Raw genomic sequence first — 58,228 nt, forward strand, 5'->3', positions numbered from 1 at the left:
AGGGAAGCATACTTTATTGGTGTTTCTTTGCTCCCACAGTGCAAGGTGGGGACACCCTCTATCAGAAGAACCAGAGAAAAGACGAAGAGCACTGGACGCTGGTCTTTTGTCTTTCAGATGGGAGCTACCTCTTCTTGCCTTACACCCAGCTCAAAGCAGATGCCTTTGGCAAGTATACTGAAGAACTAGAAGTTTGACCCTTAGACCTTGTTAAAGAAGTGTATGATCTTTTTCTGCACCAAGGCATAGCCTCAGTAGGACCTATCTGATGGTGAAAAATGACCCCCTGAGGGCTCATTTGATTATAATACCATCCTCCAACTAGACCTCTTTTGTAGACAAGAAGGAAAATGGTCAGAAGTGCCATATATACAGATTTTGTCTTGAGAGAGACAACCCTCTTATCCAGGAGTTGTGGGCTTGCTACTTCGATGCTGCCTATAACTTCCTCCAAGTCCTCAGGTCCAAACTATCGCCCTTAACCAGAGCTGCCCAAACCTAGCCCGCAGGAGCCTCCACAATCTCTGGTAATGCCTTGGGCACCAGCAGCAGCTCCTACCCGAGTGGCTCCTAACCCAACACTGGTGATCTCTAGGCTATATCCTCCCCTCCTTCCATTACAAGAAGCTCCTAATGGGCACTTGGGAACCACAGGAGTCCATGTTCCTTTCCCCCTTCGAGATTTAAGGCAAATTAAATTAGACCTAGGAAGCTTTACTGAAGATCCTGACAATTATGTAAGTGTTTTCCAGGGTCTAAACCAGTCTTTGAAATGGCACGGAAAGATATTATGCTAATCCTGACTAGCGCCCTTACTGACAATGAAAGAAGTAGTAATTAAAAATGCCCAGGGATGGGGTGATGAATGGTAAGCTATTGGCATGCAGGGGAGATGTGACAGTGAATCAGCATGGTTACCTACCGGGCTCCAGGCAGTGCCCATAGCTGATCCTAATTGGGCACATGACAAAGACAGTGATGACTGGGAGAGAGTTCACTTTATCACTAGCATTAAGGAAGGCTTAAAAAAACCACGGGCTACTCCAAACTATCTGGAGTGATTCAGGAAAAGGAGGAAATTCACACAGCTTTTCTGGAAAGGCTCAGGGAGGCACTGAGAAAGCACACTAATTTGCATCCAGATGCCCCAAACTTATTCTTAAAGACAAATTTACTACTCAGTCTGTTCCAGATATTCAGAGGAAAGTCCAAAAACTGGCCTTTGGCCCCCATATAGATTTAGAGGGCCTCATTTAAGGAAAGAAATATTGCTCAAAATAGTCTGAAGTCAAAACTCCCTCCCAGGTCCTCCTCACCATTCTATGCAAAACAAAGAACTCTGACCTGAAGAAAAAAAAATGGACAATAAGGTTGATCACACCCAGCTCCTAGCTGGTCCCAGCTGGTCTCCAGGATTCCTTGCCCCAGCCATTTATGAAATAACTACTCCGAACACTTCCCTGGCTTCCCTGTGGCTCAGACAGTAAAGCGTCTGCCTACAATGCAGGAGACCTGGGTTCAATCCCTGGGTCGGGAAGATCTCCTGGAGAAGGAAATGGCAACCCACTCCAGTATTCTTGCCTTGAAAATCCCATGGACAGAGGAGCCTGGTAGGGCTACAGTCCGTGGGGTCACAAAGAGTTGGACACGACTGAGAGACTTCACTCACTCCAAACAACCTTGGAGAAGAACAGGCCCCCTTAACAGTAGATGTCCACATATATGCCTATATATACTTACTCTTTTCTTGGGTTAGTGCAGCAGCTCACTAATCTGATGCTGCCCCTTCTTGCCTCATTAAAGGTGAATCCGTTCCGTAAAGTGCCGGTCTCCTTCTTTTTCTGAACCTCGCCTCCTCTGACTCCTTTACCCTACACTGGTAAGAGATGCCACATCAGTATTCTTAAACAGCAATCAGGAAGAACCTAAAGAAAAAGGGAATAGAGATAAGAGAGAGGCCGAAGCTCTCATTATGGCCCTACAGGGAGTTAACTTTAGGGCTACAAATGTGGGAGGACACAAGCAGAAACCTGGCGTCTGTTTTTGTTGTGGCAAGGATGGACACTTTAAGGGACAATGCCCCCAAGGCAAGCAGAGGCCACCACCAAGGCCCTGCCCCACTTGCAAGGGAGATCACTGGGAGAGTAATATCCCCAGGGACGTAGGTTTCAGGGGTCAGAAACTCAGACACAAGATCAAGATTCACGGGGCCCAGGGCTTCCCACTTTGGCTTCTGTCCTCATTACCACAAAGGAGCCTCAGGTGACTCTAACTAGAGGAGGCCATCCTGTTAAATTCCTACTGGATACAGGAGCCACTTTCTCAACCCTCCTGTGTAATCCGGGTCCTCCTTCTACTAAGTCAGCTACTAAAGGTGGCATTTCTGGAAAGCCAATTACAAAATTCTTTACACAACAGTTGAGTTGTAACTGGGATTCTCTTCTTTTTTCTCATGTGTATATGTGCATGTGCTCAGTCGTGTCCACCTCTCCGACTCTACGACCCCTTGGACTGCAGCCCGCCAGACTCCTCTGTCCAAGGGATTTTCCAGGCAAGAATACAGGAGGGGGTTGCCATTTCCTCCTCCAGGGCATCTCCCCCACTCAGGGATCGAACTTGCATCTTTTGCAATGCCTGCATTAGCAGGCTGATTCTTTCCTACTGCGCCACCTGGGTATCCCAAGTGAGCACAGGGCGCCTGGCGTGCAGGCGTGGGGTGAAGGGCAGTGGCAGCAAAACTCCAGGAGGTGAAGAAGGGGGAGGGCGACCACCCGAGGCCGGGTGATCCGCTCCTCCCATGGGGAGGCCGAAGGATCCCTCACGCTCCATCCACGAGGGACGCAGCATCCTTCCCCAAAGTTCTAATGGGGAGACCCTCCTCGAGGGCCCGGTAGGCCGGAAGTGGGGCTACGGACACCAGCCGGGCACATCAGGGACAGCCGTGGCACCCTCACTTCCACCCCCCCCCCCCCCCAGGGGTGGTGGTATAGGCATGGCACTCCACTCCAGTACTCTTGCCTGGAAAATCCCATGGACGGAGGAGCCTGGTAGGCTGCAGTCCATGGGGTCCGGAAGAGTTGGACACAACTGAGCAACTTCCCTTTCACTTTTCACTTTCATGCATTGGAGAAGGAAATGGCAACCCACTCCAGTGTTCTTGCCTGGAGAATCCCAGGGACCGGGGAGCCTGGTGGGCTGCCGTCTATGGGGTCGCACAGAGTCAGACTCGACTGAAGTGACTTAGCAGCAGCAAGCCGGTGACCTGCGCACACTTGGACGAGGGTACCGCAGGGGGCGTCGCGCCGGGGGCTCAGGCGCTCTTCCTGGTTCAGCACGTGACAACATCAGCGGACAGAAGGAGGCAAAGGGCAATGGAGAGGGGGAAGGCAGGCCAGGGAAGGGAGACGCACCAGGGCGCAGCCCCAGGGATCAGAGGACAGGACGGACGAGGCACCAATGAAGTGCTGGCACGTAGGCCCACGTGGCATAGACACTGCAGAGGCATAGAACCGACAGTGTAGGTGGGGTGGCCGCCAGCTACTGCGAGGGGCCCGGAAGTCATTCTGAAGGACCCGGAAGCGAAGCTGCTTCTGCGTCAGGACACAGAATCTCACCGCAAGAAGCCGCCAGCGCAGAAGCGGTCCCCTGGCACCCAGGATATCTACTGACCTTCCTGGCCCCCATGGAGCCCCGTATCGGGGCTTGCGCCCACCACCGCCAACACCCAGAGCCACAACTGGCCCGGGAGAGCACTTTCCCGCCGTGTACCGGTGCCTCCACGGCCCTCACATGCAACTTGCTGTGCCCAGCTTCCCCCCTCGGGGACTGAGGGCACTTCTGTGCCCGGAGACACCACCAGCCATGAAGGCCAGGGAAGGACACCACATGAGGCAAGACCGGTTAGGTCCTAAACAGGGTAAGGGGGCACTGGGCGGTCACCTGTGTCGGGTGGGCCGGGAGCGGGGAAAAGCTGGAAGTGACGGGGAAGAGCAACAAACACGCACAGGGAGGGCCGGGGGACAGGAGCACGTGCGCTGTCTGGTGATCAGAAAGACTGAGTCACGGCCGGCCACCTAGTTTTCAAGTAGGAATATTGCTATTTTTAAACAAAAACACGTCCACACCTGTTAAAGGATTTTGAGAGGCAGGTTGGAACCGCTCACCCTTATATATACTATCAGCTGACTGAGTAGAATGATTTGAATTTGTTTCATGAATATAAAGATATTTTGCTGCTTTGTTTTCCTAACGTATACTACAGATTTACACTCCAAATAGTAACAGAGATGAATTTCAGGTGTTTAATACATTCATCACCTTTTGGTAATTTTTTTTCTTTTTTGTTTTATTCATCCTGTGGAGTATGTAATGAGTCCTAATTTTCTTGAATACATATTTTTCCTGATGACTAATGGTATTATGCAAGTAAGCTTTTGGGTCATCACGTTCTTTTGCCAACTTTTGTTGGGTTATTTGCCTTATTAGTACGTTAAACTTCTTTATAATTGGGACCATGAGTCTTTTCTTAGAATAATATCTATTTCAAATAACTTTATTCATACTTTGTCCTGTGTATTTACTCAGAAAATGCATTTGGTAAGCAGAAGTTCTTATTCAAAATATGTTTCAGTTCCTTATATTTTCCTGTGTAGTTATTACTTTTCAAATCCTGGATAAGAAAAAATTCCTACTCCAAGATTTTGAAAATGTTTCCTTATGCTTTATCTTATAAGAGACAATTCTATTTTTATTTCCACTTATATCTAAAATCTATCTAGAATATATTTATGTGTTTAGTGTGAGGTTGCTGTTGTTGTTTAGTCACTAAGTCCAGCTCTTTGTGACCCCATGGACTATAGCCCTCCAACCTCCTCTGTCCATGTAATTTTCCAGGCAAGAATACTGGAATGGGTTGCCATTTCCTCCTCCAAGGGATCTTCCCAACCCAGAAATAGAACCTGTGTCCCCTGTCTCCTGCTTGGCAGGTGGATCATTACCACTGAGCCACCTGGGAAGCCCTTAGTATGAGGTAGGTGGTTACATTATTATTATTTTTTCTGTGTACTTATTTAAACAAACTCATTCAATTTCTTAAAAATAGTACAATTTCCTCTCACTTCACTGCAGTGGAGCATTTCTTACACATAACATAACTTTGTGAAGTATTAATGTATGTTTGTCTGGCTTCTGTTTTACTGGCCATTTTTTTTCTTCCTATTTTTACGCTAATGCTTCACAACCTTATTTACCAATGGTTTATAAGAGCCTTGATATCTGGTGGTAAATGATGATGATACCAGCAATTGATGTACCGGGCTCCTCTGTCCCTGGGATTCTCCAGGCAAGAACACTGGAGTGGGTTGCCATTTCCTTCTCTAATGCATGAAAGTGAAAAGTGAAAGTGAAGTCGCTCAGTAGTGTCTGACTCTTAGCCACCCCATGGACTGCAACCTACTAGGCTCCTCCATCCATGGGATTTTCCAGGCAAGAGTCCTGGAGTGGGGTGCCATTGCCTTCTCCAAAAATTGTGTTTACTAATCTTTATAATAAAGAAACCACTTAATCAGATAGTTGTATTGATGGCTATGATGATGTATGTTAATATTTTGAAAAATACAATATTCTCTGAAAATGTATGTGTGTATATACACTCTTGAGAGTCCCTTGAACTCTCAAGATCTTGAGAGCTCAAGGAGATCCAACTAATCCACCCTAAAAGAAATCAGTCCTGAATATTCTTTGGAAGGACTGATGCTGAGGCTGAAGCTCTAATACTTTGGCCACCTGATGCAGAGCACCGACTAATTGGAAAAGGCCCTGATATTGGGAAGGATGGAAAGCAGGAGGAGAAGGGGACAAAAGAGGATGAGATGGTAGGATGGCATCACTGACTCAATGGACGTGCGTTTGAGCAAGCTCCAGGAGTTGGTCATGGACAAGGAAGCCTCATGTGCTGCACTCCATGGGATTACAAGGAGTTAGACATGACAGACGGAGAAGACAATGGCACCCCACTCCAGGACTCTTGCCTGGAAAATCCCATGGATGGAGGAGCCTGGTAGGCTGCAGTCCATGGGGTCGCTAAGAGTCTGACACAACTGACCGACTTCACTTTCACTTTTCACTTTCATGCATTAGAGAAGGAAATGGCAACCCACTCCAGTGTTCTCGCCTGGAGAATCCCAGGGACCAGGAAGTCTGGTGGGCCGCCGTCTATGGGGTCGCACAGAGTCGGACACGACTGAATTGACTAAGCAGCAGTACCAGCAAACAGGACAGAACAACTGAACTGAACATCAGTTCAGTTCAGTTCAGTCACTCGGTCGTGTCTGACTCTTTGCGACCCCATGAACTGCAGCACGCTAGGCCTCCCTGTCCATCATCAACTGCTGGAGTTTACCCAAACTCATGTCCATTATGCAGGCCTCTAGGGCTTCCCAGATGGTTCAATGGTAAAGAATCAGCCTGCCAAGCAGGCTGATCTGCTTCAGTCTGTGGGTTGGGAAGATCCCTGGAGAAGAAAATGGTAACCCTCCTCAGTCTTCTTGCCTGGGAAATCTCATGGACATAGAAACCTAGGAGGCTATAGTCCATAGGATCACCAATGAGTTGGACATGACTTAATGACAAAACAAGGAACGGAAGGGTCCTCTAATCTCCCCAAAAGAGGGAGAAGGGGTGGAAGAGAGATGGGAGGTAAGCAGGTTGACAGGAGTCTATCAAAGTTACAACTCATTCTCAGGGCCTTCTTTCCCAATCCAAACTAGAAATTTCAAGTCAATGAACATTTGAAATTACATTATAATATTGCTATTCTCATGATTAAAATGGAGAACTTAAATTCAGATAGATGTGTTTTCTGCATTTCCAAGAAATTAGAGACTCCGAGCGTGCCCACAGAAGATGTTCTTTGGCCCAAAACCTATAGCATGATTCCAGAAGAGTACAAGGGATAAGTTTTGTGGTTGCTGCTGTTGTTTGCCACTGAATTACATTGACTTCCACTCTCCCAGTTCTGTGCAAAATAAACCATTGCCATCCTCTAACCTAACCAAATTAGACAATGTATTCCCGATTCCAGCTTTAAGGGTCTCTTTCCTGGAATCACTTCTGTAGCATATGGTTTCTATTTTGTCTCTTTTTATCCTTAATTTTTCAAGAAAACAAATTATTATATATTTGGTCATATTAATTCTCATATAACTTAACATCCATGTAGTTGTGTAATTTTTCTTCTCGTTACTCCTTCAAATATAAATTTAAATGCAAATATTTATGGGGTAACTCTTCTGAAGAAGAAAGTGTATGAGAAACATATATATATATATATATACACACACACACACACACACACACACACACATATATATATACAGATGTGTAAAGTGAAAGAAAGAAAGTGAAGTCACTCAGTCGTGTCCAACTCTTTGCGACCATATAGACTGTAGCCTACCAGGTTTCACTGTCCATGGGATTTTCCAGGCAAGAATATAGGAGTGGGTTGCTATTTCCTTCTCCAGGAGATCTTCCCAACCGAGGCATTGAACCTAGGTCTCCCGCATTGCAGACAGAAGCTTTATCATCTGAGCCACCAGGGATAGACAGATGTGTATATATATGTGTATATTCACACACACAAATATGTGAATTACCCCCTGATATTTGAAGGTGATCTAGTTGATAAAAATTTTGATCCTAGCATTCTTTTTTTGTGATTTTTTAAAAAGTTTCATTGGAATGTGGTTGCTTTTCAATGCTGTGTTAGTTTGTAATATATAGCAATGTGAATCAGCACTTATATATACATCCCCTCCCTTTTGTACTTCCTTGTTATTCAGCTCATCACAGAGCATTAAGTAGAATTCCCTTTGCTGTAACATTCTCATTAGTGATGTTTTTAAAATACATAAAATATTGCATTATATAACTACTGAGCAGTCTGATGGCTAGCCCAATCCTTGTCAGAGTCTCAGATGCAGTCCTTGGGAATATCAGCCTGTTGTGTAAATTTGTGGGTGGGGAAACAGTTGCAGGCAAGACCCTAACTTGTACATATCTTTTCTAGTTTATGTACAAATGAGTGCCCAATTTAAAAGACAGCTACATGATGTCATGAAACTGATAAAGATCATTTTTAATTACTTCCATGTCCAGCTTCCCCAAAGGGCAATTCCATTGATGGGACTGGAGATATACTGAATTCATGGTGACTTAGAAGGAAAAGAAGAAGAAAGATGAATGTCCACAGATGTGTGGTTAGTTTAAACCAGTATTCATCTCTTCTGAGAATGACCTGTGAACACATAGGCTAGGTGTCAAATCTTGTGAAAGAAAAAGATCGCAATTATCCTGGGGAACCAGAGAGAAATAAGAGGTCAATGGAAGCATTCCACACTATTCTATTTAATGCATATTCAGTATTCACTGCAACACTGATGCTAATTTTTCCAACCTAAGAGATTCTTTTGTGAACATTTTTGTACTTAAGTCTTTATATAAAAGCAATTCTAGGGTATATACCTGGAAGTGGAGTTTTGGGATCATGTACAAGGGCATCTTAAACTTTCTCAGATATTAGCCAAATGTAATCTAAAGTATCGTAAAATATTTCTATTTATATGCAAGCAGTGTGTTAGAGTTTCCTTTACATTTTTATAAAAGAATAAATTTTTAGACTATTTTAAATCAATATTAAGTAAGGGTATAGTAGTATCATTGTCTGGAGAAGGCAATGGCAACCCACTCCAGTAGTCTTGCCTGGAAAATCCCATGGATGGAAGAGCCTGGTGGGCTGCAGTCCATGGGGTCACGACTGAGCGACTTCCTTTCACTTTTCACTTTCACACATTGGAGAAGGAAATGGCAACCCACTCCAGTGTTCTTTCCTGGAGAATCCCAGGGACGGTGGAGCCTGGTGGGCTGCCGTCTATGGGGTTGCACAGAGTCGGACACGACTGAAGTGACTTAGCAGCAGCAGCAGCAGTATCATTGTCCTTGTTGTTCAGTCGCTCAGTTGTGTCTGACTTTTTGCAACCCCATGGACTGCAGCACACCAGGATTCCCTGTCCTTCACTATCTCCTGTAGCTTACTAAAACTCACGTCCATTGAGTTGATGATACCATCCAACCATCTCGTCCTCTGTTGTCCCCTTCTATTCCTGCTTTCAAACTTTCCCAGGATCAGGGTCTTTTCTAAGGAGTCAGCTCTTCACATCATGTGGCCAAAGTATTGGAGCTTCAGCTTCAGCATCAGTCTTCCAATGAATATTCAGGACTGATTTCCTTTAGGATTGACTGACTTGATATTCTTGAAGTCTTCTCCAGTGCCACAGTTCAAAAACATCAATTCTTCAGAACTCAGCCTTAAAAATTAGTATTTTAGACTATTTTAAATCCATATTATAGGTGGACAAAGGTATCATATAATCTTTTAATTTGAATATTACTGATCATCAATGCGATTGATTATTCTTTTATTTGTTTTCTGACTATTTTGATTATTCTTCTGCAGATTACCTGCCAATCCAAATTTTGCATCAGTTATGCTCTTGGTCTTTTCCCTTTTTGTGTGTGCACATTTAATGTGTATCTTTGAGACTAACATTGGTGATTTAGTTACATTGCATATTTGTCATAGTATTTAAGGTCAGTTCTTTAAAAATAAATTCTTTTCTTCTGTGTGTGTGCTTAGTCACTCAGTCGAGTCTGACTCTTTGTGACCCCATGGACTGTAGCCTGCCGGGGTCCTCTGTCTATGGGGATTCTCCAAGCAAGAATACTGGAGTGGGTTGCCATGCCCTGCTCCAGGGGATCTTCCCAAACCAGGGATTGAACCCAGGTCTCCCGCACTGCAGGCAGATTCTTTACCATCTGAGCCACCAGGGAAGCCAGTGTTATTTTATATTTTAAATGTATAGTAGATGGATTCCCCCTTTGTACTTCTCTCTTTTTGATTGGAATTATGTTTATTTTGGAGATTATTTAGGAAAAATAATTTCTATTAGTGATACTGTTACTGTAGCACTTATCACCTTTATTTTTGCATGAGCACATTTTTGTTTTAAACTTCAGTGTTACTTCTGAGCAATTTAAAAGTGGTTTGTTAATATTTTACATGTTATATTATTCTTATGATTTTTCATTTTCTGATCACTTTTTTCGAGTTTTTATATTCAGAATTTATAGAGAACTAACTTGGCATGTTTATTTAATTAATTTATTTAATAAATCTTTTTATTCCTTAACACAATCTATCTATCTATCCATCTATCTATATATAACCTTTTGGCCATACTAAGTGGCATGAGGAATTTTAGTTACCCAACGAGAGATCGAACCTGTGCTGCTTCAGTGGAAGCTGAGAGACCTAACCACTGGATCTCCAGGGAAATCCCTAACACCTGGCATGTTTTGAATTTGCTTGTTTATTTAATTGATTTATTTTTAAAGAAGGATATTTGCTTTTCAGAATTTGTTGGTTTCTGCCAAACATCAACATGAATCAGCTGTAGGTATACATATGTCCTTTCCCTCTTGAACCTCCCTCCCATCTCCCTCCCCAAACCACCCCTCTAGGTTGATACAGAGCCCCTTTTTGAGTTCCGTGAGCCATACAGCAAACTATCTATTTTACACGTGGTAATGTAAGTTTCCATGTTACTCTCTCAATATATCCCACCCTCTCCCTCCTCCCTTCTCCCCATTTCCATAAGTCTGTTCTCTATGTCTGTATCTGCATTGCTGCTCTGAAAATAACTCCATCAGTACCATCTTTCTAGATTCCATATATATGTGTTCAGTTCAGTTCAGTCGCTCAACAGTGTCTGACTCTTTGCGACCCCATGAATTGCAGCATGCCAGGCCTCCATGTCTATCACCAACTCCCGGAGTTCATTCAAACTCATGTCCATCGAATCGGTGATGTCATCCAGCCATCTTATCCTCTGTGGTCCCTTTCTCCTCCTGCCCCCAATACCTCCCAGCATGAGAGTCTTTTCCAATGAGTCAACTCTTCGCATGAGGTGGCCAAAGTACTGGAGTTTCATCTTTAGCATCATTCCTTCCAAAGAACACCCAGGACTGATATCCTTTAGAATGGACTGGTTGGATCTCCTTGCAGTCCAAGGGACTCTCAAGAGTCTTCTCCAACACCACAGTTCAAAAGTATCAATTCTTCGGTGCTCAGCTGTCTTCACAGTCCAACTCTCACATCCATACATGACCGCTGGAAAAACCATAGCTTTGACTAGACGGACCTTTGTTGGCAAAGTACTGTCTCTGCTTTTGAGTATGCTATCTAGGTTGGTCATAACTTTTCTTCCAAGGAGTAAGCGTCTTTTAAATTCATGGCTGCAATCACCATCTGCAGTGATTTTGGAGCCCCAAAAAATAAAGTCTGACACTATTTCCACTGTTTCCCCATCTGTTTCCCATGAACTGATGGGACCAGATGCCATGATCTTTGTTTTCTGAATGTTAAGCTTTAAGCCAACTTTTTCACTCTCCTATTTCACTTTCATCAAGAGGCTTTTTAGTTCCTCTTCACTTTCTGCCATAAGGGTGATGTCATCTGCATATCTGAGGTTATTGATATTTCTCCTGGCAATCTTGATTCCAGCTTGTGCTTCTTCCAGCCCAGCATTTCTCATGATGTACTGTGTATATAAGTTAAATAAGCAGGGTGACAGCCTTGACGTACTCCTTTTCCTCTTTGGAACCAGTCTGTTGTTCCATGTCCAGTTCTAACTGTGGCTTCCTGACCTGCATATAGGTTTCTCAAGAGGCAGGTCAAATGGCCTGGTATTCCCATCTCTTTCAGAATTTTCCACTGTTTATTGTGATCCACACAATGTTAGGATACCATGTTTATCTTTCTCTTTCTGACTTGCTTTACTCTGTAATAGGCTCTAGGTTTATTTATCTTATTAGAAAGGAGTCAAGTGTTCCTTTTATGATGGAATAATCTTCCATTTTATATATGTACCACAGCTTCTTTATCTATTCATCTGTCCATAGACATCTAGATTGCTTCCATGTTCTAGCTATTGTAAATAGTACTCTAATAAACAGTGGGGTACATGTGTCTTTTTCAATTTTTCTAACCTGGCATGTTTTTAATAAGCTTAATTTGTGGTAAATAATAACTATAAAATAATTAATAAAACGTATTCAGAGTTTGTTTCTTTTTACAGTCCGTTTTTAACTCTGATGCTATATTGAAGCATAGTTAGAAAATGAACCTTTACCAGTAATTTCAAGAACTACAAAAGTATTATTAGTACTGAATCTAGATGTCTGATCTAGTGTAGTTTAATTTCTCTCTATTTTATTCCATAGTTTATTACTCATTTAGATATGTTATGCTTTCAGATGTAATTTTGAACATCATTTTCAGACTTATTTCAAGACTTTGAAATGTTGCTCTTTACAGATTAATTTTATCAGAAATCAATGTTTAGCTGTCAACTTCATTGGGATTTTCAAGATTGCATTTCTTATTGTTTTGTTTTACCTTTTGTTGAGAGTTCATTTTCAGCAAGAGCTTTTGGATTTTTTTTTTCTTTTCTTCTGTTTGGCGTTTTGAAATTAATTAGCTCATAAGGAATTCCAGCCTTAAGACATGTTTGAGAGAGTGATTGCTAAGTCACACAGTCGTGTCCAACCCTTAGGGTCCCCATGAACTGTGCCCACCAGGCTGCTCTGTCCATGGAATTTTCCAGGCAAGAGTACTGGAGTGGGCTGACATTTCCTCCTCCAGGGGATCTTCCCAATCCAGGGAGATATATTTAGTAGTACTTACTTATTTTCCCTTCTTTTATTCACTGATAGAAGTGGAAATACTGACTTCGAGTATTAAGTTAACCTGAGGTCCCCATAATCCTAACAATAAATTAGCATACCAACCAAGAAGGAGCAATACTCATGTGATAGACAAATTCCCTGTTCTCGGATTTATTTCATAGATGAACCCAACTGTCCTTTTTAGCTTTCTTCATGTTTATAGTTGCTCTGATTTTAAATAAAGGGCAACATCAAAGCTAGAAATAACTTGCTGTACTGTGCCAGTTGTTTGGGCTGAGTTTCAAAACTGCTTCAGAATCCAGTAGAAAAAGCAATTTTCAATTATTGGAAATAAGTACAATATACCTTGACAATATAATAGGTAGCCTAAACTGTATACAAAGGGTCATTCTATGACATATTGCCTTCAAATTTATGATTTTGAGGAACCATTGAGAATTTTTATGCAGCATTAATGATATTTTAATCTATGCTGATTTATTTAGATTAGAAAATGTTATGTTTTCTAGTTTTGTGGGTAACTTCTCAATAGCATTGCTTGTGTAATCATATGTACTAGTATATATAGTATATCAGCAACTTCATTTTTTAGTTTGAACTGTTTCTGTTACATATATTTTCTTTTTTTTCTTTTGGAAAAATGACAGTGACATAAAAATTAATTTACTTAAATTTACAAAATGCGTTATAGGAACCAGAAAACTGGTGCCTCTCACTTTGGCCTGTACAGACAGGGCTGGAGATTGAAATGCTATGAGGAACTGATATTCTTTGGGAAGATTCAGCTTCAGCTTTTATCTATCATTAGTGTTTATGTGATAAGTGTATTCAGCTATTCATGAATTCTGATGTTTGTTCCACAGTAAAAACTACCTAGTCAAATACCTTACCTTTATGACTAAGAAAAACAAGGATCAGACTCGTGACATTTGTTACAAACTGTCACAAGTTGGAATGCATTCTTAAGATGATAAACATTTATAAGTAAATGGATACAGTTCTTTGACATTAAGCATTGTAAAACTCTAAACTTAAGCTTAAACTGTAAAATTTCTACATTAACAGTTAAAAAGTATATTCAAGTTTAAGAACTGTGTTATAATGTTAACCTGATTATTTCTTACATAATACAGTGGCCTGTAGTTGGATTACTCTCATCAGATAATACAGTTTTAAGAAAACATAATTTAGCAATGGACTGGAATATATAATGGCTGCTTGTATGTACTATTCTGCGTGAGTGCATGCTGTGTGTTTGATTGTGACACCAAGGACTGCAGCCCTCCAGGCTCCTCTGTCCGTGGATGTTTCCAGCAAGAATACTGAAGTGAGTTACCACTTCCTCCTCCAGGGGATCTTCCTGACCTAGGGATCAAACCCAATTCTCCTATGTCTCTTGCATTGGCAGGCAGATTCTTTACCACTGACCCACCTGAGAACTTCATTCATTACTTGCAACAGTGCTGATCTACGCAAAACAAATTACACACCCTCATTATCCTAAACTAATGTCAGCCATGACGTCTCCGGAATAACAACATTTAACTTTCTTAGGGAAATTAGGTGTGACAGCAATGCAGATTTCCCTTACCAAGCAACAAATAATAGCTTGTTTTATTTTGGTTAGGCTGTGTGACTTCAAAAAACAAAAGTTAAAAATATTCCATAAAATGATTATTTTCTACATTATATAGATGTTCTAAAATAAAAGTTTTAATCAGTACTTTTTATGCATATCAAAAGATGGAATGTAAACAAAATTTCCACTTGAAAGTGGAAGATTAACTATATTAATTTAGATCCACAAAATTTGTTATCTAAGGGTGAATGAGTGTTATCCAATTTTTATGTTTCTTTCTATAAAAATGAGATTTCTTGTTTTAAAATCATCTGCTCTTGGATATGTGCCTTACTCCTTTTCATAGAATTAATGTGGTTTGCATGATTTCTCAGACAGGACTCTTGGTGTCTCTTTCTTTCATCTGGACTGGTGTGAGTCCATACCTTTTGTAAGGTCTGTATAGACACAGGACTCTTATAGAAAAGTACACTCTAGTTAGCTCTGTAGAGAAAAGCAAGTCATGTTCTTTCTGTCCTTCTTGGTCACATTTCTGTCTTATATCAGAAAGTTTGGGTTCATATTTGATCAAAAGAAGTGATATTTATTATGTCTTATCAGTTATTTTATTTTTTACTGTAAAAGTACATTTAATTATACTTAACAAAGTTACTTGCTCACCTATTTTCTGTATTGAAATCTAATTCTGTAATTTCTTTTGTATATTTTCCCTTGTGTACAAGAATAATAATATTTACATTTATACACATTAGATGTAGCAACTAGTTTAAACACACACACATAATTTATTCTTCACAACAGTTTTATGAAATAGATGTTATTATGTCTCAGATTAGGAAGACAAGATAGGAAAAGGATGACTAACCACTCCTAGGATACAGACCAAGTAAATGGTAAACTAAAGATTCATACTCAAACAGCCTAATTTCAGAGTTCATATCTTTTAAAATTTATATCTCACATAGAATTTTTACTAATTTCTTCATTAAAATTGTATATAACATAAAACAAAGTAATTGTTCCAAACAACTGACAATGTACTCCAGTTCAGTTCAGTTCATTTGCACAGTCATGTCTGACTCCTTGTGACCCCATCGACTGCAGCTTGCCAGGCTTCCCTGTCCATCACCACCTCCCAGAGCTTGCTCAAGCTCATGTCCATCGAGTCGGTGATGGCAGTGGCACTGAACAACCTCTCTATCTGCCAGTAATGCTTCTAGCTCCATTAGATCTGCTGACCCATGGGACTTAAGTGGCAGAGCAGTTGCAGCTGGTGCCCCTGGGCTTCCAGTCTGCTGCAGTCTTCCTGTCTGTCTGCTACCTATAGACATTAAGCTTCAGCTCGGTGCTGAATATTCTCTGACTCATAATGAGTATTGATTGTACATGTGAGTAGAAATAGGATGTTTAAATCATTTTGCATCTTCTTCTTATTATTATTTATTTTTCTATTCCTGTTCATCATGAGGCAAGATATTCTGACCTACCAAGGCACAAAGTCAGGCATGTGTGACAGTGCTCCATTATCAAATGAAAGTGGGAATGAAGGAGACAGGGCTTGAGCAGGGCTGAGGGAAAAGTAGCTTGTGTGAAGGAGGTTGCTCACATCTCCATGGCTCCAATTCATATATCACATTCTTGAGCCCAATAAAGACAGTACTGTGGGATATAAAGAGACCACCCAAAGCTGACAGCTGTGGCCACCTAGTTTCTATCTGGGGGTACCTCTAAAGGACAGGGCTGAATGGAGACTCGACCAGGAGACTTGTAACAGAGCACAGCCAAGAGCAGACCTCAGCACAGCTGTACCTGTGAGCTATTACTCTGCACCCTGTTACCAGGCAGCAAGTCCTGTTCAGCCATTTTCAATGGGCTCCTCCCCCCAAGGAAGCAACTGTCAGTGAGTGACCATTAGTGGGGACAACCAGGCAAGGTCAGCGGAGCAGGGCTTGTCACATGGACAGTGAGGTAAGAGTCAATCCTGGCCTCCCCTCCAGGGTGCTCCAGTTCATCCAGCCTTAGACCAATGGTGATCTGGGGACCCAGGGGACATATGGGGGTCTGTGTCCTGTTGACCTCCAGAGCCCTCACTGCGGCCTCTACTGGCCGCGCCCAGGCCTTAAGGAGGCAGTGACCTTCTCCCCGCCTCTGCCACCTTCTGGCTGCACCATCTGCCCTGGATGCCATCTCCAAGACCTGCTCCCACACCCCACACGTGGCTGGCCTTAGGAGCCTGAGGGCCAGTTGCATTTGGCGCCTGGCTCCCTCAGCAATGACAGCTGAGCAGGGTCTGAGGACCCAGCGCTGAGGGTGCTGCCAGCTGAGCTCTGACTCTGCCAGGACTGGACCCTGGAGGATAAGTCATGCCTCAGGACCTGCCCTTTCTTGTCAGAACAGAAACTAACGAGTGTTAGCTTTCATTATTTACGGGAACAGTTACCTGACCGTGACCTGGCCTCCAGATCTAGAGCTCTGACACCAAGATGTTTAAACACCTCACCATGCTCCTGCCTCAGCTTTCTAGGAAAGGGCTTCACTGAGGGCTTTCAGGCAGTTTGAGGTTTTTAAGGCATGAGCCACTCCTGTCCTTGCAGGGCCCTCAGTACATCTTTCTGGGCTCCACACCCTGACCTTCTGTTCTTGTTTAGCCTCCCTGTAAGTTGGGCATAGGGACTTGTTTTTCAGTAAAAGACAGAGCTTCAGTCAGGATAATTGCCTGTTTGCTTTTGCCTATAAGGCGAAATGCCAAATGACCAGCTCGATACCAATTCATGAAATGTGGCCAATGGTTTGGTGGAATGATCATGGGCACAATTGTAAGATTCATGGAAAAAGAGTCTTGAAGATGGTCTGTAGGTAGATGTCTTTGGAAACAGGAAAGGAAGATATTTGTGTTCCATGTGAATTAGTAAAAAGAAAACCAACCAACCAAACAAAAAAAGAGGTACTTGAGCAATCAAGTGACTAAGACGGCTTCTACTATGAATGTCTGTGAGCATCCTGCTCAGCCACCTCTGTCTTTGCTCAATGACTCATGAACAAAGCAGTCCTGGTGACAAGGATGGGATCAGCATGAGCTTAGCAATGCTGAATTCCACCCCCAAGGCTGGCCTGGCTGTTGACTCTGTTGAGTGTCCTTATCCCAACAATGGAGACTGACCCTGAGTTCTCTGAGGTGATCAGCCAGCTACCTGGTGGCAGGCTGACTACATTAAATCCCTTTCTTTATCGAATTGGGTAACATCTTGCTTTTCCTGGAAAATACACTTGCTCAGAAAATGAATTTGCTTTCCTTGTCCACAGTGCTTCCCCCCAGACTACCATGACTGCTATATCCACCGTCATGGTTTCCCACACAGCTTTGCTTCTGAAGTAAATCGTGCAGAATTCCCTTTCTAGTGTGTTTCTACATCAGGTAGGCTGTAAGAGCTACACTCCTGTGAAACTTGAAGGAGGCTTTGAAATAACTATTTTATAGTGCACATACACACACACCTCCTAATGACCTAGTTACACACTCATCTTTTCACTGCTCTGTAGGAATTTTGAAGCTGCAGTGAAATTGATTTAATGAATCAGACCTAAACAGTCAGTTTTATTAAAAGATATATCATCTTGGGTGGGCCAAATTTAATTAATCAAAAGGCCTTTAAAAGAGGGTGTGTGCATGTTAGTCGCTAAGACGTGTCTGAGTCTTTCGTGACCCCATGAATGAAAGCCCACCAGGCTCCTCTGTTCATGGGGTTTCCCAGCCAAGAATCCTGAATCAGATTGCTATTTCCTTTTCTAGGGGATCTTCCTGACGCAGGGATCAACCCAGGTCTCCTGCATTAGCAGGCGGCTTCCTTAGCATTGAGCCACATTGGAAATAGATAGATAGATCCTTTTTATATCCAAAGATTCCAGGCTTCATTTCATATAGTTTCCAGTCATGATTTTTCGCTCCTGGCTGTATGCCTTGCCAAAGTTCTCTTCTTTAATCAGCCACCAAGAATGGGTGAACCAATCCCTTGTAATAAGTATTGCTTCTTTTATTGAATTTCTGTGCACAAAAGTAATTCATGTTATTAGAGATTATTTCTAACACAAGAAGCACTTTTGTTAATTACATTTCTTTATTTTTGATTATAATTTTTACAACTGATGGACCAATGTTGTCACATGAGTATTAAGTAAGCACCATAATTTATGTTAGGCGTCACTCTTCCTGTTGTACAGTTTTGTGGGTTTTGACAAATGCATCATGCCATGTGTCCACCATTGTAATGTTGTATAGATAGTTTTAGGACCCTAAAGACCCCTGGGCTGCACTTATTCTTCCCTCTCTCTCCTCCCCTTCCACCAAACTCTTCCACCAAACTTCTGGCAATCCCTGATCTTTTCAACACCTGTAGAGCTTGGCCTTTTCCAGAATGTCATAGAGGTGAAAGCATCCTTTTTTATTCAGGATTTTGAGAATGACTTCTCTCACTGAGTAATAGCTCTTTAAACCTTCTCCATTTCTTTCAAGGCTCAGTTACTCATTCCTTTACTTACCAAATAATAATCTATTGTATGAATGCATCACAGTTTATTCACTTACTGAAGGACAACTTGATTACTTCTAATTTTTGGCAATTATGAATAAAGTTGCTCTGAACATCTGTGTGGAAGCTTTCATGTTTTCAGTGCATTTGGATAATTAACTAGGAGTGTGATTGCTGTATTACATGATAGGTAGCCTATATTTAGCTTCATAAGAAGCCCATAAAGTGCTTGTACCATTTTACATTCCAATAACAGTTAATAAATTGAGTTCCTGTTGCTCTGTATCTTCACCAATATTTGGGACTTTCTGTTTATTGGAGTTTAGCCACTCTGATAATTGGCATAGTGGTATCTGCTTTTAAAAGAAATGAATTTATCATTCGTTCTTCCTTTACTTTAGACCTTATTTTTGTATTTATTATTGTAGCTATGGTGTAGTACCTGAAAACTTTAATCCTAGAACCTGGTTTCTTAGATTCAAATTCTAACTCTACCTTTTACTCCTTGGTGACATTAGGTTAGCTGTTTAACATGTGCTTCAGTAACTTTATGGGTTTCCACAGTAAAGAGCTCAGATGCTAAAGAATCCACCTGCAGTGTACAAGACCTGGGTTTGTACCCTGGATCTGGGAGATCCCCTGTAGAATGGAATGGCAACCCACTCAGTGTTCATTGGTGAATCCAGTATACAGAGGTTTTAGTCCATGGGGTCAACAAAGAGTTGGACAGCAATAAGTGACTTTCACTTTTTTCAGTAGCCTTAATAATAAGATATACCTCACAGAGTTGTTACAGTAATTAGGCTTAGATTATTCTGGAACATATAAATAGCAATGAGTATCTGGCCTGTACTAAACTCTTTTATTATTTAATGGTATAAAATAACTTCATTTTTTGTCAAGAGGAAGCCATTTAGAATGTAAATAATTCCAAATATAGACAGAATATTGGTAATTATATTAATTTTAATTGTAAGGAAAACTCTCAAATAATGATAACATTCCTCCATTGCTGCAGTATTACCATATACAGCTATCACTACACTATTTAAATTGTAATTCAGTAACTTCACAGTTGTAGGTCCCCCACTACTTTGTAATTTTGTTTGATCATGGCTTTGACTTGATGAAACTGAGTTCAATATAATAAATGAAGTTGCAAGTTCAAGGTTTTGATCCTGTATTTAGTGTTAAATTCTAGCAATCAGAATCCAACAACACTTATAAAGATCATACACCATGACCAAGTGGGCTTTATCCCAGGGATGCAAGGATTCTTCACTATCTGCAAATCAATCAATGTAATACACCACATTAACAAATTGAAAAATAAAAGCCATATGATTATTTCAGTAGATGCAGAGAAAGCCTTTGAAAAAATTCAACACCCATTTATGATAAAAGCTCTCCAGAAAGCAGGAATAGAAGGAACATACCTCAACATAATAAAAGCTATATATGACAAACCCACAGCAAACATCCTCAATGGTGAAAAATTGAAAGCCTTTCCCCTAAGGTCAGGAAAAAGACAAGGTTGCCCACTCTCACCATTACTATTCAACATAGTTTTGGAAGTTTTGGCCACAGCAATCAGAGCAGAAAAAGAAATAAAAGGAATCCAAATTGGAAAAGAAGAAGTAAAACTCTCACTATTTGCAGATGACATGATCCTCTACATAGGAAACCCTAAAGACTGCACCAGAAAATTACTAGAGCTAATCAATGAATATAGTAAAGTTGCAGGATATAAAATCAACACACAGAAATCCCTTGCATTCCTATGCACTAATAATGAGAAAATAGAGAAATTAAGGAAACAATTCCATTCACTATTGCAATGAAAAGAATAAAATACTTAGGAATATATCTACCTAAAGAAACTAAAGACCTATATATAGAAAACTATAAAACACTGATGAAAGAAAGCAAAGAGGAAACTAGTAGATGGAGAAATATACCATGCTCATGGATCGGAAGAATCAATATAGTGAAAATGAGTATACTACCCAAAGCAATCTATAGATTCAATGCAATCCCTATCAAGCTACCAACAGTATTTTTCACAGAGCTAGAACAAATAATTTCACAATTTGTATGGAAATACAAAAAAACCTCGAATAGCCAAAGCAATCTTGAGAAAGAAGAATGGAACTGGAGGAATCAACCTGCCTGACTTCAGGCTCTACAACAAAGCCACAGTCATCAAGACAGTATGGTACTGGCACAAAGACAGAAATATAGATCAATGGAACAAAATAGAAAGCCCAGAGATAAACCCACACACCTATGGACACCTTATCTTTGACAAAGGAGGCAAGAATATACACTGGAGAAAAGACAGTCTCTTTAACAAGTGGTGCTGGGAAAACTGGTCAACCACTTGTAAAAGAATGAAACTGGAACACTTTCTAACACCATACACAAAAATAAACTCAAAATGGATTAAAGATCTAAACATAAGACCAGAAACTATAAAAATCTTAGAGGAGAACATAAGCAAAATGCTCTCTGACATACATCACAACAGGATCCTCTATGACCCACCTCTCAGAATATTGGAAATGAAAGCAAAAATAAATGGGATCTAATTAAATTTAAAGCTTCTGCACAACAAAAGAAACTATAAGCAAGGTGAAAAGACAGCCTTCAGAATGGGAGAAAACAATAGCAAATGAAGCAACTGACAAACAACTAATCTCAAAAATATACAAGCAACTCCTGCAGCTCAATTCAGGAAAAATAAACGACCCAATCAAAAAATGGGCCAAAAAACTAAATAGACATTTCTGCAAAGAAGACATACAGATGGCTAACAAACACATGAAAAGATGCTCAACATCACTCATTATTAGAGAAATGCAAAGCAAAACCACAATGAGGTACCATTTCACGCCAGTCAGAATGGCTGTGATCCAAAAGTCTACAAGCAGTCAATGCTGGAGAGGGTGTGGAGAAAAGGGAACCTTCTTACACTGTTGGTGGGAATGCAAACTAGTACAGCCACTATGGAGAACAGTGTGGAGATACCTTAAAAAACTGGAAATAGAATTGCCATACGACCCAGCAATCCCATTGCTGGGCATACACACTGAGGAAACCAGAATTGAAAGAAGACACGTGTACCCCAATGTACGTTGCAGCACTGTTTATAATAGCCAAGACATGGAAGCAACCTAGATGTCCATCAGCAGATGAATGGATAAGAAAGCTGTGGTATATATACACAATGAAGTATTACTCAGCCATTAAAAAGAATATATTTGAATCAGTTCTAATGAGATGGATGAAACTGGAGCCTATTATACAGAGTGAAGTAAGCCAGAAAGAAAAACACCAATACAGTGTACTAAAGCCTATATATGGAATTTAGAAACATGGTAGTGACAACCCTGTATGCAAGACAGCAAAAGAGACACTGATGTATAGAACAGTGTTTTGGACTCTGTGGGAGAGGGAGGGGGGGTTGATTTGGGAGAATGGCATTAAAACATATACAATATCATATAAGAAACGAATCGCCAGTCCAGGTTCGATTTAGGATACAGGAAGCTTGGGGCTAGTGCACTGGGATGACCCAGAGGGATGGGATGGGGAGGGAGGTGGGAGGGGGGTTCAGGATGGGGAACACGTGTACACCCGTGGCTGATGCATGTTTATGTATGGCAAAACCAATACAATATTGTAGTAAAAAATAAATAAACAGGTTGTTTAAAAAAATTAAAAATAGCAATCAGTAAGGCAGAAAAACAATGAGAAGATGGTTCCCAAGATACTAATGAAATAATATTCTCATAAAAAAGTAAAGTATATATTTTAAAATGCATACAAAATGTTGAATATGTATGAAACCGAATGTTAACAGTAGTTTTAATGCAGTAGATGTGTCAGTGATTTAATTTGGGGTTTTTTGTTTCTATTTTCCAAAAATGTTGTGCAATAAATTCACAATACTATTGTAATATGAAATGAGAAATATAAAAATAGTTTTGTAAAGATCGGACCCTTTATTGATCTTTTGTAAAATCAATGCATGATACAGGATGCTTGGGGCCGGTGCACTGGGATGACCCAGAGGGATGGTATGGGGAGGAGGAAGGGAGGGGGGCTCAGGATGGGGAACACGTGTACACCCATGGCAGATTCATGTTGATGTATGGCAAAGCCAATACAATATTGTAAAATAATTGTTCTCCAATTAAATTAAAATATAAAAAAAAGCAATTCAATAAAATGAATTCTTAAAATTTCCACTCTCTCTGGAAGATGCCATAGCTAAGCATCTTAATTTCAATATATAAACAGATTGTTACTGGTACCCTGATTCACCTACGACAACTGAATAGCCTGTGGCCTGACCCTAAGAGGGCACAAAGTTCAGAGACTTAATTATTACAAACAGTATGTCTTCTGTTTTAATTTTCTAATGGAGAGTAACTCTAAGACCCTTATGCAGGGAACTGACTTATGTTTCATGGCCTTGAAAAATGTTGCCACCTCAGTTAAATTAAGGGTCTACAGCTTTGACAATTTTGGGAGAACTGTCAGTAGTTATATGTCGTAAATGTGGCCAGTTTCATATGAGCATTGTTAAGACATTACAGGACTTCCTCAGTGGTCCAATGGTTAGGACTCTGAACTTTCACTGTCCAGGCCCACGATTTGATCCTTGGTCAAGCAACTAAGACCCTGCAAGCCACAAGGTGTGGCAAAAATAAAAATAAAAAAATAACCCCACCTCCCTTCTGAAACATTGTTAAACCTCAGAACTAAGTTGTGCTTGTCACAGACATCATATTTAGGAGTTTTTCTATCACATCAAAATTTTCATTTACACTACCAAATTTTAGGGCTAATGAATTTTGTACTATATACATATTTACTACATATATAGGTTTACTATATATAAGTATCATAAATGCTTAACTTTTTCATAGAATTTGTCCTGTGAATTTTCAGCCTTATCATGACACTAAGTAATGCCATGTGTCTTCAATAATGTTATTTTTGGTTGTGGAATGTGGGGCATAATTTTTCTCCCACATTCAAGAGATAACCCCTTATAAACTCTCCGTTCCTAAAATGTTTTAATGAACGGAGGATATTTTTCAATTCCTATGCAATTAGATTTTATAGAATAGTTATTATATTTTTCATATTGATATTTTATAAATCTGGGGGATTTCCAACAATTCTGAGGAATACCACTGGAAAAAACAAACAAAAAAAAAATCAAATAATAATTCCCTGTACTACTTTGGGTTCTTATCTTGGCAGTGAAAAGCACATTTCTAAGAAAAGTTAATTTCAACAACAGTAATATCTTTAAGGTAAATATTTCCCTTATACTTGCCTATCATACAACCATACAAAAACTAGATAGATTAAAAAAAAAGTCAGAATTTTTTATCTGATTGGTCAGAGCCAAAGGACCAGTGATTCTTTTTTAATATTAAACTAATATATAAAAGAGTGAAACATACTTTTGTAGTTTGTAAGTCAACGCCATCTCATAAATGATATTATATTTATCACATTAAATTTTATTTTTTATGATATACTTTCCAGTTTATTTATTTATTCTTTAAATTTGTTTACTTTAATTGGAGGCTAATTAACTTTCCAATACTGTAGTGATTTTGTCATACATTGACATGAATCAGCCATAGGTTTACATGTGTTCCCCATCCTGAACCCCCCCTCCCACTTCCCTCCCCATCCCACCCCTCTGGGTCATCCCAGTGCACCAGCCCTGAACACCCTGTCTCATGCATAGACCTGGACTGGTGGTCTATTTCACATACGATAACATACATGTTGCAATGCTGTTCTCTCAGATCATCCCACTCTCACCTTCTCCCACAGAGTCCAAAAGACTGTTCTATACATCTGTGTCTCTTTTGCTGTCTTGCATATAGGGTTATCATTACCATCTTTCTAAATTCCATATGTATGCATTAGTATACTGTATTGGTGTTTTTCATTCTGGCTGACTTCACTCTGTATAATAGGCTCCAGTTTCATCCACCTCATTAGGATTGATTCAAATGTATTCTTTTTAATGGCTGAGTAATATTCCACTGTGTACATGTACCACTGCTTTTTTATCCACTCGTCTGCTGATGGACATCTGGTTTGCTTCAATGTCCTGGCTATTATAAACAGTGCTGCGATGAACATTGGGGTACACATGTCTCTTTCAATTCTGATTTTCTTGATGTGTATGCCCAGCAGTGGGATTGCTGGGTCATATGGCAATTCTATTTCCAGTTTTTTAAGGAATCTCCACGCTGCTCTCCATAGTGGTATACTAGTTTGTATTCCCACCAACAGTCTAAGAGGGTTCCTTTTTCTCCACACCCTCTCCAGCATTTATTGTCTGTAGATTTCTGGATAGCAGCCACTCTGACCAGCATGAGATGGTACTTCATTGTGGTTTTGATTTGCATTTCTCTGATAATGAGTGATGTTGAGCATCCTTTCATGTGTTTGTTAGTCATCTGTGTGTCTTCTTTGGAGAACTGTTTAGTTCTTTGGCCGATTTTTTGATTGGGTCATTTATTTTTCTGGAATTGAGCTGCAGGAGTTGCTTGTATATTTTTGAGATTAATTGTCAGTTGCTTTGTTTGCTATTATTTTCTCCCATTCTAAAGGCTGTCTTTCCACTTTGCTTATAGGTTCCTTCATTGTACAAAAGCTTTTAAGTTTAATTAGGTCCCATTTGTTTATTTTTGCTTTTATTTCCATTAGTCTGGGAGGTGGGTCATAGAGGATCCTGCTATGATTTATGTTGGAGAGTGTTTTGCCTGTGTTTTCCTCTAGTTTCTGGTCTTACGTTTAGATCTTTAATCCATTTTGAGTTTATTTTTGTGTATGGTGTTAGAAAGTGTTCTAGTTTCATCCTTTTACAAGTGGTTGACCAGTTTTCCCAGCACCACTTGTTAAAAAGAGATTGTCTTTTCTCCATTGTATATTCTTGCCTCTTTTGTCAAAGTTAAGGTTTCCATATGTGCGTGGATTTATCTCTGGACTTTCTATTTTGTTCCATTCATCTATATTTCTGTTAAAATTTCAAACCCTTTTTTCAAACAATATTGAAAACAGATTAAGAAAAATTACCAACACCTTTTTGGATATTTTCTTTTTTTAAAAGATAGCGAATGGTGGTTTATTTTTTTTTAATAAGTTGTGTACAATTTAGAAATACTTTCCATATGCACTATTCTTGGACATTTTCTTACAATGGTAAATATTCAGAGCACTTCACGATATTCCACAATGACAGTTTTAAGTTTATTTTCCATTCTATTCTGATCTATTGTGTATATCTGTTTTTGTGCACATTAAGGAAAATGTCAAAGCGGTTTAGTAGTACATTTTCATTACAAAAGGTAAGCTTCCATAAAGGAACGACTGTGAAAAAGATCAAACAGTGTCAATTTTCTGTTTTATTGCCCTCTAAAGCAACCTGTGGACTTAAATAATTACAATTTTGACCTCTATTGCAAATGATCAATCAGCAGAGACATATTAAAAACTCTTAATATGACTGACAAAAGAAGATATAATTGGGCAACAAAATGGCCAGAGATTGATCTTAGTTTTTAAAATCTTTATTTGCTCAATGACAGATATAAGTCTTGGGGATGAACTCGGCAGGCAGAGAAGATGTCTAAAGCAAAGGCACCCCTGTGTGGATGTGCCTGCCAGGAACAGTGAGGAAGTCAAGGAAGTGGACATAAACTGAGGTGTTAGGTGGTGAATTTGGAGAAGTCAACAAGAACACGGATGGCCTAACCTGAATTACTGTGTGTGTGTGTGTGTTTAGATCTGTTTAATCAGAAAGGGGTTAGGAAAAGTAGCAAGGTATATATCTGTGTGTGATCTTATTCTTCCCTACTAACAGTGCTAAGGAGAAGGCAATGGCAACCCACTCCGGTACTCTTGCCTGGGAAATCCCATGGACGGAGGAGCCTGGTAGGCTATACAGTCCATGGGGTCGCGAAGGATCGGACATGACTGAGTGACTTCACTTTCACTTTTCACTTTCATGCACTGTAGAAGAAAATGGCAACCCACTTCAATATTGTTGGCTGGAGAATCCCAGGGACGGCAGCCTGGTGGGCTGCCATCTATGGGGTCGCACAGAGTTGGGCACGACTGACATGACTTAGCAACAGCAGCTTAGCAGCAGTAGCTTAGCAGCAGTAACAGTGCTAAATTCTTTATCTGATTCTTGGAGTTGCCTGAGAGCTCAGTTGGTAAAGAAACCACCAGCAATGCAGGAGACCCCAGTTGCATTCCTGAGTTGGGAAGATCTGCTGGAGAAGGGATAGGCTACCCACCCCTGTATTCTTTGACTTCCCTTATGGCTCATTTGGTAAAAAATCTGCCTGCAATGTGGGAAACGTGGGTTCAATCCCTGGGTTGGGAACATCCCCTGGTAAGGGAAAGGCTACACACTCCAGTATTCTGGCCTAGAGAATTCCATGGTCTGTATAGTCCATAGGGTGACAAAGAGTCTGACATCAATGAGCCACTTTCACTTTCACTTTTGATTTCATTAAAGAACTCTCTGTGTTAGAAATTTTATTTCTCTTTTACATGTGAAGATATGGTCTTCAGATTCTTTCTTTTCTGCTTCCTAAACACCTCCTCTTACTACCTGCCAAAACAGTCTTTCTAGGATCCCAGGGAGGCCAATGAGAAGTGCTAAAGAATGCCTTCAAGGCAGCATGGTGCAGATAGGGTGTGGAAATTGGTCCCAGATTTATCTGGGTTTGAATCCCAGTGTTGCTGCTAGTTAGCTAAATTGACACTTATTCACAGAGCTATACAAATAGTTCAGATAATCATTGGTTTCATTGTCTATGAAATGAGTGTAATAATTTCATGTATGTAAAGATGGGCTTCTCAGATGGTACAGAGGTAAAGAATCTGCCTTTCAATGTAGAAGCAAGAGACTCAAGTTCAGCCCCTGGGCTGGGAAGATCCCCTGGAGAAGGAAATAACTGCCCACTCCAGTATTCTTGCCTGGAGAAATCCATGGACAGAAGAGCCTTGTGGGCTACACTCCATGGGACCGCAAAGAGGTGGACCCTACGGGCACACACACAATTAAAAAGGGAGCTAGCCTAGAATCACCAGATGTAGGTAATATCAGTTCCTTTCTTCTCCCTACCTTTAATTAGAGATAATGGGGATTGGGGAAATGGATGGAGAAAAAGAGCATGTGTGGGACTGCTCTGTGAGGCAAAGCCCCCTTGCTGGAGGAGAGTTGAGGTGTGTGGTCTGATCCTTTTTATGGTTTGTGGTTCACGGACTTAAAAGAACTAATGCAAGGGGAGATTTGATTCAGAATTGGTGGAGGTGGAGGTGGGGTGGGTGGTCTGAAGGTTGAACTAGCAGATGTGAAATGGGAAGTGAAAGAAAGTGAGGGATTAATCATGATTATCAGCTTTTTGTCAAGAAAACACTATAAGGAGTCGATGGGACGCTGAAGTGAGGCAGATTGCAGGAGAAAAAGATCCCTTCTCTTGAGTTGCTGGCACACTTGAATATGACTCACAAGTTCCAGGCAGAAGATTTGGGAGCCCCAACACATTGGCATTTAAATAGGAAACCAAAATGCATTAATTGCTTATACAACAAGATGAAGTCATTTTCATTTCCTATTTACTTACTTTGTGATACTGTAAGAATTTCTAAGGGTGTTATTCATTTCAAAATTTTTCATTTCAACAAAAACAATAATATTCTAAGAGACATATTCATGAAGAATAGTATTATCAGAATGAGAGGAAAGTAAAAATAAAACAAGAAATTATTTGAGTAATATTTTGTAAATTTTATGCAAGCAAACTTTCTCTAAATGCCTTGGACTATTAACTTTTTCTCTTCTCATTTTCTTTGCCCTTATAAGTATAAGATGAACCTTGACGGGATTGAGTTTGCTGTTTAGGTGCAACGATGTGTCTGACTCTTTGCGACCCCATGGACTGTAGCCCACCAGGCCTCTCTGTTCATGGGATATTCCAGGCAAGAATACTGGGGTGGGTTGTCTTTTCCTTCTCCAGGGGATCTTCCCAACCCAGGGATCAAAATCACATCCCCTGAATTGGCAGGTGGTTTCTTTACCTCTGAGTCACCAGGGAAACCCTGAGAATGAGTTCAATGAGTAGTTCATTGGAATTGGAAGTCACAGGAAAAACATACAAAGAGAAAATAAAACTCATAGGTATGTAAACCATTGTCTCTAGATTATTTCACTTGTTAGTCAATGCATTGTAATTATAAGCTATATAAATAAAGTAATTTAGATTCAAAGATATTTTAGAGTCTTGTCTTAGTTTACTAGGACTGCCATCACAAAATACCACAGACCCGGTTGTTTAAAAGACCGAACACTCTTCTCTCATGTTCTGGAGGCTGGGATTTAAGGTCGAGTTGGATTTTCTTGAGCAGTCCATCCTTGACTTTGAGATGACTGCCTTCTCCTTGGGTTCTCTCATGGTTTTCTCTCTGTGTAGATACAGAATTAAGACTGCAACAGAAAAGTGTCGGATGATAATATTAAGTTCAGAACACTCTCATGGCTATTAAACAATAAAACTGGGATTTTCCTTCTCCCAGACTCCACAGTGCAAGCTGTGCACGTGTAGTGTTTGACATCAGAGTGAGGCCTGAGACTAGAGATAGAGGTAGGAGCATATAGTGGGAAGGGAGCAGGGGTCACTTGAACAGTCTTATGTAATGGAGATATATAAATGCTGATACTGAAATTATTGCTTACTTTGCTTTGAGTCAAATTACCTGTAGGCCATTTAAAAGTCTGTTTATTTTTTGAACTAATATTTAACTTTTATTGAAGTATAGTTGATTTGCAATGTTGTATTAATTTCAGGTATACAGCAAAGTGATTCAGTTTCATATGTATTTATATATCTTCATACGTATCTGTGGGCTTCCTTGGGCTTTCCTTCTGAAGTAAAGAATCTGCCTGCCAATGCAGGAGATAAGGATTCAAGTCCTGGGTGGGGAAGGTGCCCTGGAGAAAGAAATGATAACCACTGGTAACCACTTGTTTGGTCTCTCTCTCTAGGAGTCTGCTTCTTTTTTGTTACATTCACTAGTTTGTTGTGTTACTGATATTCCACACATAAGGGATATCATTCAGTATCTGTCTTTCTCTGATTTATTTCACTGAGCATAATACCTTCCAAATCTATCCATGTTGCTACAAATGGCATATTTTAATTCTTATGAATGAGTAGTATTCTATTTGGAGAAGGCAGTGGCACCCCACTCCAGTACTCTTGCCTGGAGAATCCCATGGACAGAGGAGCCTGGTAGGCTGCAGTCCATGGGGTCACTAGGAGTCGGACACGACTGAGCGACTTCACTTTCACTTTTCACTTTCATTCATTGGAAAAGGAAATGGCAACCCACTCCAGTGTTCTTGCCTGGAGAATCCCAGGGATGGTGGAGCCTGGTGGGCTGCCGTCTATGGAGTCGCACAGAGTCGGACACGACTGAAGCGACTTAGCAGCAGCAGCAGCAGTATTCTATTGTATGTCTGTGAATATATATATATATATATATATATATATATATATATATACACACACCCATATGTGAATATATACACACACACACATAACATCTTCTTTATCCATTCACTGGATACTTAGGTTACTTTCATATCTTGGCAACTGTGAATAATACTGCTTTGAACAGTGGGCTTCATGTACGTTTTTGAACTAGTGGTTTTGGTTTTCTTCAAATATATACTCAGGAGTAGAACTGCTAGATCATATGGTAGCTCTATTTTTATTTTGTTGACGAAGCTTTATACTGTTTTCTGTAGTGTCTGTTGCAATTTACATACCCACCAACAGTGTGGGAGGATTCACTTTTCTCAGTATCCTCACCAACATTTGTTTTTTGTATACTTCATTGTTTGTTTTTTTAATCTGCATTTCCCTGATGATTAATGATGCTGAGCATCCTTTCATGTGTTGCTATTATTTTTAAACTGATATGTACAGGTATAAATCTTAACACCTATGCAATTTCTTTTATGTTTCACCCACTTAGATGTGAGTCTAGGCCCTTTCCTTTAACAAGAGTTGATACAGAGTAATGAGGGCTTACTTATCACTGACAGATGTCCTGGAAATAACACTGTGTAATGTCCACAGTTAAGCCTGAAAAGGCCATGAGCCACTCAGGTCAACCTCCTGCTGGAGCCATCCACCACCCACAATGAGCTCTGTGGTTCTGCCTTCTAGGAGGAAGCCCAGGCCTCGTGGGGAGGCTTCCTGAAGCTCTGCCAGCAAGCCCAGCTTCAGCTGCAGACGTGGTAGGGACGTCACCTCCAGTGGAGTCCAGCTCCTAGTGTTAGTATCAACCCCAACTGGTGAGTCTTCTCTCCTGAGACCCCAACATCCTAGAGCAGAAATAGCCATCCCCAGTGCACCCTGTCTGAATTCCTCACCTTGGGACCAAAGTGGGTGTCACGTGCCATGACATGGGGCTTAGTTTATAAAAATATTTTATATTAAAAGCATCGAGAATAACACAGTTGTGGAAAATTCACAGGTTACAACAGAATGTATATTAAAATCTCTTTCCTTCCTTCCGTATTCTATAGCCTTCTAGATGCTGTCTCTGGAAGTGCTGTTATTTTTTCCAGACTTATTAATGGAACTATCAGATAGTGCTGACACTCTGACGTACATGTTTCTAAGAGTTGTACCTACATTTACTCATTTGCTCTTCGTTCACCATGAGTTCTCAGGTGGTAACTGGAAGGGAAATCTGTTTCATTCTGATTTCCTTCTAAAATTGGGTGTCTGAACTGCTGTCCTTTATTTCTTTTTGAATTATATTCCTCCAATATATTTGAAAATACAGTCCCTAGGGATTTGCCTGGCAGTCTAGTGGTTAGGATTTCCCCTTCCAAAGTAAGGGGAGTAGGTTCTGGGTTCAATCTTTAGTCGGGAACTAAGATCCCACATGCGTGGGAGCCAAAAATCCTAAAACATAAAAACTAAGCAATATTGTAACAAATTTAATACATACTTTTTAAATATTATTAAAAAATAAATAGATTCCCTAATTCTTTTTTTAATTTTTATTCCTCAGTTTCCTTATTTATATACACACACACACAGACACACATACACACATTTTCCATCAAGCTAGGAAGCACTAAAATTGTTCATTTCATTTCAGTTCAGTTCATTCACTCAGCCATGTTCGACTCTTCGTGACCCCATGAATTGCAGCACGCCAAGCCTCCCTGTCCATCACCAACTCCCAGAGTTCACTCAGACTCACTTCCATCGAGTCAGTGATGCCATCCAGCCATCTCATCCTCTGGCGTCCCCTTCTTCTCCTGCCCCCAATCCCTCCCAGCATCAGAGTCTTTTCCAATGAGTCAACTCTTCGCATGAAGTGGCCAAAGTACAGGAGTTTCAGCTTTAGCATCATTCCTTCCAAAGAAATCCCAGGTCTGATCTCCTTCAGAATGGACTGGTTGGATCTCCTTCCAGTCCAAGGGATTCTCAAGAGTCTTCTCCAACACCGCAGTTCAAAAGCATCAATTCTTCGGTGCTCAGCTTTCCTCACAGTCCACACTTGGTTCATATCTCAGTTGGGTAATCCTTTTAAATAATTTGACACCATCTTAATTATTGTTTTACTTCATCAAGGACCCACTTAATCTGTTAGTTCAGATATTTGGAGGTGAGGTGAGTTGAGTCAGCAATGAAGGGCTTCCCTGGTGGCTCACACAATAAATAATCTACCTTCAGTGCAAGAGACACAGGTTCAATCCCTGGGTTGGGAAGACCCCTGGAGAGGGGAATGGCTACCCACTCCAGTATTCTTGCCTGGAGAATCCCATGGACAGAGAGACTGGCTGGCTACAGTCCACTGAGATGCAAAGAGCCCAACGTGATTGTGTTACTAACACTTTCATTCTTTTTTTTTTTTTTTTCCAGTAACGATAAGGCTTTGTATTACACCTGGCCTTCCCAGATGGCTCAGTGGTAAAGAATCTACCTGCCAGTGCAGAAGACACAGGAGACATGAGTTCCATCCCTGAGTTTGGACGATCCCCTGGAAACGAAATGGCAACCCACTCCAGTATTCTTGCCTTGAAAATCCCATGGACAGAGGAACCTGGTGGGCTACCAGGCATGGGGTTTCAAAGAATCAGATGTTATTGAACACAGAGGTACACACACACAATACGGGATTCCATGCCTTGGGCATGGAATTAATTTGTTTTAAATGCGGCAACTTTTAATGGGGTAATTTGTTTTAAATGGGGCAACTTTTGGAGAAGGAAATGGCAGCCCACTCCAGTATTCTTGCCTGGAATATCCCATGGACAGAGGAGCCTGGTAGGCTACAGTCCATGTGGTCACAAAGAGTTGGACATGACTGAGTGACTTCATTTTCACTTTTTCATCTTTCTCTTAAAGTTTTCGCTTCTGTGTTTTAGGGGGCTGGTCACTTATCATTCTATAGCCACTGTTCATGACCATGAGAATGGGGATTGATTAGGTGTTGAATTGTGACCCTGAACACACATTTAATCCTAGAGTTTTGGGTGGTCTAAAATTCTTCATGTAGAAAAACAATACACTTTCACCTAACCTACAGCTGAAAACACAGTGAATTGTTTTTTGTTACTTGTTCAGTGAATAGCCAGGCTTTACACACAATAACAGATAAATTGTTACATGAATTGGCAGAGATTGAGAGATAAGTAAGTCTGTACATGTAGGTGCATATGGAGAAAAGGAAGTAATATATGTAGAGAAGGAGAGAAAGATTTACACAATTTGATAAGTATATGTATTTTACAGTAAGAATATGACATTTTGCAATTGAATTTCAATTAATGCTTTTTATTTCAACTGGGACGTATTTTGAATTATTTGATCTAGAAATATCTGGTTACTTAGAAATTTTAGAAATGATATATATACAGGAATAGAATTCATTTTCTTGTCAACATGTTAGCCTTGTTCCTCTTCACCCTGAGACGTTCACAAACAACTGTATTTGGGGGGCAGGCCTTTTTCTCTCATATACATTATTTTCTTAATCAAAGAGAAATCTGTGAACCTAGGATTCCTTAGTTGAGAAAAAATATTTACTTTGAAAAGCCCAGTTTGTCCATAGAAACACAGTTTCTGGACAGTAGCAGTTGGACTCATCCTGTGCAGAGTCCAGTTCACTCTGAAAGTTCTGTGATGAATCATCTCCACTGTAATGTGATAATGCACATTCTGCACCAGGTGTCGCTTTGTGAGCTGAGAGGTTCACATATGGTGTCAAGTGAGAAGAGCTCACCTTCAACCTTGAGACTGAAAATGGGCAACCTGAACTGTTGTTCTGGAGGGAGGTTCCTACTGATCCTCTGTAGGCTGTTCAAATCGGCTGGTTAACTATTACTGACTTGTTTTTCCTTTTTTTTAACATAAATTTATTTTAATTGGAGGTTAATTACTTTACAATATTGTATTGGTTTTGCCATACATCAACTCATTTTTTTTTCATTTCCATCCCTTTACAGAGATATAGATGTATTTTATAGTTTGTTTTATTCCTTAATTTATATTTTTTGGTTGCTGTCAAATGGCCACCTTAAATATCTTCTTAAATTAGAAAAATGTACAATTTCCTAGTGATAGTTTTGTACCCACTCTTCCATAAAAACAAAAATGGAAAGAACAGAAGCAGGAGAACCATGAGGTCTCCCCAACATTGGACATTGCACAATAAGGGAATTGCAGCTCAACAGACAGGAGGGTCATAGGTCTCTATCATTGAAAGCTGACATGCATTTTAGTGTTTCTTTTTCCCATCTGTTAGGTTATCACTGGTTAATATGCAGAAGCTGTAGCTCATTTCTTTCCTGCTCCTCTCCTTTGCTCTCCTTCATCCAGCAAAGAGAATGATTCAATGGTAGCTCAGTCCATAATTACTAACCTCCCACATGCATACGCTCCACCTTGTGTCCCCATCAAAAAAAAAAAAGAAAAACAGAACACTGAGGGATTGGTGAGCAGCCTCACCAGTGTCCTGACAGCTACTCTGTGTCTCACTACTTCCCCAGGAGGATCTGCTGGAGGAACCCCCCTGGGGCTGGAATGAGGAACAGGGATTGAGTACCCTGAAGGTATGGTCACATCTGTTTATCTGGGATAAGGCCGTTGCTTCACTTCTTTTTTTTTTATTCAGTCGAATACAATTACAGTAGTCTGACAATGTACATTATCACTGATGCATACAGTTTACTTGGTTGCTAGAATATTTAAGGTATATCAATTGTCAACACAGAGCTGATTCCAAAGGACATGTTAAAATGAAAGCATCAGTTACTACTGTATAACAGTAGGTACTTTCCTCAGCAGAAATTTTTCCTCTTGGAAAAGAATTTTGTAATTGTTGTTCAAATGGAAACAGAGATCTTACATGAAATAGGCCACCCTTTTTAACATGGGAGCCTTTCTGTTTTCTTTTGAGGCCATTGACTTAAGGAGTTTTAATTTTCTGAGAAGAAAAATCAGAAGAGAAGACTTAGTGCAGAGAATAAAAGACGCTGACACCCTCACACTTTTTTCTTATCTCTCATCACAGGTTTATGAAACAGCCAAAGAGATTTCTTCATATTCAGGGATATACATCCCTCTGCTCAGATACAATCTAATTGGTGAAGGTGGGGCCCTTTGCTGCATCAATTTGAGGAGGAGCCCTGATTTTTGGTTCTTACAGGTGGTGAGACCTAGAGATTGACCTCCCAGAAAAAAGTACTGGCCCAGTTCTGGTGTCTCCAGAAGCAACTGCATCATTTAGATGGTGTGGGATTGTGTGAAGGAGGGTGTTTGGAGGTGGGCATGTGTTGAAACCACATAGTATTACTGTGAATCTGCCTGTCTGTGTATATCCTCAGAAAAAAAGAGGGACATGTGCCCTCTTCAGCCTCACCTTTTCATGCCATGCCCTTCATTCACACTTGCTCGTCCAGATCTTCATCATCATCAATGACATCCCCAAAGTGAAAGTGAAAGTGAAGTAGCTCAGTTGGGTCCAACTCTTTGGACCCCATGGACTGTAGCCCACCAGGCTCCTCCATCCATGGGATTCTCCAGGCAAGAATACTGAAGTGGGTTGCCATTTCCTTCTCCAGGGGATCTTCCCAACCCAGGGATCAAACCCAGGTCTCCCAAATTGCATGCAGATGCTTTAACCTCGAGGCACCAGGGAAGCACAATGACATCTCCAAAAGCATTCCTCAAAAAGATTAACAGAGTTTTCTGACATCTAGAAGGAAGAGATCAGTCGGGCAGGTCCAAGCCCTTCCAGGGCAGGAAAGCAACCATATGCAGTAGCCCAGGGCAGTGCAGACTGTATGGGGCCCATTGAGCTGTGTGGGTCCAGACCTACTGACTCCAGCCTCAACTCCTGCTCAGGCCACTCATGGTGACAAAGCCAGATTCAAGGGTGCCGACCTGAGCTCAGGAGTGAGGACGATGCTAAGAAAGTGGGGGAAGAGGGCTGCAGACAGATTTCATATATTTTATATAAGGTCCCAGGAACCCAGTTGCCTATAAGAGACCTGGTCCTGCAGAATGATAATCATAAAAAGATGGAAAGAGGAGATGGGAATAGGTTACAAGGAGAGTCTGTGGATCAGAAAAAGAGAAAAGAAAAAAAAAGAGAGATATGAAAGAAGAAATAAATGATTTCCATATTCTTGCTCTTCAATAATTCTTCATTATCTGCTGTACAGTTTTCTGGTGTTGGTGGGCAGTAGTCATGTGGAGTGGCTGTGAGAAAGTAAAAGGGCAATTTAGAGTCAGGATGTGACCAGGGGACCCTGTGCTCCTCAGAGCCTGGACTTGGGCCCCTGGTGTCCTTGTCTCCAGGGTCCTCCCAGGACCTCAGTGTTTTATGCTTCAGTGAAAAAGTGGGTCTCTGACCTCCAAAATCCTGTTGCCACCCTCAATTTGTCTACATGTGACCAGGAATGAGGCTGTGCCTCCTCCAAGTGCTCACTGTCTCCATGAGTCTCTGCCCACGACCTTGTGAGAGAGTCATTTCCTAGGCAGTTTGATAAGAAGTCTGGGTGTCCCCAAGGAGAGAGGGGTCTGGAATTCTCAAGGAAGAAAAAGGACAAGCTTTTTTCCCCTCTTTCCCTCTACATTCCTTATATAACAATAATGTATCCTGCTTGAGGACAGTCTCTGGAAAAAACCTTTTGGCTAATCCTGTTATCTTAAAATGTAAATTATGGGAGTAGGTCTAGTGAGGTCTTTACAACTTCCAGGCATTCTTTTGATTCCCTGTCATAACTAATTGGAGAGTATATAACTCCATTGCTAACACTAGCAAGGGGGTACTCTTTCTGCCCCCTTCTGATGTCTATGTCAGAAGCTTTTTCTATACCTTTTATACTTTTATAAACTCTATTGCACAAAAGCTCTGAGTGATCAAGCCTCATCTCTGGCCCTGGATTGAATTCTCAACTGGAGGCCAAGAATCCTGGTGTCTTTTCGTGGAAGGTTACTCTAATTTCACCCTGGGTGGCATCAGAGGCAAGCAAAGTTTAATGGTGAAGAGCTGGACGTCAGTTAGGGATGCCATCAGGTCTATCCTGGTGCACCCCCACTCAATCTCGGCGGTAGAACCTGGAGGGACGAGTACGGTGCCTTCAACAGTAAGGGACTGACTAAGTCTGACCAGGAAAGAAAAGCTTTGGTGTAAAGTCTGTCTACATCCCCATCTAGAGCAGGGAGGGACGCCTCCGGTAGAAAGATGGCGCTGGTCACTTTTTTCTCTCTTACAGATGGGAGTTAACAATTCCAGCCTCACTCCTTTGAACTGTATGCTGAGAAACTAGGATAGATTTGATTCCCAGGGCTTAAAGAAGACACACCTGTTCTTCCTATGTGATACTGCATGACCACAGTAGCCACTGGAGAACAGCAAATGGTGGCCAATTGGAGGGTCTCTTAAGTAGAACACTGTTTTACAATTAGACCGGTTCTGTAGAAAACAAGGGTAATGGGTAGAAATAGCATATGTGTTGCCCTTTTTCTCTCTTGGAAATATGCCAGACTTGTGTCCCAAGGGTATGGGTTTGGGTGTGACTCCTTTAGCTCCCTCCTATCCTCCTACTTTGCTAGATGAGATGGAGGACAGGAGACAAAGAGATTAAGAAAATCAGGTTTCTCCAGTCTATCCCTGGGATCATATGCACAGAGCAGCCAGAGAGACTGAGGAACAGCCACACAAGCAGTTGCCTCTTCATGAAGCACTCACCAGGAAAAATAATCAGTCTATGCGAGTTAAGCCTTTTTCTTACTGAGAAATACAAAGAATCAAGGAGGATCTGGGAGACTATTTAGAGGACCCAGAAAAATATATTAGAACTTTTAAAGGTGTTACTCTGCTTTATGACCTTACTTGGAAGGATGTGATGTATATCTTGGAACAAACGCTGACTCCTGACTCAGAGTCAAATTTTGGGAAAAGCTGTTGCTTATGGAGATGAATGGCTTGGTAATGAATCAGTAGGGGGGAGGGAGGACAAGATAGCTGCCCTCCCCACTGGGAATCAGGCGGTCCCAACTATAGAACCAGATTGGGACTACAACACAGCTAAAGGGAGATGGGGTCAGAGTCATTTTGTCAGATGTATTTTGAAGGACTCAAGCAGGTGCGTCCTAAGCCTGTAAACTACGGCAAATTGGCAAACATAGAACAGGAGGAGAAGGAAGCTCCTGGTAAATTCCTAGATAAACTGAGAGAAGCCCTTCACAGATTCACTAAGATTGATCTCAAAAATGAAGAGGGAAAAGTGATGTTAAAAGATAGATTTCTCACTCAGTTGGCTCCAGATATCCACCATAAGCTATTAAAATGGGTGTGTGGACCAAATCAGTCTTTAGATAATGTGTTAAAACCGGCTCAGACAGTCTATTATGGTAGGGAATATTAGGAATAGAAAGGCAGGAAAAGGAACAGGCGGAAGCCCTCATAATGGCTGTAAGAACCATCCTGAAACAGCCTGAGAAAAATGCCCAGAGGGACCCAGGTGAAAAGGGAAGGGCTTGCTATTACTGTGGAAAGGAGGGGCACCTCAATTGGGATTGCCCTCAGGCATCTAAGCTGCCCCCAGCTCCATGTTCGATCTGCAAAGGACCACACTGGAAGAGAGACTGCCCCCAGATTGTCTCAAGACAATCAGGACTGAAGTTGCCCAGGCAGTCCCCACACAAGCTCCCGTCCTAATTACACCTGAGGAACCCCGAGTATTAATAACTTTGGGGGGCCAATCCGTCGATTTCCTTTAGACACTGGGGCAGCTTACTCTGTGCTTACTGAAGCCCCTGGCCCACTTTCTTCCCGATCTGCTTCCATAATGGGACTGTCTGGATGAGCCAAAAGGTATTATTTCACTTGATCTTTAAGCTATAACTGAGACTGTGCTATTTTCACACGAGTTTCTGATCGTGCCAGGTCTCCCTCACTGCATTTGGGGAGGGATATACAGAGCAAGGTCCATGCTTCTGTTTTCATGAATATGGAGCCCTCCCTTTCTCTCCCTTTAATTGAACAAAATGTAAATCCTAGAGTGTGGGCTGATGGAAAATCAGTGGGTCGAGCACAAACTGCTATTCCTGTAGTTGCCAAGCTCAAAGACCTGCACTTATTTCCACATAAGAAGTAGTATGCACTGAAACGAGGTTAAAGAAGGGTTAAAACCCATCTCTGAAAATTTAAAGGAGCAGGGACTATTAATTCCCTGTAACAGTCCATGCAACACTCCTATTTTGGGTATAAAGAAATCAAATGGTAAATGAAGACGTTCAAGATTTAATAATAAATTTGAGGCTGTAGTTCTTTACACCCCATGGTGCCTAATCCTTACACTGTATTGTCTGAAATTCCTGAATGAGCCAAATATTTCTCAGTAATTGATTTGAAAGATGCTTTCTATTCAGTGCCTTTGGCGGAGGAAAGTCAATTTCTATTTGCCTTTGAAGACCCTACAACAGCCAGCTTCTCAGTTTTGCCCCAGGGATTTTGTGACAGTCCTCACTTATTTGGACAAAGTTTGTCACGGGATCTTCAACACTTTAATAGCTGTGAAGCGGTGGTGTTACAATATGTAGATGATATTCTGCTCTGTGCTGAGACAGAGGAAGCTTGTTCACGAGCCTCAGGAGCTTAAACTTTCTGGCAGGCGGCAGTTGCAAGGCATCAGTAGAAAAGGCTCAGCTTTGTCAAGAATCTGTTAGATATCTGGGCCTAATCATAGAAGGGACTAGGGCCATAGGTCCCGAGAGAATTAAACCTATACTAAATCATCCCCTACCTATGACTTTAAGACAACTGAGAGGATTTTGAGGAATCACAGGCTACAGTTGCATTAGGATTCCAGGTTATGGGGAACTTGTCGGGCCTTTATATAAACTTATAGCTGAAACTCAGCAAGCTCCAACCGACAAACTGGTTTGGTCTCCAGATACTCAAAAAGCTTTTAAAGTTCTTCATACTGCTCTCCTGCAAGCTCCCGCTTTGAGTTTGTCCACAGGATCAGAATTTAATTTGTTTGTCACTGAAAGAAAAGGTATGGCCTTGGGAGTTTTGACACAACTCCGAGGGCCTCACCAGTAACCTAGTGTTTATCTAAGCAGAGAATTAGATGTAATTTCACGCGGGTGGCCCGTTGCCTAAGAGTAGTTGGGGCATCGGCTTTAGTAGCACCTGAAGCTTTAAAAATAATTAATGGACGAAACCTTATTATATTGACTTCTCATGATGTGAGTGGAATCTTAAATTCTAAGGTTAATATTTGGGTGATGGACAGAGGCTTCTTAAATATCAGTCATTGTTGTTAGAAGGACCAGTCACTAAGCTTAAAGTTACTGGTCACTTATCATTCTATATATATACATATATACAATATATACTCCCTCTACTTTGGTGCCCTTACAAGGTATGGAATCCTGTACTGTGTCTGTTTGGTCACCAAGTTTCTCAGAGCTCAGAACCTTCTAAACCATAGGCTACATGATGGCTCTACAAGGAATTAGCTTCCCTTCTACTGACCAAGTCTGGATGAGCAGTTAATGTGAGTTAACTGGGGAGGTGGCCATCTGTGCTGGGCTTTGGTGGCTTAATTACGTCTGTGATGCTCAAAGTCTCACAGCTGATCTGAACACTTACTTGAGCAGCTTGGACCTGGCACTATGTAAGAATGGGCAGGAGTTTTAAGTCTGCCCTCACTAAAATTCTGACTCTTATCAACTCCTTATCATGCTCTAGATCCTGTAGTGGAAGACAGTAGAGCCCCAAATTATTTTTGAAAATCATCTCCATACTCACAACCTGGAGACCACAACCCAAGATTCTTCTTGAGGATCAGCAGAGAGACCCTCCTTCCCTCAGTGACCAAATGTTTGTCCTACTAACCCGACAGCATTGCCCCATCTCACCAGACTCCCTGGCAACAGCCAAACAGTGATCTTGTCCACATCAACCCATAGAAATCCCACAAGTAAATCCCAGGTTTTTTCCTTTTTAAAAGCCTCTGGGTTTACACTGCTAGTACCTGTAGATTTGGGAAGCTACATTTAGAAGTGTTGAGCTGTAATTCCCTTTTCCTATAATGCCCATTGTAGGGGAGACCTCACGGTTTTCCTGCTTCATGTCTTTCCGTCTGTTCTCTGGTAGGACGGGTACAAAACTGGCACTGGGAAATTGTACATTCTTCTAAATTTAGGAAGATAATTAAGGCAGTCAGCAGACAGAAAAATCAAAATGTAAGAAGGAATTAAAAAAAAACTATAAGACATATTTATAACTGCAGATAAATTAGAGTGATGGAAAAGGAAAAAAAAAAAGATGAGGAAAATTCATTAGTAAAAGTTAACCAGCCCATTTGAAGGAACAACCTTCAGAGGATCAGTGAGGACTTACCTCCAGAACAACAGTTCAGATTACCCATTTTCAAACTTTCAAGGTTGAAGGTGAGCCCTTCTCACTTGACACCTTACATGAACCTCTCTCAGCTCACTAACTGGCACTTGGTACAGAATGCAAAATGAGCATTACCACATTACCGTGGCAATGATACACCACAGAACTTTCAGAGTGAACTGGACTCTGGACAAGGTGAATCCAATGGATACTGTCCAGAAAGTATGTTTCTATGGTCAAGTTTGTCTTTTCAGAGCAAGCATTTTATTTTAAAAACTGAATCTCAGGCTCACACATTCCTCTCTGATTAAGAAAATAATTTATATGAGAGAAAATGACCTGCCCCCAAGTTGTTGATAGCATTTCAGGTTGAAGAGGGATGAAGCTAACACATTGAGAATAAAAAGATATTCTATTCTTGATTAGAATATCATCTTGGTACTGATCACAAGTGTGTGTTCCTAACACACAGTGAAGCCAAGCAATACCAAACCTTCAGGAGCCTGGAGCAGAGAAAGCCTTACTTCAGGTCCAAACAAGGAGAAAGGACAAACAAAAAAAACCGGAGCTCCCAGAAAGCTTTCAGCAAAGCCCTTTTCTAGGGAAGCTGAAAAAGTGGCCTGGTTACTTCTGGGGTCAGAGTCTTTGTTCTTGAGGTCAGGTCATGGTCAGGTCATGATGTTCCTGCAAAGCAAATGCTACGCTCAGTTCTGACAAGACAGGGTCAGGTCCCAAGGCACCACCCTCTACCTCCCAGTTCCAGGCCCAGGCGAGGAGGAGGGGTCCTGGGTGGGCAGGTTATCCTTCCGGGGTTCAGGAGGGCATCTATCCAGCACCCCGTCTGCGTCCTCCCACCAGTGCACGGCCCTGGCTGAGGAGGCAGGTCTCAGCTGGCAGCAGTTGCAGAGCCAGGTCCCAGACCCCACCCAACCAACTAAATTACTGTTATTACAGGGGTGAATGCTGGTTTCAGGCAAAAAATACCTTGACTTAGATCAGGTAGAGAGAGACTTCTGCTCTGCTAGGCAGGCATATGCCCATGCACAGCAGGAAGAAGTTACAGAAGAAAGAAATCTGTGCCCCAATTCCCAAGAAGTAACTTGAGTATGAAGTCTCTCAGGGAGGAGTTGTTAGGGGAAGCACACTGATTGAAACCGCCCACCCTGGCCAGGGACCACAGTAACCAATTGCATGAGTTGTTTTACGACAGGAGGTCCTGCTAAGGAACAAGGAACTAATAAGCCACCACCAACTGGAAGAGTTCGGGAAAGGTCAAAAGGAGACACGACATGTCGGACCACCTCCTAGAATCCTTCTCTCTGGCATCCATCTTGGTTGAACAAGGCGTGCACCACCAGGAAGGACTCTGAGTCAGAATGATTGGCTAAGGACAACCCAATGGAAACTAATCCCATCACCATAAAACCCAAGACTGCAAGCCATGTGGCAGAGCTGTTCTCCTGGGGTCCTTTACCCTACTACTCTCCACCGGGGTGCCCTTTCCCAATAAAATATCTTGCTTTGTCAGCACGTATGTCTCCTTGGACAATTCATTTCCGAGTGTTAGACGAGAGCCCAGTTTGGAGCCCTGGAAGGAGTCCCCCTTCCTGCAACAAATGGCGAGCCTGGCGGGGACTCTTCTTCACTTCAACTGACACCCTGACCACTTGGGGTGCTCAGGGGCCAGCTTGCCTGCCAATGGACCAGACCCAGCAGCTGCAACTGGGACCTTTTTGTCCCTGATCTCCTGATGAGGACAACTGACCAGAGTGCCACGACCGGTAAAGAACAAGAGACTTTACTGACCTCTCTCCCTTTTCTCTCTCTCTCTACTCTCCTTAACCCTTCCTATCCTTCCCCTTTTTACTAGTCCCCCGGTCCTGGACGCAGGAATGTGATGGTCGAAGGGCCTCAGCCTGAGCTGAGGATTGGAGACTGATCACCTCCTCTTGGCAGAGAACTCGAATTCTGGTTCTGTTCTGGTCTGATTTCTGGTAGGGCTGAGTTCCAGTCCTCTCTTCTCTGGAGGCCCAGGCCTGGGTATCTGCAGGTGGCAGGAGATGTCTCTAAGGCCACCCCTTTTACCCCCCTCTCCTGCCTCCTCCCCCTTCTTTCAACCTGGCTTCCTTTCCTTCCTTTGAAATCTTTGAAGACCTGAGATATTTTCCTTTACTCTGTTCGCACTTGGGTCTGAAGTCCTGTGTCTGTATAGGAGGTTTTCTGAGAGACTGTTCTCTTATATTTAAGGGAGTGTCTGATGAGGACTGCCAGGTTTATATGTGTGTGTTTTAACTTTGTGTTCTGTGTTGTGATTTTTGATGGCCATTTTTCTTTGTTTGGCCACCATTTGGTTTAGACCTGCTGCCATTTTGTTAGAACTTGATTTTCTTTCCCTGTGCCTTGAGACCAGGGCTCTGGCTCTGTTCTCGGGAACACTTATCTAGACCATCTTTAACTCCTGAGACTGAGGAAAAAAGGGGAAAAGGCTTTAAAAGTATTATCTATTTCAACTGTTTTTTATAAACTAGTAAACTTTATATTGTAATATCCAATTCATGACTAAGCATAGAAAATACAGCTAGATCTTGCATTGTGTCTGTCTAAATATGTCTTGGCATGTCTTTGTCTCTGGATAGTATTTGTGAGGTTAATTTGTAAATGAGCTGTATTTAATTGGCTTAAAGAAAAGTAAGTCCTTACAAATCAAATAATTCTAAATTAAACAATAAATTCTAGTTTCATGTGAAGTGGGAAATATTTAGTATTAAATACCTGATATTAATGTTTGTTTGTTGACCTATCTAATATAAACATGTCTTAGAGTAATTAACATTAAGTAGAATATTTTCACTGTACCTAGTAAGCTAAATATTGTATCTGTTACAAGTTTGTTAATAGGGAAATTACCTCTAGTGAAGAAACTTCTAAAAAATATGTAAATGAGAGATGAGCTTTTGGATAAACTCTATTAGGTATAATTATTCTTTAGAAATATCTGTTTAAAATATTCTCTCCAGATGGGCATAACTTGAATTTCTAAGGGTTGTGCTAAACGAAGTGTTGGAAGTCTATTGAATAGTTAGATCATTTCCAAATAAAATAAGATTTTGAAACATTTACTACTAAACACTAATTTTGTCTTACAGAGAAACAAAGAGATTTGGGACTATAAATGAATAATGTTTGGTGCCATCCTAAAATGCTCTAAGAAAGCAAGGGTTTTAGAGACTATCACTGGTATTTATGCTGGCCAATCTATAAAATGCTAATATGAAAGTTAGTTCTTGGTTGCTAAAGAAAAGTAGGAAGTGTGTTTTCAGTAAAAAAAAAAAAAAAAAAAAGAATGAAAAAATGCTAAAAAGAGTTATGCATGACCAAGATTTTCTAAAATTGGATTACAATTAGTTAGATAAATGGGTTTTGTTACGAATGACACAAGCATAAGAAAACTGGTTAGAGCCAACTAGGTCCAAGATGGCGGAGCTGACTTTCACTAGACCTTGAGCCTTGGTATTTATGCCCACTGTGACATATCAGCAAGCTAAATGATACACCCATCAACATTGACTAAATCTGACCAAATGTTCTAAACCTTTTTAATTGATCTTTACAATAAAACTTACTAAACCGAATTCTTTTGAAGTTCCTTTGACCTCTAGCTAACTTTGGGATGCTTCAGAGGGCCCCTGAAACATCCCAAAGAGAGATATTAAACTGTGTTTATTCGGTTGGTTAAATTACATGAAAGAGATTATCAAATGAGTAATAAATCCACTCATGTTACAATGTATGGTAAAATTACTGGTACAGAGATCCTAGAAATTATATCTGTTCTTAACATTCTTAGGGCTTCCCTGGTAGCTCAGCGGTTAAAGTGTCTGCCTACAATGCAGGAGACCTGGGTTCGATCCCTGGGTTGGGAAGATCCCCTGGAGAAGGAAATGGCAATCCACTCCAGTATTCTTGCCTGGAGAATCCCATGGACAGAGGAGCCTGGTGGGCTACAGTCCACGGGGTCGCAAAGAGTCGGACACTACTGAGCAACTTCACTTCACTTTAACATCCTTATATGTCCTGGTATTCTAATGGAAAACCTGATGACTTCACAAAAGTTAACAAAAGGACTGAATGAACTAGCGAATATGCTTATAACTTTTATGGTTTGTATCTGAAAAATTATGGGTTTGAATCTTACGTTTTCTGGGAGTAGGGAAAATCTTCCTCTCAAACTAATTATGACAATACTTTGGTAAAATTATATATTATAAGCCAAACAGTTATATTTTCTCTCTATCTGACTCCTCCAGAAATTGGAAACTCTCAGGTTTCCAGTTTATCTGATGAGTTAGGAAGGTTATCTCACTAAAAGGTACAAAAATCTCAAGGAATTTTTGAGACCTTAAAAAGGGAAGAATTCACCTAGATGTGTTAGGCAAAATCTGTGATAAGCCTTTGGTGTGAGTTTCCCAGCCCTGTTTTATTTTGAAAGTTCAGTCTGAGACTCTATAAGTGTTTCAGCAAAATAAAAAGTCTGTGATCAATCATGGTTATATAAATCATCAGACCAAAATTAGTGGGAACAGACCTATTTTGCAAACAAACTAGCCTTAATTTGTTATTTTTGATAAAAATGAGGGTAATTTTAGGGAGAAAAAGATGTTTCAATATATGCTAAATCCCAGTTTGTTAAAGGAGGTCTGCATCTAGTAAGATTCATTTCTTGGATAGTTCTTTGCTGTTATGTGATATTAATGTAAAATTTAATTGAATTTGTAAAGAACACCCTAAGTTTGTTTCTGAAGCTTACTCAGTAATCTACCTTTGGATGAAGATCAGATGCCTCATGACCTGCATCAAGAACTGGAAAAAGACATAATTTTAGGGACTGTCTCCAACCTGGATGGAAGGACGTTTTTATCAGGTACTCTTAACTGGCTCATGCACGAAACTGAAGGGAAATTAACTTTTAGATTAATTCCCACTTCCAAAGGCCCTTACACTAGATTGGTCTATAGAGAAGACAGCTGACCTGATCTCACCTTAAAATGATGCTCAAACAGGAGAAACTACATGACCGTTTATAATGTTTTCTTGACTTCTTAGACCTCTGCATATAAATCAAATGCTTTTCTATCATAGACCTGATCCTATGCTAGTTTTAGAAATCAATCCAATTGTTGGGTATGTGGCCAATTACCTATATCTAGTTCTGGATTACCTTGGTAAATTTCTGTACTACAAGGCTCTAACTGGTTGGCCCTGAGAAAATTTACTTAGAAAAAAAAAGAAATTATCGTCATATTCATGTCACTGTGATATTACTAGATGGGGTCCCCTCACCAGGTCAATTAATAATGCCTGCTCTGACTCCGGCCATAAATTTGTGCTTTCTTCTATCACTCAAGCTTAATCAGAGCAACAAGCAAAGTTTCAGCAAAGGAGGAAAACATCTCCCACAATTATGGGTCGGATTTGTATAGATAACTCCAGGTTATGGTAATTTAAGTTTTAAGTCTCCTCTATGTTGGAAACAATTAAATCATACTAAGGTTAATCAGTCTAGTAATACTAGAAAACTGGCCTATGTGCCTTATAGACAGTGCCAATATATAATTTCCCTGGAAGATAAAGATTCGTACAGAGTAGACTAAGTCAGATGACCTGGGATATACTGGGCTACATCTAATGGAAGCTCTTAAGTCTTACTTGTGACTTTACTAATACTGCTGGCTATGTTATTTGTATTTCACCTGTTTTACAAAATTGCTGTTTCTTACACTGCCAAATGTGTGACTGAGGCCTCTGATAAAATAATATATAGTTCCATATGAGATTGATGATGGTAACAGTGTAACTCTAGATATGGGAAGAGGCAACAAGAGGGAATGTTGTTCTGGACCAAGAGGCTAGTAAGACAGGTGGTCCAGAGAATTTTGGATACTGTTTTATGGCCTAGTCCAGTAACAGCACATTGAGTGGCCTGTCAACAAAATCTTTGCCAAACCTGAGAATGGACATTCTCAGCACCATGGGATAAAATGGTCAAGAAATGCACCCCTCAGAATCATGGTCAAGTTTATGAGCAATGGGGGCTCTGCCAACTGAAAACTGACACTTGCCATCTACATCTACAAAGATTAAATCATGGCCACTGCCACTGCTGACCTTCAATTCCCCTGAAAGGAGTTCAGGATGAAAATCAGGAATGAGGCACTCTGTGCTCTGGGGAAAAAACTGGCAGAACAGGCCTTCAGATAGATCTTTTCAAGAAAAGACTTTATGAGTCCCAAATCTTACATCTTCTCATACCTAGAGAAACACTGACGTCGTTAACAGTGAAATCTGCTTTGGCTATTAAGGAAAAATTTACAATTAAAAGTCCAAATAGAGCAGCTACAGTTCAGACATCTTGGGGAATAACTAGGTGATGCTATGGGTGTACTTTCAGATTAGACCTTGTCTTGCTAAACACTTGAGATTTCTGAGGCGTGTCCAGCTTGGATGCCACCATTCTCAAAACAATGTATGCTGGAAGCTAGTAACTGCAACCTTACTTTTTATAAAACTAGGAAACTGGCTACCTGGCTACATGTCTCCCTGAAGTGCCAGGTCCAGACTGGGTTTCAGGCCTATTCTTCTAAAAAGAAATGAGATTTATTTTGTCTACTAAATTCCAGTTATCACTCCTCCAACTACTTCTAATTGGGTCTGTTACACCAAAATAGCAGACCAAGGGATTGAGATTTTAATCATACAAGACTGAGATCTAGAACTTGGAACTCAGAAATACTTTCAAGTCTGTGTCTATTCTCCAGGCTGAGGCAGTCCTATGCCCCATTTTCACAGGAAGTTATCACAATCATGGCTGCCTTGTTCCCTAAATTAAAACTGCAAAGAACTCTGTGGGGCTCTGGAGTACAGATCTGTTCTGTGTTCTCCATTTCTTGTCTGTAGGATATAGGCTTCATTCAGCCTCCTTGACCTTCCCTGAGATCCAAAGGGTGGATTCAAATGATTGCTAATCAGGGAAGGGAGGGGATGGAGAAACAATCAAATGGTGGTACAGCCTCCAGACAGGGTCCTGGTTCCTACTCAAAGAAATAAGCATAACAATGTCTTTGAGTTCTTCTACAGAACTAGAGCCCCAAACTAGGTGGAGGATGATAACTTCAGACTAAACACAAGATTCCTGGGGCACAGCTCTTTTGCCTCACCAGCAATCAATCAAAAAAAAAAAAAAGTCACAAATCCTGTAGCCCTCACCCCAAATGTTGCCTCCTGTTTCTGGGGACCAGTGATGACCATCCTGTTAGGTCTCCTATTTCATCTCTGAGAGGAGCCAACAGTTTCAAACTAAATTGCTGTTATTACAAGGGTGAATGCTGGTTTCAGGCAAAAAATACCTTGGCTTAGATCAGGTAGAGAGAGACTTCTGCTGTGCTAGGCAGGCCTACACCCATGCACAGCAGGAAGAAATTACAGAAGAAAGAGACCTTGGCCCCAATTCCCACAAAGTATCTTGAGTATGACGCTTCTCAGTGGGGAGCTATTAGGGTAAGCACACTGATTGAAACCGCCCACCCTAGCTAGGCAGCACAGTAACCATTTGCATGAATTGTTTTACGACAGGAGGTCCTGCTAAGGAACATGGAACTAATAAGCCACCACCAACTGGAAAAGTTCGGGAAAGGTCAAAAGGAGACACACATGCCTGACCACTTCCCAGAATCCTCTCTGGCATCCATCTTGGCTTAACAAGGCGTGTACCACCAGGAAGGACTCTGAGTCAGAATGATTGGCCAAGGGCAACCTGGAAACTAATCCCATCACCATAAAACCAAATAACACCTAAGACAGCAATCATGTGGGAGAGCTGTTCTGGGGTCCCTTACACTGTTGCCTTCCACCTGGGTGCCCTTTCCCAATAAAATCTCTTGCTTTGTCAGCACGTGTGTCTCCTCAGACTATTCATTTCTGAGTGTTAGACAAGAGCTCAGTTTTGGGCCCTGGAAGGGGTCCCCCTTCCTGCAACAACCCCACTGTGGATAGCAGGTGGCAGTCATCTGTGCTCTGTGCAGTCAGAGCCCTTCAGTAAGACACTGATCTCAGTTGCAAACCTAAAGATAGGGATGCTGAAAGAGTTCTCAACCTCTCATTTCTAGAGACCCATTAGTGCTCTCACCTTCATGCTAACCAACCTGAAATCACAAGTGTTTTGACACATGTATAACATGTTTTTAAGCAAATTATAGCAGTCACATCTCGCTAGTGGCTACCAACTATAATACACAAAAACCACTGTATATGTTTATATATGTGTGCAGATAACTCATGCAGTTGATTTCAGCAATTTGTGAGCCCATGGACTAGCCTGCCAGGGCCCTCTGTCATGGAATTCTCCAGGCAAGAATACTGGAGTGGTTAGTCATTTCCTTCTTCAGGGGATCTTCCTGGCTCAGGGTTCTAACCCAGGTCTTCTGGATTGCAGGTGAATTCTTTATTGTCTGAGCCACCAGGGAAGACTGAATGAATCTTAAGATCAGCACCCCTTGTTGTGCCATTTCTGACAGATTATGGCAGAACAGGAACTTTGGTACAAGGGAGGATGTAGGGATTCCCAGGTGGCTCAGTGGTAAAGAATTTGCCTGCCAATGCAGGAGACATGGATTCAATCCCTGGGTTGGGAAGATACTTTGGAGGAGGAAATGACAATCCATTTCAATATTCTTGCCTGGAAAATACCATGGACAGAAGAGCCTGTTGGGATATAGTCCATGGGGTCACAAAAAGTGGGACACAACTAAGTGATTGAGTATGCACGGATATATATATATATATAGGATGTTAACAACCCTCGTGTTTATTATCTTTTCATTTTCTGGCCATTTCAAGATGGCTGATAGATTAACAAAGAAAAGGCCTCTGCCCCATGAGAGTATTTAGCCTGAGGGGCCAAAAGGGATGTGGCCCTCTTCTGGTTTCCATGGTAACCAATGAACCAATGAGAGTGGCTCATTCCCACTGTAAGTGGTAGACTCCTTATCCCCCCAGAGTAAAGAATGCTGCAGCTGCTGTCTTCTGCCTGTCCCCTGCTATCCACAGTGGGTATCTCTCTGAGAGGGTAACAGGCAGGAAGGCCAGGGGTCTCCAAAAGAAATAGGCTGCAAGTGTCAGACATTTTTATCTCTCTCTTAAGCAGCAGGAGGAAACAAACTAGGGATATGTTTTCTCTTTTTTTTTTTCCCCCCTTCTCTATACAAATGTAAAAGGAGGTTTCTCTTAAAATACTGTGTTGCCATAATGACCCCTGGTTTCACCTAAAGTTAACTATTCTCAAACCTTGAGTTAACCAATGCATTCTTCTTATGGAAATGTTTGTCTTAAGCTACGTTAATGTACTATGCCTTTACCCTAAACTCTGCTTCAAGTCGGTTCTGCCTAATGGCTCAGAACCTACTTGACAAACCATTATGTTATACTCAGACATTGTTCCCCTAATCTATGTAAACGATGCTATTTGTATGGTAATCTGCCTTTCTACAAGATTCAAGTCAGTCCTTTTATGGCCCAGGTTGACTCGTCTGGTGCCAGGATTATCCCAAAATACATCTTATGGATGAGGGGCCTGGTGCCATTCTGAGTTTTAAGACATTCCTTTCTTTCATTAACAGACTGCTAGAGACTATATAACATCCAGCTGAAGACTAGCAGGGGGGTACTCTTTCTGCCCCCTTCTGATGCCTATGTCAGAAGCTTTCTCTATCTCCTTTATACTTTAATAAAACTTGGTTACACAAAAGCTCTGAGCAATCAAGCCTCATCTCTGGCCCTGGATTGAAGTCTTCTCCTCTAGAAGCCAAGAATCCTGGCGTCTGTTCATGGTTCAGCAACAACCTTTCATCACCCGGACCCTTTTACTTCAGATATGTAAGACATCCCATCTATTAAACCTTTGATATCTCTGTCAACTCTGGAATCTTTCTTTGGTCTCAAGTCCAGGCAAAGGACAGGGCTTGCGGGCCTATAAAGTGTATCCCAACACTTCTGTAGTGTATTTGGCTGACCTGATTTGGTGATTCATTTGTAGGTATTTCCTGGGCTCGTGCATACATTCCAGGTACTCATGAGCCCTTGAAACACTGAAACAACAATGCCAACATCCAGATCTTAGAGGATTTCCCAGAAGGTGTTCCACTTGAGGGGACAGGTATGGACACAAGGCCCAGGGCACCTGTGCTGAACATCATCAGAGACGAGGTGACGAGGGAGGGAGGGAGGGACATTGCATCTCCTCACGAGCCCATCCCTCCACCACTAACTCTGAGATCAGGGAGGGAGGGACACAGGGCTTTCAGAGAGAACGATCAGCACACTGAACACTACACACCCCACTGAGAGAATGAAATAAGGCACAAGGAACTGAAATGACAGATCATGCTCATAGACTGGAGACTTAGTACCACTGAGATTTCTACACTACTCAAAGCTAAGTAAAAATTCATTGCAACACCAATTAAAATATTAACATCCTTTTCATAGAAATGGAAAAAACAAATCCAAAAATATATATGGAACTACTAAGGACTCCACATAGACAAAATAATCTTGAAAACAAAGATCAAAGTATCTCACCTCCTGATTTCAAAGCACATTACAAAGATATAGGAATCAAAGCTGTATGATACTGACATGGGAATAGATACATAGCCCTAAAGACCAGAATAAAGAGCCCCAAGAAAACTCATGGATACATGGTCAAATGAAATTCGTCAAGGTTCTAAGACAATGAAATCAGAAAAGGGTAGTATCTTCAATAAGTCAATCGGATGAAAAGATAACCTACAGAAAAATTACAAGCCATATATCAGATAAGGAGCTCATACTCAAAATACATAAAATACCACAGCTCAAATGCAAAACAAAATATTTTAAAAAGTAAATAAGGGAGATGAGGAATGTGCAAATAATTAAACTGATGTTTCAGGAATAACAAAACAAATGGCTAGCATACAAAGGAAAAGGTTTTCAACCTCACTAATCATCAGGGCAAAGTAAATCAACACCTCATGCCTGTTAGGTTGTATATTATAAAGGGAAAGATAGGTTAGGCCATGATGTGGGGAGCTGGAACCTTTGCACACTGCTGGTGGGAATGTAAATTGTGTGGCTATGTTGTGGAAAACAATAAAAGGTTCCTTATAAAAGTATAAAAAGAATATCATATGATTCCACAAATAAGTTTCTCGATATGTATACAAAGGAAATTAAATCAGTATCACAAAGAGATATCTGCAGTCCTAAATTCACTGCATCACTTTCCACAACAGCCTAGATATACAATCCACTTCAGCTAACAAATAAGTATTCTGTGCCTGAGGTAACTTTAGATAACTGGGAGAAACTTAATTCTCAAAATAACTGCTTAAGTCTCTTAGCTCCTTAGGGAGGATGGAAACAATATTATAATTAAAGTAGCATGTCAAAATTATCTTAGTCTGAAGTGATGCCATAAGGGTTGTACAGATAGGGAAGCCTCATATACACACAGCACCATCTAGAGGAAATAGGCAAGTACCTGAAAAAGAATTCAGAAAATGATAGTAAAAATGATCAAAAACCTTGCCAACAGAATGGAGAAAATGCAAGTATCAATTAACAAAGAGCCAGAAGGATTAAAGAATAAACATACAGAGACAAAAGGATTGCTGAAATTAAAAATACTGTAGAAGGAATCAATGGCAGAATATCTGAAGCAGAAAAATGGATCAATGAACTGGAAGATAAAATGGTGGAAATAACTGCTGAAGAGCAGAATAAAGTAAAAAGAATGAAAAGAACTGAGGTTAGTCTCAGAGAACTCTGGGACAATATTAAATGCACCAACATTATATTATAGGGGTCCAAGAGGAGAAGAGGAAAAGAAAGGATATGAGAAAATTTCTGAAGAGATTATAGTTGAAAATTTTCCCAACATGGAAAAGGAAATAGTCAATCAAGACCACAAAGTGCAGACAGTCCCATCTGGATAAACCCAAGGAGAAACACACCAAGACACATACTAATCAAACTAACAAAGATTAAACACAAAGAAAGACTATTAAAAGCAGCAAGGGAAAAGCAGCAAGGAACATACAAGGGAAACCCCATATGTTTAACAGCTGATCTCTGAGCAGAAGCTCTGCAGGCCAAAGGAAGTGGCAGCATATATTTAAAATACTGAAAGGGGAAAAATATATATATATATACAACAAAAATTACTCCACCTAGCAAGAATCTCATTCAAAATTGATGGAAATTAAAATGCTTTTCAGACAAGCCAAAGTTAAGAGAATTCAGTGCCACCAAACCAGCTTTCAACAAATGTTAAAGAAACTTATACAGTTGGGAAGTAAAAGCAAAGAAAAAGATCTACAAATGCAAACCCCAAAGAATTAAGAAAATAGCAGTAGAAATATGTATATCAATAAGGACTTTAAATGTAAATGGAATGGGGAGGGAGGAGGGAGGAGGTTCAGGATGGGGAACACAGGTATACCTGTGACAGATTCATTTCGGTATTTGGCAAAACTAATACAATATTGTAAAGTTTAAAAACAAAATAAAATTTAAAAAAAATAAATGTAAATGGATTAAATGCTTCAACCAAAATACACAGACTGGCTAAATGGATACAAAAACAAGATGCATATATATGCTGTCTAAAAGAAACCCACTTCAGACCTAAAGACGCATATAGACTGAAAGTGAGAGGATGGAAAAATACATTTCATGCAAATGGAAAGCAAAAGAAAGCCCAATTAGCAATCCTCATATCAGAGAAAGTAGACCTTAAAGAATGTTACAAGAGATAAGGAAGGACACTACATAATGATCAAGGGATAGATCCAAGAGGAAGACATAACAATTGTAAATATCTATGCACCCAACATAGGAGCACCTCAATACATAAGACAAACACTAACAGACATAAAAAGAGAAATTGACAGAAACATAATAATAGTAGGAGACTTTAACATCCCACTTACACCAATAGACAGATCATCAAAATAGAAAATTAATAAGGAAACACAAGTCTTAAATGATACATTAGACGAGATGGATCTCTTTGATATCTTCAGGACATTCCATCCAAATGAAGAAGAATACATGTTCTTCTCAAGTGCCTGTGGAACATTCTCCAGGATAGAAAATCCAGGGTCACAAATCAAACCTCAGTAAATTTAAGAAAATTGAAATTGTATCAAGCACATTTTCCGACCACAACACTATGAGACTAGATATCAATTATGAGAAAAAAAAAACTGTAAAAAACACGAACACATGGAGATTAAACAATGTGTTTCTAAATAATGAACTGGCTACTGAAGCAATCAAAAGGGAAATACAAAAATTCCTAGATACAAATGACAATGAAAGCACAACAACTCAAAATCTATGGGATGCAGCAGTTCAAAAAAGAAAGTTTATGGAAATACAATCCTACCTCAAGAAACAAGAGAAACATCAAATAGACAACTTAAATTTATACCTAAAGGAACCTAAAAAAAAGAAGAACAAAAACAATTAGTAGAAGGAAAGAAATCATAAAGATCAGAGCAGAAATAAGTGAAAAAGAAATAAAAGAAACAATGGTAAAGATTAATAAAACCTGGTTCTTTGAGAAGATAAACAAAATTGACAAACCCTTAGCCAGACTCATCAAGCATAAAAGAGAGAATAGTCAAATCAACAAAATTAGAAATGAAAAAGAACAGCTTACAACAGACAATGCAGAAATACAAAGGATTAGGACTTCACTTTCACTTTTCACTTTCATGCATTGGAGAAGGAAATGGCAACCCACTCCAGTGTTCTTGCCTGGAGAATCCCAGGGACAGGGGAGCCTGGTGGGCTATAGTCTATGGGGCCACACAGAGTCGGACATGACTGAAGCGACTTAGCAGCAGTAGCAGCAGCATGATACTATTATTAACAACTTACATGGCAACAAAATGGATAACCTGGAAATAAGGGACATATTTTTAGAAAAGTTCAATCTTCAAATACAGAACCAGGAAGAAATAGAAATTATGAACAATTCCATTATGAGCACTACAATCAAAGCTGTGATCAAAAATCTACCCCAAAACCAAAAGCCCAGGACCAGATGGCTTCACAGGTGAATTCTATCAAACATTCAGAGATGAACTAATGCATATTCTTCTAAAACTCTTTCAGAAATTGCAGATGAAGGAACACTCCCAAACTCATCCTACAAGGCCACTATCTCTCTGATACCAAAACCAGACAGACAAAACAAAACAAACCAAAAAACTATATACCAATATCAGTGGTGAACATAGATGTAAAAATCCTCAAAAAAATTCTAGTAAAAATAATTCAATAGCATATTAAAAAGTTCATACACCTTGATCAAGTTGGGTTTATTCCATGGGTGCAAGGATTCTCAATATATGCAAATCAATCATTTGCATATATTATGTTAACAGATTGAAGGTAAAAAACCATATGACAATCTCAATAGATGCACAAAAATCCTTTGAGAAAAGTCAGCACTCACATATGATTAAAATTCTTCAAAAAATGGACATAGAAGGAACCCACCTCAACATAGCAAAGGCCATATATGATAACAGCAAACATTATTCTCAATGGTGAAAAACTGAAAGCATTGCCTCTAAGATCAGGAACAAGACAAGGGTGTCCACTTTCACCACTACTATGCAACATAGTTTTGAAAGTCCTAGCTACAGCAATCAGAGAAGAAAAAGAAGGAAACACAATCCAGATTAAAAAAAAGAAGAAATAAAGCTCTCACTGTTTGCAGATGACATGATACTACACATAGAAAACCCTATAAATACTATCATAAAATTACTAGAGATAATCAGTGTTAGCAAAGTCACAGGGTACAAAATAAATACACAAATCACTTGCATTTCTATATACTAACAATGAAAAATCAGAAAAATAAATTAAGAAATCAATCCCATTCACCATTGAAAAAAATAATTAAGTATCTAGGGATAAACTTACCTAAGGAGACAAAATAGCTGTATACAGAAAATTATAAGACACTGATGAAACAAATCAAAGATGACATAAATGGATCAAGAGATATTTTATATTCCTGGGTAGGAAGAATCAATATTGTGAAAATGACTATCCTACGGAATCAATGTGATCCCTATCAAATTATCAATGACATTTTTCACAGAACTAGAACAAAATATTTCACAATTACATATGGAAACTCAAAGGACCCCAAATAGCCAAAGCAGTCTTGAGAAAGAAGAATGGAGCTGCAGGAATCAACCTTCCTGACTTCAGGTTATACTACAAAGCTACAGTCATCAAGACAGTATGGTACTGGCACAAAAACAGAAATATAACCCAATGGAACAAGATAGAAAACCCAGAAATAAACCCATTCGCCTATGGGTACCTTATTTTTGACAAAGGAGGTAAGAATATACAATGGGGCAAAGACAGCATCTTCAATAAGTAGTGTTGGGAAAACTGGAATGCTACATGTAAAAGAATGAAATTAGAACCTTTCCTAACACCACTCACAAAGCAAAACTCAGAATGGATTAAATGCCTAAATACAAGACCAGAAGCTATAAAACTCTTAGAGGAAAACATAGGTAGAACACTTGATGACATAAATCAAAAGAAGATCCTCTGTGACCCATCTCCTAGAGTTATGGAAACAGAGCAAAAGTAAACAAGTGGGACCTGATTAAACTTAAAAACTTTTGCACAGCAAAGGACACTATAAGCAACATGAAAAGACAACCCTTAGAATGGGAGAAAATAGCAGCAAATGAAAGAACTGACAAAGGATTAATTTCCAAAATATACAAGCAACTCATACAACTCAATACTAGAAAAACAATCAACCAGCGAAAAATTGGGAAAAGACCTAAAGAGACATTACCCCCAAAGAAGACATACAGATAGCTGACAAACACATGAAAATATGCTCAACATTGCTCATTATTAGAGAAATGCAAAGCAAAATTACAATGAGATATCACCTCACACTGGTCAGAAAGGCCATCATCACAAAGTCCGGAGAGGGTGTGGAGAAAAGGGAATATTCTTGCACTGTTGGTAGGAATGCAAATTGATATAGCCACTATGGAAGATGGTATGGAGAGTCCTTGAAAAAGTAGGAATAAAACTACTATATGACCCAGCAATCCCAGTCCTAGTCGTACACCCTGAGGAATCCAAAAATGAAACAGACACATGTACCCAAATGTTCATTGCATCACTATTTACAATAGCTAGAACATGGAAGCAACTTAGA

General features: G+C 40.5%; 1 long non-coding RNA gene across 1 annotated transcript; it reads left to right on the top strand.

The window, feature by feature from the left end:
* Window positions 1–3,516: 3,516 nt before the first annotated feature.
* On the top strand, window positions 3,517–31,621 carry LOC139182003 (uncharacterized). The gene is made up of 3 exons (XR_011565600.1): window positions 3,517–3,916; window positions 4,894–5,029; window positions 31,194–31,621. It is a non-coding gene; the product is annotated as an uncharacterized lncRNA (long non-coding RNA).
* The last annotated feature ends 26,607 nt before the right edge of the window (window positions 31,622–58,228 follow it).

The sequence above is a fragment of the Bos indicus genome, unplaced genomic scaffold, assembly GCF_029378745.1.
Source record: "Bos indicus isolate NIAB-ARS_2022 breed Sahiwal x Tharparkar unplaced genomic scaffold, NIAB-ARS_B.indTharparkar_mat_pri_1.0 scaffold_57, whole genome shotgun sequence".
NCBI lineage: Eukaryota > Metazoa > Chordata > Mammalia > Artiodactyla > Bovidae > Bos > Bos indicus.